Source organism: Mercenaria mercenaria, chromosome 4 (assembly GCF_021730395.1).
Source record: "Mercenaria mercenaria strain notata chromosome 4, MADL_Memer_1, whole genome shotgun sequence".
Lineage (NCBI taxonomy): Eukaryota > Metazoa > Mollusca > Bivalvia > Venerida > Veneridae > Mercenaria > Mercenaria mercenaria.
The window spans coordinates 68,802,076-68,874,164 of NC_069364.1; the positions used below are offsets into that span (position 1 = coordinate 68,802,076).

A 72,089-nucleotide genomic window follows, 5' to 3' on the forward strand; every position below is an offset into this window, starting at 1 on the left:
CATACCACAAATGTTTTGATTGATTTACACACACACTGAGTTGGCAGTTCGTTGTGCAGAACAATTTGCCATCATTTGCAATTAAATTGAATTATTCCTCAACAAGTAATACCATTTCCGGTCCAAAGATTACACTGTACATCTTTAAAGCAATAAAAGTTAAACCTACAAGACAAAAAATTCAGTAGAATGTAGAATATAGTTACCATTAATAATGTTACAAGATTCACTGACGACTTGCAGAGAACATTTTGTACAAAATGCCTTTGATATGCCAAACTGAATGGAGTGTGTTTTGAAACAAGAAACACATGTGACATTTTCTCTCCATGGCATCTTGTTAAATTTTGTGTCTTTAGATCTTTAGTACAAGCAGGTAACAGTTCAGTTCAGGCCTCACCAAATTATAAAGTTGTTCATCGGATTTGCCGCTCGTATATTTTCAGAAACATTTTTCTTTTGTTTTTGGCTTGAACTTGCCCCATTGAAAAAAATCAAGCCAGATTTTTTTGGTGCGCTACGTTTTGCGGACGTTAAATTGTACAAATGCTTTATTCCAGTCCCATATTGTTCTAAAATGGACTTTAATCATAATAAATACATACTACGCACACATCATCTATAATATATCATGATTTTATATTTAGTTGCATTAAAGTTATTTCCCCTTAATGCAGTTAGGCCATTTTCGTCAAAGGTTTACTAAATTGTTTGATTTATTTCAATGAAAATCAAATGAAAACATACTAATTTATTTGATAACATCAATCTACATTATTTTGATAAGGGTAAATACTGTAGTGCCCCCGCGAACCTGATACTTGGGTTAGGGTAAAAATGTTAAATTAAACAGACCAAGGGCAAGGGGACCACAGTCTGGGGACTTATTCCACCAATTACAATACTATAGGGTTATTCATTTTATTTATTTAGGGTAATCAATAAGTTGAATAAACTAGGGTCTGGTCGCGACCCTATAGGCTGGTAGCGCCCAAGACAAGGCTGGTAGCGCCCAAGTTAAAAGGCTGGTGGCGCCCGAGTTAAAATATTTCTAAGTTAAAATGAACTACTGACAACGTTCCTTTCGGCTTCAAACAACTTTTATTTATGGGAAGCCTTAACAATAAATATTAATTAAAACTGAATAAAATAATCAGTAATGAAATATCTAGCAAAAGTCGTGTAGCAGGCGGACCGAGAACCAACTCTAAAATTACAGAGTTTTCTATGAGAAAAACAGCCAAATACTGCTTATAAATATAACTGTGTAATTTAATGATAATAAGTACCGTGCAGTTTCAAAGTTTGAATAATTTGTATAGGTTTTAGAAGTGTAAATAAAAAAATGTCTAAGAACAAACTGACAAACAGCCTGACTAAACGAGAGACGGAGGCAAAGTGATGATTCTTGCGTTCCAATAATTAACCTTTTTTAGTATGCATTGTATGCAAATGAGGATGTAATACCAAATCTAAATAAGGCTAAAGTCGGAAATACCCGGACTGATCCGTAACCGAGTTGAGGCTACGAACTTACTTCGGCCGACCATGACGTCATTCGGGATACGAACATTTCCTTATATGCAAATAAGGCGGAGCTTAACTTCTAAACAAGTGTAAACAACCAAAGTCGGACAAAAATAAATAATGAAACAATATAGAACGCTGCGAATCAACACTTCATGCCAAGTATTAAATATCAAATACTTGACAATAAAAATTAACTATTTCTGCAGAATATGAAGCGACTTCGTTCCGCTTGTACGAGATTTAGTCACCCGGTGCATACGTACAAAAATCCAATATGGTTGACAACTGTCAAAATTTCAGCTGACATAAACTTTTATCAGGCTTTACATAGTCAACAGTGGACATTAAATGAAAACATCGATCTAATTTAATACAGCAGGTGATTGTTGATTGAACTGTTGAATAACTCAGGCTGACATTGCGTACTTTTATAAAGAATCCATGCGAAAGCTAGAATTACAGTTTCACTAACTGACACAACCGCATGACATAAGTAGAGTTCTAACATTTTGAAATGTCATTTAGTAAACAACAATTTAACAATGCGACTGGTTATCAGTCAATGCCTGGAAATGTTACAGAACAATGAACTGTGTTTGAAAAGTAGCTGACAGATAGTCTAACAATTTTTAACATCAACTATGATAAAAAAGGCCATAAAAACATTGAAAAACAATTGCATCAAAACAAAGTTTACTTTTTGCCTTAATCACTCTCTCCTTCATATCCATCATCCAACAAAACATGATACCACGCAGCTCAATGTGAAGCCGTTAACACAATATGAGTTCGTGCAGTATAAATTGAAACCATTTATTAACGCTTGGCACCGTCTATTGCATACTGAAACCGTGTTGTGTGATTTAGAGCGGTGTACCAAAAATTTGACGCCATGCAGCCAAATGTGAAGCCGTTTAACGAAACACGAGTACGTGCATTGTAAAAGGTTAATAAGACTATCAGCTATTATAAATATAGATTCTGGATCAGATTTATATAAGAATAGCTTAAAATTTGTCCTAAAACCGACCTTGTGGTAAAATTCTAACATTTAATTTTATATGGGCGGCGATTACCGCCAAAATTAGTAAATATGCAATCTATTCATAAACAAGTCAGTCAGTGCAGTGCATTTCAACGCCGTCTAGTCTAAAACTCCACCCCGTCCAATATATTTGCATTCAACGCATTGTTTTTTGAAACCATTTAATGCAAAACTTCATTCCATCCATCTAATCATGGAACGATGCATTGAAAAACTTGTTGCGATGCACCGTAATATGAAATCATCCAACAAAACATAATACCATGCAGCTCAATGTGAAACCGTTTAACACAACATGAGTACGTGCAGTGTAAAATGAAATGATTTATTACACTTTGACACAGTCTAATGTATATTGAAACCGCTTCGTGTAATTAAGAGCGGCGTATAAAAGCTTGATACCATGCAGTCCAATGTGAAGACGTTTAACGCAACATGAGTTCGTGCAGTATAAAATGAAACGATTCATTAAAGCTTGGCACCGTCTATTGCATACTGAAGCCCTGTTGTGTGCTTTGGAGCGGCGTATCAAAAAATTCTAACATTTAATTAATGTCTGCTAAGTCTGTTTCACGAAGCATACTTCTGACAAAGCTTAAACTAAGAAGAAAGATGTTTCACGAAAATAAGGTCCCTTTTTAATGTTCAGGTAAATCGCAGGAACAGTGTAAAATTAAGTGTAAGAATTTTACCACAAGGTCGGTTTTAGGACAAATTTTAAGATATATTTTATATAAAACTGATCCAGAATCTATATTTATAACAGCTGATAGTCTTATTAACCTTTTACAAGGCACGTACTCGTGTTTCGTTAAACGGCTTCACATTTGGCTGCATGGCATCAAATTTTGATACGCCGCTCCAAATCACACAACACGGTTTCAGTATGCAATAGACGGTCCCAAGCTTTAATGAATCGTTTCATTTTATACTGCACGAACTCATGTTGCGTTAAACGTCTTCACATTGGACTGCATGGTATCAAGTTTTTATACGCCGCTCTTAATTACACAAAGCGGTTTCAATATGCATTAGACGGCGTCAAGTTGTAATAAATCATTTCATTTTACACTGCACGTACTCATGTTGTGTTAAACGGCTTCACATTGAGCTGCATGGTATTATGTTTTGCTGGATGATTTCAAATTACGGTGCATCGCAACAAGTTTTTGTCAATGCATCGTTCCATGTTTAGATGGATGGAATGAAGTTTTGCATTAAATGGTTTCAAAAAACAATGCGTTGAATGCAAATATATTGGACGGGTTGGAGTTTTAGACTAGATGGCGTTGTAATGCACTGCACTGACTGACTTGTTTATGAATGGATTGTATATTTACTAATTTTGGCGGTTACCGCCGCCCATACGTATTCTTCATCGTTTACTCTTACGCCTTCCATAATTTTACACCAGTTTTGGAATTCATGCTCCCATTTTGTTTCAGCTAATGCAATATTAAGTACCTGTTTAGGATATTTTACAACAACATGGAGATAAATTTTAGCAAGTGACTTAACTGTGAATATGTTGGTCACCTTTTTCGGTTTTGTCTGCTTGTCACCTTTGAATGCTTGATCAGTTTATCATGCTTCGTTGCAGACTCTTTTTATGACTTATCCTTCGTTGTTTCCCATAGATACCTCACAACAGTGCTCAACTCTACATCTAAAAGTCTTTCTAGCGTCTCCATGGATTCAGATTTGCTCTTTAATGTCATGGCGTTTGCATCATTCCATTTTCCTTTTCAATTGGAGTTATTTGATGTCTGCAACATAGCCAGAATACTATCGAAATTAGTATCGTCAAAAATCTTTATTGGTACAACGTGTTCTGTGCTCTCATTTTCAGAACGAAACTCTTTTATACCGTTATTTTCTTCCGCACAGGACTGCACGTCTTCATCTTCAATACTATCGAGCTGCTGAACCCACTCTTGGCCAAAGATGTTACTCTCAAAGGCTTCCATTTCTTCTCCACTTTCAATTTTAGATAAGGACAACACAGAAGGATTAAGATCGCAAGCTGCTTGCACCTGAGAAGGCAAAACGTCGGCCAAAGTTAATGCATTCAAACTGTTAGGACAAAGATCTGTTTTAAATTCTGGCAATGATTGTCCAGTGCTTAACATATTCCTATATATTTGTGGAATATGCTTACAACCGTTTGTAGCAACAATTACATTTCTTCTCAGGCCAGATTGTTGATCACGTATTTCCTCTGTCACCAGTAGTGGACTCTTATTCATTTCTCTGAGCTCGGACATAATGTCTTTCATGCTCGTGTTCTCCGATTTTCTCCAAACATCTTTGTGGAGTTGATGCACAGTGAGAGGTTCATCATTTAATGCTCGCACAACTAGCACATGCTATTGTCCATCAATGGATTCGCAAGGCACATGAATTCCGTTTTCATGGCATTCTGTGTGGATTTGTTTCGCTATATTCCTCATTTTATTAACAGGTAGACTGTACTCTTTCGGAAACCAGGCAACTGGTTCGGATCGGACCGAATCTGTTCAGACTCCCAACATATATCTAAATCAGTCACGATAAACACAACCGTCTCTGTGGCCCTTTCACGTACTAACCGATAATGGGTTGTTATATAACTCTTCACTTTTCTTAGAAGTTCTGTGACTTGGCTCGTTTTAACCCCTGACTCTGTAAATTCGTTTTCTTTGTCTTCTTTATTGATGCAACTCTTAAATCTTGCAACTGCTTTATTGCCTTTACTCTCTTTTACGATCTGCCCCTTTAGTGTCTTATAGTCATACGTAAGCTTCGTTGTTCGTTTAGGCGTTTAATCTCCACATAACGTAATCGCTAATCGGGTTCCCGCTGAAAACAACTGCTGATTTCTTTTAATCATATACACCAGTGTTTCATCTAGTTCCCATGTTACAAACAGAAGATAGCTAGCAATTAACGCTTCTATTTCTCCTAAACACTGAAGCAAATACTGTGGCGAAAATTCGGTGTATATTCTGTTTACAGGGCATTTAATTTCAACAGCTACATATGTCGTCTGCAGGGTATTGTCTTTTCGTAAACTCCAATCAGATGAAACAATCTTGAAATTCTCAAATTTACAATACCGTATATTTACAAATCCCTCTTCACAGAACACATAACCTGGTTCCGGAACCAGCAGGATCATCCCTACTGTCATTGCAGTAGCATTTATTTCATTACGTTTTCCAAGCCCCAGTATCCAGTGCCTTTCTTACTTCAGATGAAGATTCTGCTTCAGTGACGCAGCAAATAAATTTATCAAAGTGGTGTTTCTGTTCTGCAAGGCCTTCACCTCCTATAGCAGAATGCATTGTACTTCCTGTCGCTCGGGCTTGCTTTTTTCTGTCTACCCACTCTTGTGTTCGTTGTTTCACAAATCGAGTGTGATATTCTGGTCCATTTTGTTCCCAGTTGAGAAGTATTTTGAACGTTTGCTGAGGTTTAACTGGTCTGATTTAGAATATAGAATATCATTCAGTGCTGTTGTCACTCTGTTTATTTCCTCTGTTACCTGAACTGCGTCAGCTAAGTTCTTGTCAGTATCATGAAGAAACGCAATATTGGCACTAACTGCATAAACATACTTTCCTTTCGCCAATATGAGTTCTCCCACTCCTTTCAATAAGTTTTTCTTTAGCATATACCTTTTTGACCTTAAATTCCGTATTTCTATAATGTTTCTAGTAATATTTTGCATGCTTTTCTGGTACATTTGTATCAACTCTTCTTTCATGTTTTGTGATATATCACATATATTTTAGGACGATTTATCTTCGTAGTCGAGTGTTTGTATAGTATGTTCTAGTTCCCGCTGAACATCGTGTAGTAATTTTTGTTTTTATTGTAGTGTAAGCCCGTTTTCAACCCTAAGAGACCTACGTCACCAGAATTTTCTGTTAAAACTTGTTTCAGTTTCCCCATCAAATGTAAAACATGGCGACTTCCCATTCAAGTTTGAACCAGTTAAAGTCATAACGTCATAGAAAATCCCCGGAGGCCGTTCACCAAAATTACTGTAAGGTTCATATTCTCTGAGTATTCTTTTGAATGTCAGGAACAGCTAAGTTGATTCTTGAAATGTCAGTTGAATAAAAGCCTCTGACTGACGTCTGCTTAATTAAGTTACCGTGATTTTCGTAAAATACGGAAACGTCCTCCAAACAGTTTATATCCCAACCGCCAGAATTGCTTTGTACTCTTAGAGTACCTCATAGTTGTTGATGAAATAGAAATCGTGAAAATTCCGCAGGTCGTTCAACACGACAAAAAATGAAAATGTTACAAGCTCGGATTTATTGAGCCTGTTCATGGACGGTAGTGGAAATGCATGCTACCGTCCACGCCCTGTAGCCCCGGGTTGAGCAGAAGTCAATATTTACGCATGCTGAAAGCACAAAAAGCAATTTAGAGACATCCGCAGATGTATTCATATGGCGGTGATGAGTCACATTCGTACCATTTGACAACTTCTATCCAAAGCCGAAAGGCAATGTTTTCAAGTGGAAATATGCCATCTCTTATTTGCGAAACAAACTTCACAAGAACTAAATCTAGCTTTCCTGCTGAAGCAAGAACATCTATCACACACGGTAGAATTTCTTGAAGATTTACAAGACTATCTTCTGTGGTGTCCTTCTCTACGATCTGGTCTTTGTATTTTAGAATTTGCTCTTCTCTTATAGACATCCGCCCTTCTGCTAGGTTTGTTATAATATTCCCACTGAGTCTCTCTGCTCTGTCAGCAACACGACCAATGATAACAGACATGTCTCTCACTATTTCTTGAAGTTGTTTCACAGAGCTTTTACCTGCTAAACGCGAGTCCTCTAATTCCATATCTGAAGGCAGCTGCCAGTTCTCAAACTGATCATTAAATATTTTGTCAAGCTCTGATTCAATATTTTCTCCTGTCCTACCGGTGCTCTCATTTTAACACATTTTTTTCTGACGCACGAATGAGATATACTTTTGAATTATAAATTGTGGTCTTCCAGCACGTGCACAGAGCGTCAGATTTTTTTTGGAAGAATACGCTTTTTTTTCTTCGTGCATAATAAGCGTCCATATAAATACTCCGAACCACAACGTCTTTCACATCGGTACAAATACATGCAATATTGTTGTTTTTTTTTATTCCAACATCTACCTTTAAATTGATACAAAAACGCATTTTTATTAGCAAGCTGATGGACTGTAACGATTCCCGATTGAGGCATTGCCTTACTGCATATTATTTCAAACCACCACTTACCAATTGCACTTTCAACGTTGGTAAACATTGTTACGTTCATTTTGGGAATATTCATGGTGTCATGTGAGTCATGTAGTTGAGCTGCACCTCTTCCACACATGACTGTTCCCCAAACTGCTCTTATGTTAATGTCATAATATCCATTAGCATGTTTTAAACTATTAGATATTCGAAATTCTTGTTGCCATCCTTTGCAAACAGCTAAAATGAACTAATTTAAATTAACTAACTAAAGTAAAATAGTAACTGGACTATGGCCATCATGAGCAATATCATATAAATATAAATAAAATACCTGTTTTGTTATGTCTGTTATGTCTGCCTTTTTGGTACTGGTCTTCTTATGACAAACTTAAGCGTGTCTTCACTTAACGGTAGAAGTGTTGCTTTCCCAGGCTTGAATAACGGTATTAGTCTGATGATATATCTTGTCGAGGTTTTACCACTTTTGGAAAACATTTTCTGACTTACTGGTACGGAGGCATTTTCTTTTTATTGAGTTTACCAGATACACCAGCAATTGGTGGTTCCCCTCAAGGCATCTTGCCTACATTTTCGTTTATATGACCGAGTGTCTACAACAAGCCTGACAAAATTTTGATCGTAAATTACGTTTTTAGCTCAACTGAGCCATAGGCTCAAGTTGATCTTTTGTGACCGTTCGGTGTCCGTCGTGCGTCGTGTGTCAACAAGTTGTAAAAACAAACTTCTTCTTCAGAACCACTCGGCAGATTTACACCAATCTTCACAGAAATGATCCTTGTGTGCCCCCTTTCAAAATTGCCCAAAGAATTTAAGTCCATGCAGAATTCTGGTTGTCATGGCAACCAAAAGGAAAAACTTCGAAAATCTTCTTGTCAGAAACTGTTAGCCGGATTTTTTGGCAAAAAACATGGCCGTCAGAGGGCGGGGCTTGTTTCCCTATATGGCTATATTGTAAATTTCAAAAATCTTGGGTAGATTTACACTTAACTTCACAGGAATGGACCTTATGTGCCCCCATCAAAATTGCCCAAATAATTGAAATCCATGCAGAACTCTGGTTGTCATGGTAACCGAATGGAAAGCGTGGCGAAAAAAGAAGGACATCCAATCCTGACAAGTTAAGTGGTACAGTAAATGCAAACAAAAACAATAAAAAGAGAAAGAAAAAAAAAACAAAACAAACAAAGGCTGTTACTGATAACAACTTTGGAGAAAATGAACAGGTAGCGATTGTGGATGCGGTTTTGGTTGCCTTGGAACAAAGAAGGGTAATTCCACCTGCACCTACTGTTTAAGCAATCAACATCGAGGAACGTACTAAAGCTAACACTGACTTGCAATCTATATGTGCAGAGATAACATCATCACAACCGGAAGAAATCAAAAATCAAGTGCGTCAGTAACTATTAGCACAACAATTGAAGGCTTTGCTAGTGTTTTACGTGCACAAGGTGTTGTTAATGTACATTTGCATCCTCTGCCACTTAGTGCACTTATATCGGAAAAAACTAAAATTGCGACCTGGAATGACGAATATATTGATATGGCGTCACTAAGAGATAAACGTTACAGTACTGATGAAGTGATTGTTAAATTTTCAGCAGCAGGCCAAAATGTATCTGTATCTTTCAAAGAACAAGAAAAGAACTTGTCCATTTGAAAATGATTTACAGTTTTCACAGTTAATATGGAAATATACATACAACGCTATCCGCGTGAAGCCTCTGGTTTATTGTCGTACATAAACATGATTCGGGATTTGGAAAGAGTACATGGGGTTACATCGTTTAATTTATATGACCGGAAATTTAGAGCACACAGGCAAAACCAGCCATTAGCTTGGGGAGCTTTAAATCGTGAATTATGGATTCGCGCTACTACTATGACATCATCATCTAATTCTCGTGCCCCTGTGGCAAGCAAATTCAGTTATAAGTACATCAAGCCACATGGTTGTAATGTTCGTAATTGCCCGTATGAACATGTATGTGGGAATTGTCGAAAAATCATCCTAAATATAAGTGCCAAGTGCTTAATTATTGGAGCAGTTATGTAATTTTTTGTAATGTAAATAACATTGTGGTTAAATTGCCTGTTACGGACATACTATTAGATAACATTTTGCATCTTTATTCGAGGCACATTACCGAGCCAGTACAGTAACTACACATAATTGTCGTGGCGCTTCAGCAGACAATTGATAATTTCCTGCACAGAGTTACTTTTCTACAATATGCATCTTGGCTTTTAATGTTTCTTTTTTTTCACGAATTCGTGAAATATGCGTTAAATCATCTGACAATTGGTCAGTAGTAGTACAATATAATGATTTGCAACTTACTCATTCTAGTGATAGCACCCTTGGATTAGAACTTGCACTTCGGAAATATGAACATAGCAAGGGAGGCTACAGTTAACCCGATCGCTCGACATCTTTTCTTGTGCGCACGAAATCTTATTTCGAGCACTCGACATCTTATCTACGTAATACTTTTATTATATAGGGCTCTTTGTGTGAATTTAGGTCATTAGTAAAAACATACGGACAAGCAGATATTTAGGGTCACGCCTATTTAAATTATATTTAAACTCCCACAAGTACAAGTTTATCACATCATTTTGGAGAGGAGTGCATATAATCGGCCATCCTATCTTCAAAATTAAAAGAACATAGTTAATGATGCTTACTCCATGTAACAGTAGCTACTAATTGCAGTTTGACTGATAGCATCAAGTCGCATATTGCCAGTAAAGTTCTAAAATTATTCTTTGATATATGGCCTACATACGAAATTTTTACTTTGTCAAGGACTTAATTATATTCTCTTGCATCGTCATCATCTGACTTTTTTTTGTTCAGTTTGTGTATTTAAATTAATACCCTGCAAACAAAAGTATAAACGAAACAAAAGCAAAAAACGGCGGCAGTCATACTGATGACCTGATACCTACAAATGCTCTTAATAAATACAGATAAGATGTCCCATAACCACCTTAGTATGCAAATATGGCTGGGACGGTCGGATGGAAGAATGAACGATGGCAACTCTCATTGCTCCCCGAAAAAATAATGGGGTGGGGGGACAAAAGAGAAAAGAAGAAGAAAAAAAAAGGAAACAAAAATAAATTCAAGGCAATGAGGATATAAACCATAATTAGGTATAAAGTCAAAAGTTTATCTTCAATGCCCTTTAAACTGTGTTGCAAAAATGAGAAACAGATATGATTTAAGCTCTCAAGAAAGGCCTTCTTTTGAAAAAACTCAAGTTCCGAGCTTTTGTCAACCCCTAGTCTCTATTGTGCAAATTTTATTGGTATGATGATACCTAATTATTTCGTTATTGGCCAATACTTATTGCCTAAGATAGTACAGTTACTGCCACTCGGGTGAAAATTTAATGTATTTTCTAGGTGAATAGTCTGACAGGTGAATTTGACCATCATACGTTGTATTTCTGACATTATATCCTATTTGTTTCATACTGATGAATAACAAAAAGGATAATTTGAAATGGTGTTCAGGGCAAACAAAAACATTTTAGGTGTTTTAACGGCATCATGACTCAAACATCAGTAGCCATATCTTAATGTAATATCTTTTTACATTGATTATATGATTTTCAAGATATGAATATCTAAAATAGATATTCTATAGATAGATACCTAGTAAAAAAACTGATTGATTTGAACTACTAAGTCATAGATCCGGGTTCAAGGTTATAAAACTTTTATCTGAATCTCAGACATCTAAATGGACAGTACTGACTGATAACAAAGATCTTAGACTAGCTCCTAGACTATGATATATCTTTTTATATTTTTATGATTGAATGTAGTGAACTGAGCCAGTCTATATCCTATGTCCAATATCATAGTCTAGTACAATCCGAAAATTCACAAACCTCTTTTTAGGTTTGTTATCAATCAATGTCAAGAACTGACCACAGCCTAACTGATAGAGATCAGTGGTTTACTGCCATATGTTTATGCAATTCATTGAGACCATCTGGTAGCTTGGGTTTACATTTTAAGGCAGGGGTCAGCTTTCATTTCTCTGTATTGGTACTTGCAGTTAGATTTGAAAATTTGAAAGATACACTTCCTATGGCTTGTCATTAAATGGACATAAGGAATTAAACTGTAATCGAACAATAAAGGAGTAGAACAGATGTGTTTTTCCCCCCGAACTGGTAGCGGGAAAAGTTAGCTTTTGCGATATTTGTGTTAAAACCTTGAACGTTAATAGACGGAATGCACAAATTCAGTAATATAGTGGTGCATTAATGAATATCCCAGTTCAGGGGCTGAATAATGCATATTGAAGTGTTGTATTTGAAGGACAGTGAAACACAAGTACACCGGGCATATAAATCTGCAATCTTGCTCTGAGAATATTCGGACAGAATGCTTTCATTTCTTGTTATCCTGTATTATGTTAGTTAGAAGGTCTATGGCTTTTCTGAAAGATATTTTAGCTTTAAAAATGTGTATGTAAATACATGAAAGCATATTTTTTACATCAAAATTGGTATTTCTGCAGGCGATAGAAAAGTCTCAAAGTTAGAAATACATTTAAGCTTATAATTCTTGTATGTTTCTTATTTGTGCAAATTTCGCATTTAGCATACTATATTCTTCAGTTAACTCCAGTTAGTTATCTAATGCTTTACAAATCAAGAAAACCCCATACTTGTATCCTCTTTCGTAAAGATTAGCAGAGCCAAATGTTTAAAATAAAATTAATTGATTTGTGAAAAATATAATGTTAAATAGAGACATTTGGTTTCAAAATGTTTTTTGTGTTTTTAGTTGACAATAGTATAGTTTTATTCATGGAAGGCTTGTTCAGTTTACCAAATACTTCATTTTATTGTCAAAAATGTTTAATACTCTAAATACAAGTAAGCATTTGATATTTTGCATAAAATATATAGCATTAGGAAGTTAACATTATAACTCCGCCCTTTCATTTGAAAAATGCCACATGCCAAATACAAAATATTTAATGCCATAATTATGCTAAATCTTAAACATTGAGTCATAATTGTCAAATGCGATAGCAAAACAATACTGTGGAAGGACAGTGCGACATGCTAATTCCCAAATGCTAAATGACAAATAATTTGATAAAAAAATAACATTTAGCATTAAATAGTATGAATTTAGCATAAAGTTATTGGTATTTAGCATTGAAACTGACATTCGGCGATTAGCATGGCGCACAGGCCCTCCATACAAAGCTCAATACTAACATGCATTGTCGGATGTTGGCATAACATGGTAGAACATTTTTCAGATCAGACTCATAAGACATAATGCAGATCTTTATTTCATAAAATCAAAGGACAATTAGAATTATCTTTCAGCATTATAGACATCAGATATTTGAAATTTTCGCATTTATTATGAGAGCAAGAATATTGTATTTAGCTATTAAAAATTAGATATCTGGCAATAAGAATGGTGCACCAGCCTTCCATATATGCATCAGCCTTCAATAGTTTTGTTATTTATCAATCTTTGTTAAGAAAATAAAACTAATCTTTTTTGTTTGGTGCTGCAGTGACTGCAGTACGGTGCTTGGTCACTGAATAGAAATCATTTTTGCTGACATTTGTTTCTTTTAATTTTGGTACAGCTTTCTTATAATTTTGTCTATATCTGCTGGCTTTCCAATGGGACAACAAGTCTCGGTTTTATTAACCCCTTTGAAAAGTTTTATATGGTAGCAATCATAATCTTCCTCTTTGCCACATAATATACCAAGCAGTTTCTTTATCGTTTGAATAAACTTGAACTCAACATATCTTTTAAAATGTGCTTTTGACAATGACATGCTGTAAGAAACTTTTAAAATCCATTCTTCAGTTTCAGAATTTTAATGATTAGAATAATCCTTTAAATAATATAAACATGTTATTGTTAATAAATACATTTGCAAGATGACCCATCAAGATTTCAAAAGTAGCAAAATGGTTTATTCTAGATGAGAATGGTTCTTCAGTTATCTCCATTAAAATCAGTTAGGTAAACAGATTTATGATCAGCAGTGTAACACTTGACCACTAGCATGATGTACCAAATTATCCACGGGTAATCTAATAGCCATAGGTGCCAATCATCTCTCTGAGAGCATTTCGGATTGTACTAGACTGATAATTTCAACATCAGTCCTGTGTGAAAATCTCTAAAATAGACTGGCTTTTGTCTCTATGAGATTGAATTCGTCAAAAAAGGGAAAAATATAGAAATATAGTTATTATCAGTCTAGTGGCTAGTCTACAAAGATCTGAGTCTGAGTTCAGTGAAACATTTTCTAACTTTGGGTCAAGGTCGTGCCATTTCAGCGAGTAACTGCATGAGGTTGAACATGGGGTTGTGAGGCAACAAAAATGTCTTGCAGGTTAATCAACAAGGGAATCTCAAGTTACAGGTTTAATTTGGCAATAAAGTTAATTGTATTACATATCTGCATGCTGAAGATGTTTTCCTATTTTGATTATGTGTATCGGTGACTTCGTTTGACTTATGATTCAATGATATTGCAATATATTTCATTTATTGCAAGTCTGTTTATGTCAATGGAAATCATTTGAAGTATATAAATGAAATACTAGCCTATATGGTAACAATACGTAATCATGCAAAAATAGATTCTTTCGTAAAACCCACTTTTCATACTGATCAGATTTTTCGAATTGATGTATTTCAGTGCGAAACTAGTCTGTTTGACAAACATGCTGAGTCAGAATATTATTTGTTGGAACATATAGTCAAAACTTTTATGTTATTGACGTCTATAAAAATATTAAAGTTATGAAGTTTTTAACATCTCTTATATAGTTTAAAAAATTCAGATTGACCGTTTTCGCGCTAAGCCCTCAACGTGATTCATTGAAGAGTGCTTTGTCTTTATTATCGACTGGTGCAAAAAGGAGTTATTTACATGCTTCAACCTTTTACAACAACGAACACTTCAAAAGAAATCCTTTCACGATTTTATACACTTCATACAATTATTTGTATCAACCAGAAATCCTTTTTAAAGAAGTGCTGTGAGTTATAGTGTGCATTCAATTATATTAAAAGGTATAAAATGTCTCCAGACTTCTTTTTGCATCAAACATCATTACGCTCAATAAGAAGATTTCAGTGCCGTAGCCAGAGACAAATTTTAACCGAGGCAATCTGGAATGTTTGTCCCCAGGAAGGCTCTAGTGTTATATCACAGTAAAAACCGTCCTTTTAGTCCTATTTATCACAGTTACTTTAATATTTTAAGAAAAAAAATATACGTATTGGTAACAAGGACATTTGGGGATTTATCCTACTCTTAATATATGGTCGGATACAATCATGTTTGAAATTAAAAGGCAATAAAATCAGAAAACCATCAGTAAAGACATACAAGAACATGCTATTTATCAGTTTATTAGTAGTTTATGCGTTTATATAGCCCGAGATGTGGTAAGTATGGGAGGGGGCTTTTGTCCGTGTTGGCGGTGCGGGGCGTCAGAGGATCTCCCCCTAGAAATTTTTGAAATGCAGGTATGAAATGGTGGCCTCTGGTGCATTTTTCGGTCTAAATTTTAAGGTATGGTATGGATTTCCCCCTCATTTTAGTCGGGCCAGTGGGCTGTCTTCCTGGAAAATTCTGAAATACAGATTCGAAATGGTGGCCTATAGTGCATGTTTTTGTCTTGATTTTGAGATGCTGTCTCCCGCTGGAAAAAAAATGAAATACAGGTATAAAATGGTGGCCTCTGGTGAATTTTTGGTATAAATGTTATGGTATGGGAGGGGTTCCTCCATCATTTTAGTGAGGTCAGGGTGACTCTCGTCCTGGAAAATTGTGAAATACAGATACGAAATGGTGGCCTATGGTGCATTGTTTGGTGCAAATGTTTAGGTACTGAATAGGGAACCCTCTCATGTCAGGGGGTCAAGGGGCTCTCCCGCTGGAAAAATGAAATACAGATATAAAGTGGTGGCCTCTTGTGCATTTTATGGTCTAAAGTTTGAGGTATGAGGTATGGGGGTACCCTCACTTTAGTGGAGTCAGGGGGGCTCTTCCCCGTGAAAAATTTTGAAATATCGGTATGAAAGAGTGGCCTCTGGTGCGTTTTGGGGTTTAAATATGATATTGATAATAAACAGTTGGGTTTAACTTTGATGAGTATAGGTCACTTCTCAGCCAACTGGGGTAGGGGTGGGGGTGGATGGGGTACGGGCCTGGCAAAGATATCAGTATGACTGCTTAGATTTCTACTTCAGCTTACCTCAAGGATGTCATGAGGCAAATGATATTCTGATATATTCTATTGATATTAATATACCTTTATGAACTTTTGTAAGTAAATTTTTCATCAGTGTGATAGACTTACTTTTTTTTCTTTTTTTGGGTTCCTAAAAATTTAACAGAGGCAACTGCCTCGGTTTGCCTCAGTGTGGCTACGGCGCTGGATTTGGTGTGCTTTTCCACTATCTTCATGTTGTTAATCGTGCTATTTCACCAATCATTCGTAAAATTTATTGTCATGTCTAAATTGTCTGAAATCATTTACTCGATTTTGTTCAAAGATTACCAAAACATGACGAGAAGCAGCAATTGAAATCTCTCTTCAACATGTTCAATGTAGTAAAATTCATGAGTTACGAGTATTGATTTTTTTTCAGTAGAAAGGAATAAAAATAGATATTTACTGTTAAGAGAAGTAACAGTTGAAAAGTCAAAATGTAGATAATAGACATCCATTCGATATTAGACGTAAAGTTATGTTATTCTGAAAGAGCTTTAATCTTGTTTTAAGGATTTGTAACCTTTTGAATGAATTATAAAATCTTATTATATCCGTTGGAAGCGTAGAAGGCAGTTAAGCAAATAATACAAGACTCGGATTGATTGTGTAACCGAGAGGTAAGGATTTATCCTTAAACTATTTGATAAACTTTCATACCTTCGCAAAGCTACTATTTTGTCCTTATTTGTATACTTATACTTCTTTTGTTCGGGTCGTCTTCTTTGCCAGATTCCAGTTGATAGTCTTGATATAAACATATGCTAGGTCACTGTGAGAGATGACGAATGCATAAGAATAGAGGTTAACATTAAAGTCGGAACATGAATATTGGTTATACGTACACCTATGTCGGGCTGAATCAAGAGCACGCACAAAACATGTATTTTTCTAGCAAATAAATTTAGCCACTGTATATGATGAGTAAAAGTGTTGCATCATATTTAAATGGCGAACATTTTACATCATTGATCGAAGCTTAATTCCTGTATCAGAAACATAAATCACAAATAGCATAAAGTATAAAATAGCCGTTCAAGCATATACAACTGAGAAATATATCATATTAGCTAAGTGGAACATGATTTCTTTGTCGAGAAATATCTAATTTTGTTTTCTTTTTGTTTTGTTTGTGGTATTACCTCAGATTTACCTATTATGAAAGTAAGATAGCGTCTCATCAAAGAAAATTATTTCACATGAAATAAACTCGAAAATAATTTAATCAAAACTGTGGTGTAAATACTATGCCTCACTGGAAAAAGATGTGACAAAATACATCAAAAATGACAATTAATCGTTCATTTTTGGAAAGGACAACCATATAGATGACAATCAGTCATATCTTGGTCAGTTTTACTGATAAAACAATAAAAATGGTATCATAATTGAGCTAAGACATTGACCTTTAGATAGCAGCATTTTTATATCATTTAACTAATTTGCATACTCATGAATATTTTATTTAATGAGAATGTTACAAATTGACAACATTTTATTAGAAAATGATATTTTCAAATTTTAAATAAATTTAAATGTACCAAACAGTTTTGATCTCTTTTGAAAGTCTCTCAGTGTTTTCTTACATAGTATTTTGTAACTCTGATAGTATTATGTTTACTCCAAAATATGTATGTTTAGAATGCAAAAAATAACACAAAATGCCAAACATCGTTCATGGAAACAACTATAGATGACATCATCATATTGGCATTAATGATAAACAATTAATGTTCATCAATACTAAACATGACATTTAGTACAGCTATTTTTTTTGAAATAATTTGTTTAAACTACTTTTTTAATGAGAATCAATTGACAACATTTTTAAAATATTTTCAATTTAAATTTAAATTTAAAAAAGTTTTGATCTCTTTTGAAAGTCTCTCAGTGTTTTCTTACATAGTATTTTGTAACTCTGATAGTATTATGTTTACTCCAAAATATGTATGTTTAGCTAATTTGCATAAAAATAACCAGTGCCACAACCAACGTCTCAGGAAACAAGATACCACTAAAATTGAATAAAATGATAAAATTAATGTCATCAATAAAATAACAATTATGTCAGCTATTTTGTTTTGAAATATAGTTTAAACACCTCTTTGAAGGAGGAATCAGTATGTAACATACTTTACATATGTTACGTTACCATTTCAATAACCTTTCTTTATTACATCAATTATTTAGAAAATATTGATCGGACAGTTTTGATCTGGTCTTAATGTCTCTTAGTATTTTTTTTTTAAGAATAGTATTTGTTACTCTGAAAGTAAATATATTTTCCACAGTAGGTATTTTAGCTAATTTGCATAAAATGAATCTATGCTAAAACAAACATCTCTGCAGCAAGATATAAATAAAACTGAATGATGATTATTTGAGCTGCGTCATATGAAAATGTAGTGTAAATACTTATTTGAAGGAAGTATCTGTTTGAAACATACTTTACGCATGTTACGTTACCATCACAGTAATCTTGTTTTATTGTATAATTATTTTCTCAGAAAATAGTAAAGGAATATTTAGTTATCAAGTTATTAAATGCTCTTCAAAATAGTGTAGTTCCAGTTATTTACTATCAAAGTCTACGCCAGGAGAAATAAACCCCATAACTCTGATTTGAACTTTAACAGTGTTAAGTCCCTGTTTAATTTAGATTTTTGGGTTAAAGTTTTATAAAGTTTTTACTGGCAAAGCTCTTATTCAGAGTCAGGCACTGGGAAAAGTCAAGCGCGTTGTCTTACGGACAGCTCTTGTTTATTAAGCATTTTAAATAGCTTAAAATATCATGTTTTGATGTATATTTATATACAAACTTAAATTTTTAAGAAATATCTTTTTAGCCAAAATCTGAGGTTCATTTCCTTTTAATTATGTAGTCGTGTCTAAGGTTAGGTGACAGTACCTATGATGCTCTCTTTTCTGATTACTCATTGAAAGATGTTACTTGAAATGTTTGCCGTTTTTTTTCTCATCCAAATTCGTATTACAGAGATGATAGTAGCTCAAATAGCATCAGCACATGTTTTGAGACATGTTTCTCGTACTGGGATTTCTGTCCATTAACTTTGAATAATATTAACGAATAGCATACGTTAAACAGAAGAAAATTAGTAATTTGCAAAAAGTTCAACTGGAAATCTAAGACATTGAAAAACATTCGTCTGATAAAACGGTTTCTCTGCTAGAAAAACTGAATTTTTTTCCAATTGTGGTGATATTATGTACGTAATTTTCAGCTGTATCGTACATATTTCAATGTGGTGATTAAACCATTTCTCATCTAAAACGTATTTGTTTACAAAGAGTAATCTATTGAAAAGTTCAAATTTAAATTGGTTAATTGTACCGTCATGTAAACTATTCAAATGCATATAAAAAGGAAACCATTTCATGTCTTCTCCAAAATAGGCGTTCCAGTACCTACGGATGCACGATGTCGTAATTTTTATATCAAAGACATACTTAGTTATAAATTTTGTTTATTTGATTAGGCATTACTGTTTGTTAATACACTGATTAATTTTATCATATATATTATATGTGATTTAGGGCCGTTTGGGGTGCTTTGTGCTTCCGGGAAATCTACCCTTTATTTTTTTATCTTTTTAGATCTACCATGTCAATTCTACTTACGGCTTTTTTCTTCGATTTGATTATTCCATAAAAACCTTTATATCACTGTATTCATTTCATGTACAGCATGTATCAGTACTAACAAAGAATGTATGGCGTAGTACATTAAGGATGTAGGAGTGAATTTTTTCTAAAGTTAAGAATGTTTTAATACTCTGTGAGCTTGAAGAACATTAGATTCCAAAGCAAACAAGAAAGAGAGAGAGAAAAAAAAAAAAAAAGAAACACAGGTCACCGAACTCGTTTTAAATTTATAGGGCATTTTCTTCACCCACTGTTTAAGCATTTCTGAAATATTGTAAAATTGAAAAAATGGTGGTACTTTACAAAACATATAATGTCCAACTTAATTTTATACACATTTAAAGTCTTACATGTTAATATGAATACCAGGTGATGCCAGTTTTATATAAGCATAAATGTCACTAACAAATTTCTTTCATTTTTACATGTTGACATAATTACCCCACGCACTTTATTTTCAATGGAAAAAAATGTATTTAGATGTACAAAAAATACTATGACGTTAAGATTTTCAAAATATTTTGCAGCTGTAATGACACACAAACGTGCTACAAAATGGAAAGAAAAAGAGATGGGGTCACTCTGCATCTAAGAGATTTATTAAGGAAAAACTGTTAAAAACTGGTGAATTTTGAAATTTTTCTTTTTGATTTAATTTATATTTTCTAGAAAATATAAAGTGCTATCTTGAAAATTTTTATTACAATTATAGCTTATCATTATATGTATCAGTCAGGAAAATATGAAAACCAACCTGATCTACTTTAATAGATATTTGATATTACCTACCCCTACCCCATTGTAAATCTTACGTCAATTTTAGGCAAATGACAGCCAAAAATAAGCGTGAAATAATTTTTTTTTCGCAAAAAGTAGATTCTATTTGGTTAAATGGTCAATTATTAGCCATATCTTAATTATTTAGCATTATTGTTTGGCAAAACTTCTGTTAGAAAGCAATATTTGAAAAAGCATTTTTCAAAATGGCGGATACCCAGAAAAGAAACGCTCGTACATCCTTAATGTATTAGTAGTGTTTTAACTATTTGAACTTTTTCATAGATCGTAATATTTCTTCCTAACAAAAATCAATGACAGATTTACATATTTTTTAAATTTTGTTTGCCAATCAAACGCTCGCGTTCAATTTTATTATGTCCAATTTATACTCCAAGAGCCTTTTTGGTTTTAATGACCATTTTTCAATTATTTCAGAATGAAATTTAATATGACCAATTCATATAGCTTCCGTTTTGTTTTTATTTAATCAAAGACTTGAAAAAAGCTAATAGATTACATTTTATGCATTAATTATGACATTTTTGTTTGAAGACATTCCGTCGAGTTCCTGTTAAGTGCCATTATTTCTGCGAGTCACTATAAAAAAGTAAAGCGGAAATGGGAAAACCTTTCTAAAGCCTCGTTCTGGCTTACAGAATATTGACATCCACTCAGTTTTTACATTATACGCTTGATAATTAATATATAATGTTTTAATCCATGTAATGGAGTCATTTTTAAATATGTGTAATATAAATTGGTCACACCGCATAGCGATTAGTTACAAAATAAAACATTTTTTATTCCTCCGAGTCGTTTCCGATGATACAAAGTTATCTCTAAACGAAGAGTTTTACTATAATTTCCACACATTTAATATGTATGCCCTTCATTGATGACTGTAAGAAAAAAATCTCTAAGAGGGTAGTATAAAATACAATATCAATTAATATCAACAACTATACATCATTGAAAATTAATACTTGCCTGATAGGGTGCTGTCAAAGGACGACCGAGTGATCGAAGGTACACAAATATAACAAATTAGAACATCAGTCAACTCTGTACAATAACTACATATTCATTTACAAACAAAGAATTACAATGAACAAAGAAAAATAAACAACAAAGTAAACAGTGCACTATGATGAATAACTGGAATCACTGTCCATGCATAATAGTAGTTGAAACAAAAAGTCAAAACACTATAAAAAGGCTATCGAGGAACTAATTGGTACTTTATTGTCAAATGCGGACAGCCAAGTTTCAATTTTTGCTCCAGGTAGTGTCGGTTTCGTAGAACTGTTTCGAATAGTTTGAAAGCAGAGCTATTTGGATTTGTTCGCATAAAGGTAGAAGGATTGCACAATAGATCGCCGGAATATGTAGATCCAAATGTTCCACCGGATTTATTGAACTCAAAGGGTAAAAATAGGTACTTCCAAAGTCTTGTGTATGCAGAAAATTATATAATATTTTAAGCTCATATTGTTGATATTACTGATTGACATTTATAATTTATGGTATTTGAAAACACCTTATAAACATATACAAATGTCAGGTCATATATAGGCCATTTATAGAGCATAGTGTTAAACATTTGGAGACAAATCCTTGCACCCAGTTAACATTACGGTAAAGATGGTCACCGTTTTTAGCTCACCTGTCACATAGTGACAAGGTGAGCTTTTGTGATCACGCAGCCTCCGTCGTCCGTCGTCCGTGCGTCCGTCCGTCCGTGCGGCCGTAAACTTTTGCTTGTGACCACTCTAGAGGTCACATTTTTCGTGGAATCTTTATGAAAGTTGGTAACAATGTTCATCTTGATGATATCTAGGTCAAGTTCGAAACTGGTTCATGTGCCATCAAAAACTAGGTCAGTAGGTCTGAAAATAGAAAAACTTTGTGACCTCTCTGGAGGCCATATATTTCAAAAGATCTTCATGAAAATTGGTCAGAATGTTTTCCTTGATGATATCTATGTCAATTTCGAAACTGGGTCACGTTTCATCAAAAACTAGGTCGGTAGGTCTTAACATAGAAAAATCTTGTGACCTCTCTAGAGGCCATATATTTCAAAAGATCTTCATGAAAATTGGTCAGAACGTTCACCTTGATGATATCTAGATCAAATTCGAAACTTGGTCACGTGCCTTCAAAAACTAGGTCAGTCGGTCAAATAATAGAAAAAACCTTGTGACCTCTCTAAAGGCCATATTTTTCATGAGATCTGTATGAAATTTGGTCAGAATGTTCATCTTAATGATATCTAGGTAAAATTCGAAAGTGGGTCACATGCAATCAAAAACTAGGTCAGTAGGTCTAAAAATAGAAAAACCTTGTGACCTCTATAGAGGCCATATATTTCATGAGATCTTCATGAAAATTTGTCAGAATGTTTATCTTGATGAAATCTAGGTGAGGTTCGAAAGTGGCTCATGTGCCATCAAAAACTAGGTCAGTAGATCAAATAATAGAAAAACCTTGTGACCTCTCTAAAGGCCAAATTTTTCATGGGATCTGTATGAAAATTGGTCTGAATGTTCACCTTGATGATATCTAGGTAAAGTTCGAAACTGGGTCACGTGCCTTCAAAAATTAGGTCAGTAGGTAAAATAATATAAAAAAACTTGTGACCTCGCTAAAGGCCATATTTTTCATGGATCTGTATGAAAGTTGGTCTGAATGTTCATCTTGATGATATCTAGGTCAAGTTCGAAACTGGGTCACGTGTGGTTAAAAACTAGGTCAGTAGGTCTAAAAATAGAAAAACCTTGTGACCTCTCTAGAGGCCATACTTGTGAATGGATCTTCACAAAAATTGGTCAGAATGTTCATCTTGATGATATCTAGGTCAAGTTTGAAAGTTGGTCAGGTGTCTTCAAAAAGTAGGTCAGTAGGTCAAATAATGAAAAAAACCTTGTAACCTCTCTAGAGGTCATATTTTTCACGGGACCTGTATTAATTTTAGTCTGAATGTTTATCTTGATGATATATAGGTCATATTTGAAACTGGGTCAACTGCGATCAAAAACTAGGTCAGTAGGTCTAAAAATAGAAAAACCTTGTGACCTCTCTAGAGGCCATACCCTTGAATGGATCTTCATGGAAATTGGTCTGAATGTTCATCTTGATGATATCTAGGTCAGTTTTGAAACTTGGTCAACTGTGGTCAAAAACTAGGTCAGTAGGTGTAAAATTAGAAAAATATTTTGACCTCTCTAGAGGCTATATTTTTCAATGGATCTTCATGAAAATTGGTCAGAATTTTTATATTGATGATATCTAGGTCAGGTTCAAAACTGGGTCACATGAGCTCAAAAACTAGGTCACTATGTCAAATAATAGAAAATACGACGTCATACTCAAAACTGGGTCATGTTGAAACAGGTGAGCGATTCAGGACCATCACGGTCCTCTTGTTTACTAAATTGGTTTTAACCAATTTGTCAAATTTTATTCAGTTTTAATTTTTTTAGACAGTTTAAACTTTAATCTAAATAAAACTAATAGAAATGACCTCAAAAATAACTTCATAAAAGACACAATTAAGGACATTACAAAATAAACATTAAAAGTTAGGCCAGCATTTTTTTATGTAATTGTAAGGTACCTATGGTGGAATACAGCCCACGGTCCGGGACATCAGGTTTATGAAAGAGACCACTATAGGAAAGTCCAGTACAAAACCAGACGACGTCAGGAAGAATATAAATAAAGTATATGGAAATAGATATTTTTTTAAGTTCAACAAAACACCGCGAAATTTAGGTGTTACGTACAAAAAAAAAAAAAAAGAAAAAAAAAAAAGAAAAACCGCGCGTAGTGAATTCATTATTTGATATAATCACCTAACACTTTCAGCACCGATAGAAAATAAACATAGCTCGATAGCAATTTTGATAAGATAATGGCAAAATATTAAGCAAAAATATATAGAAACAACCGAGTTTTATAAAATATAGGCTTACCTGTAATATTTCATACAGCGTGATCGCTTCTACTTTCTTGTCCTTTATATTCCGTTTTTATCGTAAAAAAATGCAAAATACTACGTGCATAAAATACAGACTTTTGGCCAGAAGATATAAAAAATAGAATGCAAAAATCTTTAATAACTAAACAACGACAGCATTCTAAAAACGTGTTGTCAATGTTGTCAAACAAAACAAGTTATAAATTTTAAATAAAACTTTGTTCTTAATTTTATTATGTTGCTTTTAGTTACTGTAATAAAAAGAAGAGTAGTTTTCTATAGACAGTCAATGGCCGTGGCAGTTGTTCCCTTGGATGTTTTATGGGAAACCGCGTAATAACTATATCCTTGTGGATGAATTCGTAAACTAGTAACTTGCAATAAACAGTATTAAAACATTTTTGTAATTAGAACTTTTGACATTTGACCTAAAGCTAACAAAAACAAAATAATCATACCACAACCCATACCCAGACATGTTTTAAAACTAACACCCGGGCTTTGAATCAAGGCAATTTCATCATATATTGTACACTAATTACGATTTTGAACACATCCACTCTAGATCTAGGATAAACATGTATAAAAAATGGCAAAATTTTGTGGATTCAAGGGCGTACTGGCGTATAGGTAGCTACGCGCCTGATTAACCGAAATGTATGATAAAAGAGAAGATTATAATTTTTAAATTGTCAACATTCCAAAACCTTGATTGAGATGTCCCTCTAGCAACATCATATTTTTTTTTATTTCGCTTTCACAACTTGCTCAAAGAAAGAGGATTTTAATGATAGAAAATGGAAAAAGTGGAAATTTCACAGGTCGCTCAACACAACAAAAACTTAAATGTTGCTGCCTCGGTTTGATTGAGCCTGTTCATGGACGGTAGTGGAAATGCACGCTGCCGTCCCTCTATCCCGGGTTGAGCAGATTTTAACATTTACACATGCTAAAAGTACAAAAAGCAATATAGAGAAATCCGCTTCATATCACCAAACAATTAGTACAACAGGGTTACCGTTATCATAAGCTATAGAAATCATAGTCAATTTTACTACAGATCGTCCGAAATGTTAAAGAAACATAATACCTTTAAAACTTGGACTTACACACCCGGTATACTGTAGCTTATAAAATTCGGAAAGTTAGACATAGTCCTTATTTTAATCAGAATTTTGTAAAATATGATAAAAAGTTTATCAAAAGAGGATACTATGCGAAAATTGTGAAGCACAGTGCATGTTTGGTGATTCACCCCTCTACAGTTAATCGCTACGCTTTCTTTTTTGATGGTGCGATGACTAAGAAGTTGTAAAACTCCATGATGCTTTTCTCTAAACCCTACATGAAACGGACGTAGGGAATGGAATTTTGTCTTGCAGGTTTCTTAGCCGTGCCCTTAAAAGTAAGGCTTTGATCCTCAGACTTCAGACAAGTTGTTGAGTACATTGAGATTTACCAGAATTTTATGTTTTACTTATTTTCAATATGATTTGGTATATTTTTCACTAATGTTAGAGCCTTTTTTACCGGGAAAATAATTTTATTGACAGTGTGTTGTCTAACTTGTCGAAAATAGAATAAGTGCGAGGTTGGCATGCCCTGAACGCGTTTATACCGCTTGTTTCCCTTATATAGGTTACTGACCGTTCTAAGACGGTGCCCCTATTTTCAGCTTGATTTCTGTCTGTCTTGTATTTTGCGTATGTTGTGTTGAATGTTGTTAGCGTTTCTTTCCTCTTTCTCCTCACTCTCCCTATGGCCAACACCCTTTCACATTGTTTGTCAGCTAGTATAACACATAGTCACCTTAGCGATTGGACCAGTTTTATTGTGCACGATACTTAAATCGTAGGCAAATATCTCGTACCCTGACAGTTACAAGCATAAACATACTAAAAAGATTATTCAAGAAATTACTGCATATCTAATAAAAATGAAGGTGCGACATTGTTACTTTGTGATGTGAACATATATGGAAATGATATTTTGACCACGCAGTATAAATTGAATGTTGGGCTGTAAAAAAAGGAGCCGGTAAACCAACTTTAATTCTGATGTTTCCATCGTATGAAATCGTTTATTATTGTTTTCAACCAGGTTTTATTCAAATATTAAATAATAAGATTAACAATTATAGAAAAAGAGGGGTAACGTTTAATTGACGTCACACACAAAGTGCTGTAATAAGCAACATGATAGCGTGCATTGGGTCGTTGTCCAGTTTTATCCAATAAACGTTATAGTTTTTCTATGTAGGGTATCAACATTGTTTTAAACTGAATTAAACTTATTATGTAAATAAGGTGTATTGCTTATGATAATATTTTTGTACTGTATTAAGCATAAAAGCTTTGATAAAAACTGAACCATATTTATCTAGATCCACAAAACACTACAGTGGGTAATTTTTCTTTCAAATTATATGATTACTTCCTCTTTTGCTGTCTCGAAAATTATGATAATAACTTTCAGTGTTAATTTTGACATCATTATATAACAATTTTAATATTATATAGATACATCTGCTTTTGAAATGTTTTAACAATGGTTTTTAATCTACCGTTATCCATGCACCAACTATTTCAATGTGTGACTGTTCTGTGCAAATAAAGAAAATCGTTAACGAAATGATTTAACCAACAAGCAAACCAAGTGGTATATCACATTTCTTACGATGGAACTCTGTTAGCAGTAGTTTAGTAAGATAAGTAGCACCTTATTGTTTGACCACATAAGAAATTTAGTGACCGTTGTAGTGCACTTTGCTGATTTTTCTACTGGCCGCTTACCGCTTTAGATAGGATCACGCTATATAAAGAGTCATTATATAGAGATGTTTTCAACGGTCGGATAAGATAGTGGCCGTACTTAGCACTGTTTACATGTGACTGCTAATGCAGGTTAAAGAATCATTGAATTAGTTTGATTATGGGTCACTACGCCTGTTCTGTCTGTGAAGGATTACGTTATGTGTCTTTGTTCCTTTTTTTTCATTTCAGAAGACAACTTCTGTGTGCTGCAAATAAACACTCAGATGTCCTTGCATACAAGGGTTTTGAATGTATTTCTACTTGTGTCCTGTTTAGTAATGTCATTTGTTTTTATTGGTTTGAAGCGGCATACGGTAAACAGTTTCTTTATATTAACATTTTTTACGTGCAATTTGTTTAAACAACTGTTACTTGTAGAAATAAATTGGAATTAAAATTGAACTGTCCAAGTTCAAAGTTAGAAGTAATAGACATATTCATGCTAATGTTATTTCTGTTTGCCTAAAAGTTTCAATACTCCTTTTTGAAAAAGAGGTGATAATTGCATGTGGCATACCCGAAATCTGAGTAAACAGATAATATGCTTTAACAAGAAGACATTACCAGAGGCATTATATTTTTGTTCGTAACATTAAGAATAAGAAAAAATGGTTGATTACTACATTTACCAGGTTAATTGTATCAGATGCTGTGAAATGAACAAAATAAGCTTACGCCGTCTGTAACAGATGCTGTTCCTGTTACTTGAGACTTTCTTCTAAGTGACGTGTAATTATCATACGTCAACTTCTTATTGGTATTTTCAAATTTTCGGCTACCTGGCCTTACTTGAAATATAACATGTAATATCCATTTTACAATACTTGTGTATCCTTAATGATGTTACGTCATTTCCTGTAAACACGACGTCAAATGTAAAACCTTTATGTTTTGGTAAATATTTTTTGCAAATTCACTAGATTGCTTTAGCGTTTCAATAGGTACCACCTGTCCATAGCCCAAATCCAGAATATCATAATCTTTTGTATAACCATGTCTGTACATCGGTATTCATCAATTGTTCATCACATACTTTCTCCTAATCGCGACCCTATTGCCACTTCATAAGTCTGTACATTGTGTTATTGCCCAATACAGTTTATGTCATTCCTAAGGCATATCCAGTTGTAATTGTTGGTTTAGATCTATTTGTCGATGTAAAATAATTCGGTACATAGCAAAACCAACAGAGGTTTTAGATCTTCTCCTGATCAATATTCTTGTCATATTACCTAGTGATATTTAAAGGGGAGGTAGTAAACATAACAACTGGACACACATTTCATACAGTAAGACATCTCAGTTGTACGGGTACAAATCTAGTGCATGGATTACTATATAAGCCATGCAACAAAGTAGTATATGACGGGGAAACCGAGAGGAACATGGAAGAAAGAATAAAAGAACATAGTTCTATCATTAAGACCATATTAACAGATAAATAGTGGAGGAAAATTGGGACAAGAAACATGCAAAAAATTACACACGAACGCAATGTTAAATATAACAAGTAAATTGACTGGCAGAAACATGTGAAGTATAACGGGAAATGACGTTACGTCGTTTGACGTCGTGCTTACAGGAAATGATTTCATGTTATTTAAACAAAACAAGTATTGAAAAATGGATAATATTTAACAATATGGAGAAGGTAGTATACCATGTTAATACGGTAAATTCAAATCTGTTTAATCATAGCAATCTATTGTATTTCGTGTAATTTAATTAGTGGTTTAGCTGCCACAATGTCAAGTTTGTTTTCCTCTGTCTCTTCAAGTATAATTTTTATCTAGATTTGAAGTACATGAACATCCAAAAGTAAAACGAAGGAAAATTAGGATATTTAACACTTTTCAGTGTTCTAGTATTCAGTTTAACTGTTTCCCCGAAAACGTTTTCGTAGTTGATTTTTAGACGGCTTCAGTTTAATTCGAATAATAACCAACATGGAATTTTAGGGTAATATCATTAGCAGAATATCAAACACTTTAATGGTACCCTATTTATCTGAACATTTAAATTAACCATGGCAACAGAGATATTTAAAATATTTTGTATCTTGCATTTTATCGTAATTTCTTAAAAATTATCATTCTCGTTTAATGTAGCTTCTATTTTTTTTATTTCTAAAGTATGATCGTGTCATTTGCATTAATTTAGATCAATTCTAAAGCTTAAAATTCTAAGAGCAGTACCCCTCGTCTGATAATTTTATGGACAAATCAAATCAGTGTGTTTGTAATTAGTATGCATAAGTAGGCTTGGCAATGAATACTCTTGAAAATGTTGTTGTAAAGCCGTCCGTTGGTTTGGACAAACTCTTTGACAGACAGAAAGACGGACAATCTAACAGACAACACAAAATCAATATTTTGCATCTTCCACATATCGGAATCATAAGCATATCAAGCACATATATGTTATATTGTTACTTACTTTATTTTTTCCTGAATGTTGTACTATCTTTTTTTAGCAATACATAAAATGTTACTGAAAGGAATTTTGCATGTTTCTGTGCAGTGAAATAGTCTGAATCATTGAAAAAGAAACTTACAGCTTACAGTTTCTAAACCAAAGAAGTTGTACACCTTTAAACACTGGTGGCATTGGTACCTTTTCTGACGCTGATGTTTATCTGTGTGATCCTCTAGATAAACTTTTGAAGATGCTTTATAGCCTCATTTGTCACTTGTGACGAAATTGTCCCTGTTTTCATTTCTCTCATGTCGTACAAGGTCAGTTTGGTCAGCATGTTTCGGCTACATATGTCGATTTGTTTGTATTACCATATTTTTGTTTCACCATGAACACGACATCTGTGACGTGTGATATTAGCTCTTGAATAGAATGGCTTTTCCCAACACACATACTGTGTCTGTTTTCATGCTGACGTATTATTTCCTTACGGATAAATGTTTTACCAAATTCATTTCAATTAGACGTTATAACTATTTCATCAGTCATTACTTCTGAACAAAAGATACATGTGTAATATCATGTTTGTGTGATACTCAAGTTTTCTGCAAATCAAAATAAGTATCTAAGTGTCTATAAAAAAATTTTACGTTAGGACACTCTGATTTACGAAAGAGGATTTGCAATGTGCCAACATAATATTCAGAAGTGACTGTGGGCATGGAATAACTTAGCTTCAATTATGTATTTATTACGTTTTCTGTTTTGACGAAGTACCAAATCATAAAACATAAATAATTTTGATTGTTTAGATACACTAGATAAAAGTCGTTTCTCTGACTTCATTGTCTGTATTCATTTTTTTTTCAAAAATAATTAACACGTTGATTAAACTGTTAGTTTGATATAATAATTAAGTAACACAAAATAAGATATGTTACCATTAAATATTCACATTTGAGTCATATAACCAGATGTTTTTACAAAGGATCTTTCCAAAGAAAATTTCAATGAACTAAGGGAGCTAACTGTTGTTTCAAAAGTGTATAATACAGTATAAGAAAGAAGTTAGTTTCTTGCATACCAGACGGGGATTTCCGGTATTTTTACCGGTGCTGGAAGCCGGGGTGTAAGATGACTCTCGTGCTTTAAATGCCGTATTACGAACTACATCTATGTAGAAGATTTATGTAGTTATTTATATTTTATTTCGAAAAACGGAATAAAACTCCAATACCTTGACAGTTCCTCTTTGTTCTTGATAGTGTATTTCTTGATTCAAAACACGTTATTTTATCAAAAATTCATAACGTTACGCTGGAACTGATAAAACAAAACCTGAACTAAACATTGTTATTTGTCTTTTAAACGTCATGACGTCTTTCCTGTTTACGGAAGTTGATTTCCCGCGCTTTGTTTAAATACGCTGCTATAAGAAATAGTTCTAAAAAGAAAGCCGTTCGACTGATTTTATCTTTATTATTATATCTTGATATCGGTATGCAAGAAAAAGATTCTGTCACTGGTTATAGGGGAAGATGGGAATATCCGGCTCTCGGGTAACTGTTTAGGCGGTAACTGAGTAGGAACCTCGTTACCGCCTAAACAGTTACCCTCGAGGCCGGAAATTCCCATCTGCACCTATAACCAGTGAAAGAATCTTATAGACTACATTTATTTTTGCTATTTTAAAAATATATATTAAGATATTGATTCGAGCTTGTTTGGAAAAGAAACATATGTTTCGTATCTTTCTTAAAATTCACGTGTTCCGTATCATTTTCGAATAATTTTCAAAAGCGAATCTAATCAATAAAATACCAGCTCATCGCTTATGCTTCAGTAGCAAGATGAGAAAAATGACAGTAAAATTGGTAGGCAGTTGGTAGTTAGTAGCTGAACATTCGAATAACCAACTACATACTAGTTGCCAGTAGGTTATTCAAAATGCATACTGGAAAGAAGATAGTTATTCAAATTTTGAAAACAAAAAACTCTTTTAAAGGAATCAAATCATACTGGTAGGCAGTTGGTAATTCAATTTCCAGAAAGCCAATATGATAAAAACATTCATTTTAACCCTCGTTTTGTTCTTAAATATTAATATTTGTTCCTTGAGGTGCATTCAGTAGTCTTCGCAAATACCAAGGGAGTCAATTGCCATTCGCGAAATGTTTCCGAAAATCTTTTTTAACCATAAACAACAGAAGCATTCAATTTACTTTTGGATTTGTTTTTATATATAACAATATCCGACCCTTTCAATATATAAATCAGTCTTGGGGACACTCAGTAGAGCCAGTTGCCAATTCGCGGGCGAATAACCAACTGCCTACTGGTAGGCAGTTGGTTATTCGACATGTTCCAGACTGTCAATTCTTTTGTCGAAAATGATAAAAGCCTTCATTGAATCCTTGTTTTTTCTTAAATATTAATATTTATCCTTTATGATGCATTCAGTAGTCTTCTAAAGTACCAAGTGAGCCAGTTGCCAATTCGCGACTTACGTATACATGTACGACATAAGCATTCAATTTACTTTTTAATTTGTTTTTATATATCAACATCAAACACTTTCAATATATAGATCAGTGTGGGGAACACTCAGGAGAGCCAGTTGCCAGTTCTCGTGCGAATAACCAACTGCCTACTTGGAGGCAGTTGGTTATTTGACATTTTCCAGACAGTATTTTTTTTTTTGTCGAAAATGATAAAAGCATCCATTTTAACCCTGGTTTTATTCTTAGATATAAATATGTATTCCTTTAAATGCATTCAGCAGTCTCCAAAAGTACCAGGTGAGCCAGTTGCCAAATCGCGCTATGTTTAAAAAAAGCCGTTTATTCAAATACAACTGGATAACATCATTCAGTCATACATTTATTTTGTTCTTTCATATTAATATCCGACACTTTCAATGTATAAATTAGTCTTAGGAACACTCAGCACAGCCATTTGCCAATTCGCGTGCGAATAAACAACTACCTACCGGTATGCAGTTAGTTATTTGACATTTTCCAGAAAGTCATATCTTTTTGGTCAAAAAAGATAAAAGCATTCCCTGAAACCCTCGTTTTGTTCTTAAATATTAATATTTATACCTTAAAATGTATTCAGTAGTCTTCGCAAGTAGCAAGGGAGACAGTTATCAATTCGCGACATGTTTCAGAAAATCTTTTTCTTTCAGACATAAAACAACAGAAGCATTCAATTTATATGTTTTAATTTGTTTTTATATATCATCATCCAACACTTCCAATATATAGATCAGTCTTAGGAACACTCAGGATTTGCCAGTTGCCAATTCGCATGCGAATAACCAACTGCCTTCTACTGGTAGGCAGTTGGTTATTTGACATTTTCCAGAGAGTCATTTTTTATTTTGTCGAAAATGATAAAAGCATTCATTATACTCTTGTTTTATTCTTAAATATAAATATTTATTCCTTTAAATTCATTCAGCAGTCTCAAAAAGTACCAGGAGAGCCAGTTGCCAAATCGCGCTATGTTTCAGAAAAGCCGTTTATTCAGATACAAATGGATAACATCATTCAATCATACATTTATTGTGTACTTTCATATTAATACCCGACACTTTCAATGTATAAATTAGTCTTGGGAACACTCAGCAGAGCCAATTGCCAATTCACGTGCGAATAAACAACTGCCTACCGGTAGGCAGTTTCTGTAAGTGTACTTATATTAGCGCAGCTAAATTTTGGCGCAAACGCCTTAAATTGAGTAGTTTTTACTTATTAGCGCGTACTTGTATTAGCGCAGTATCAACAGCGCTGAAATAGCCAATTATTGGCGGTATCCGAAACACCAATTTTCAATGAAATACGGAATGGCCGGAACGTGACCGCTGTATCAAACAGTTCTGCCCGGGACTATATAGATACACGTTTTCTTTTTCTTTAAAAAATATTACTTAGTAAAGTTTTCATATGTATTAAGTCTTTTTTTATTTAATAAAACACAATATATATGTTATGCATGCTGATCTGTTTTCTTTTTCTTTCTTCTCTTACTGTGGAAAAAGCTCGTGTTAAATAAACGTTATTACCTCCATTTTATTTTCTGTACACTTTATTTGACGCGATCTTTGGAAATAATTGTTTTTGGTTTTTTTCAAAATCACATGTGGTTTTCAAAGCAGTAAAATGTTATGGTGACACTAGCTTGTAATTAGCGCGACCAGACAAACTAGCGATCTACCCCGAAGTTGTTATATACGATGTTTACGGACAATGGCGAAGACAAAAATATCTACTCAATTTACAAAAATAGATGACTTTTGCACTAATGTTCAAACAGTTTTAATTGTTCTACTCAAAACTTTCTGCAGAATATTAGCTAGGAATGCAGTTATTGTCATATTTACACAATAAATATGTATTTCACTGTGTTTTGTTGCATTGTAATTACGGTATTTTCAATATGTTGGATTTAAAGTCGCACCGACACATGATAGGTCATATGGCGACTTTCCAGCTTTAATGGTGGAGGAACACCCTAGCTGCCCCTTCGTGCATTATTTCATCACGAGCGGGCAATTTTTGTTTGTTTAAATAAAGTTATTTTCATTATCATTATTGTAATTGTTATTATTATTATTATTATTATTATTATTATTATTATTATTATTATTATGTACAACACAACTGAATATGCCATGGTACAGAAATAGGCGTTATTAGTTTAAATTTCAGCGATTGAGTTTCAAGTCATAAATTAACCCGGTCAAGGAATCTTAGGTCATAAATCGGTGGTGCTTATTGGGATATTACGCATCCATCGCATCCATCGGAATGTTAAACAATGTGCTGAGTTCACCAGCGCCAAACATCTGTGGTTAAACTACCTAAGTTCATTTCAGGACAGGTTCAAGGGCATAGGAAAATTGAAAGATTTTCAATTAAAATTACTTCTACGGTTTCAATATATGTAATGAAAATGTTATGGACTGTTTTTTTTTTTTTTATCATAAGTAAAGCAAAAAAAAGCAATTATTTGGAAAAAAAATATTAATCATTTATTGTCCGTTTGGTGTTACTGTAAACAACAAATTTTATATATTATTCTATTTAAATTCAATAAATTGAAAATTTACATTTGTTTGAGAATCCCTTTTTTGTATGTTAAAATATGTTTAATATACATTGTTTCTAAATTGATTTCTATAATCTTTTTATATTTCTTTTTATTTTCAGTAACTTTTTCTTATAATTGAATTATTTCCATTTCATATTTTCCCTCAATATTAATTTTTTTATTTCCTAACACATTAATATTAAGGAAAATCAGTGTAGGTTCATTCTCTGACTTTGGTTAGAAGTCGGCTGCTGAATTCGTCATTTTTCTCCCTGTGACATAATTTTTATATCTTCATATTCTCCATTATACCGAACTGGTAATTAGTTTGATATTCAAATATATATTTTCACTATATAAGTCTACTGTTAATTCATAAAGGTATCACTTATTATCACATATTCAAGAATTATGTTCTACATGTTTATATATTTATAATCATTACCTTAAAATTATTACTGTTTTAATAAGTGTACAACTGACTGGATCAAGTAAATTAACAATAATGATGATAACAATAATAAAATAATATATTTTTCATTGTTATTACTGTTTTTGCCTATTGAAGAAGACATTAACCCCTTTTGTTACTTTTGACAAGGTATTATTGGCAGCACTATGGCATGAATTCCCAGGAGTATCATTTATTTTGTAGAGAACTGTTTCACCTTTAGAAAACTTCAAGAATCTGAGAATATTTTGGGGGCAAATGGTTTCAGCCCATGTCCTCCCATGAATCCGTCCCTGGTTTTCCAGGATCTCTAAAATTAACGTTTAAATTAATAAAAGATGTTGGAAACAAAGTTGCTGATTTAGAGAATTTAAGAACTTTCTACTCACGCACCGTGCAAAACATTATTGCACAACGGGTTATTTCCCTGCGGAATTATTATTCAATAAAAAAAACCATGTGACCGTAATACATTCAAAATAAAGTAATAAAACATTAAGAGTCAAGAGACAGAGAACTAAAGAAGCAAACAAAATAAACAAAAACAAACATAAAGTGACCAGGTTTAACAGAGAACAAGAAGTTTTAATATCAAAACAATAAAGGAATAAAACGTCTTCAGTCTGTTAAAACAAACAGATGAAAGTATGTAGTCAAAAAGGGACATGTGTTGTTTGAAAATCAGCGGATGACAGATTTTCTGAAAAACGACCAGTAGGCAGTTTATGAATCACACGCGATTTGAAAATTGGCTCTTAGACTACTGAACGTGGAAAGTGTTGGATATTGATATGTAAAACAGAAAATCTAAAAAGAAACGAATAACCAACTGCCTACCAATAGTAATGATTTTATCCATTTGTGTCTGTAAAAAGGCTTTTCTGAAACATATCGCGAATTGGCAACTGGCTCTCCTTGTCCTTACGACAACTGCTGAATGCATTTAAACAGCTGGATATTAATATTTAAAAAAAACAAAAAACAATAGCATTAGTTAAATTGAATGATTGTATCATTTTGAACTGAAAGACTTCAGAAAATAAGCATAATAACCAGCTGCCTATAAGATTTTCACCTGGCTCGCTAATAAGGAACTGGCTCTCTTGATGTTCAAGAAGACTATTAATATTAATATATAAGAGCAAGTAAAATGTTTAGTTGAATGATGTTAGCGTTTTTGACGAAAAACAAAGTTTTCCTGAAACTAGACTGTTGGTTACGACTAAAACAAAAGGTTCTCCCATAAAAATTGTGAATTGGCGATTGGTTCTCTTGGTCCTTACAACAACTGATGAATGTGAATGCGTTGCAACGGTTAAGTATAATTTGTAAGAACAAACCAATGGTCAAATTGAAAGAATTTGTTATTTTCAGCTGAAAAACAGATTTTTTTTTAAAAAAAGGTTGAATAACCAACTTCCTTACAGAAGGCAGTTGTGTATTCGTAGACGAACTTACAACTGGCTCGCGAATTGGCAACTGGCTCTCTTGATGTTCATGAAGACTGCTAAATACACTGATTTAGAAAGTGTTTAAGATGAATATCCAAGAGCAAATAAAATGTTAAGTTGAATGATTTTATCGTTTTGACGGAAAAATTGATTTCCTGAAAGATTTTGAATAACCAACTGCCTATCAGTAGGCAGTTTGTTATTCGCAAGCGAATTAGCAACTGGCTCTGTAGAATGTTTCGAAGACTCATCTAAACATTTGAATTGTTAGATAATGAAGAGTTAGAAAACGTAAATGTTAAATTGAATGATTTTATTCTTTTACGTCTAAAACAAAAGATTTTCATCAACATGTTGTGAATTGGCAACTGGTTCTCTTGGTCCTTACAACAAATGTTGAATGCATTTCAATGATTAAGTATAATTTTGTAGACAAAATAGTGGTTGAATTGAAAGAAACTGAAAGAAAAAATTTCAAAAAGAAGGTTCAATAACCAACTACCTTCCTGAAAGCAGTTGGTTATTCGCACACGAATTGGCAACTGGCTCTATTGATGTTCATGAAGACTGCTAAATACATTGAAAGTGCTGAATATTAAAATTTTAGAGCAAACGAAATGTTAGGTTGAATGATTTTATCATTTTTGACATGATTCCCTGAAAAATGTTGAATAACAGACTGCATACCAGTAGGCGGTTGGTTATTCACATGCTAATTGGCATGCGAATTGGCAACTGTCTCTCTTGACCGTTTTTGACACATTTATATATAATACGTGTTTGATACTGATATCTTGCAGCAAATTAAGTTTTAAATTGATTTTGTCTAATCATAAAAGGTTCGGATCTTTCCAAAATTTGTATAACTAACTACATTCCAGTAAGAAATTGCATATTCATGCGAAATTGAAAACTGAAAACCATACACCTCCAAACTGATAAGGTTTGCTAGACTGTGTTTCATTTTGAGTTTAAAATGTAGTAGAAGTTTCCAATAAATTTTGAAAAACCAACTGGCAACTAGTATGTAGTTGGTTATTCGAATGTTCAACTACCATCTACCAACTGCCTACCAACTTTACTATCATGATGAAAAATACAACTTTCGGTTAGGAAAATAACCACTGATTTTTTTCTAAATGTGTGTGTCCCCGATCGTTATCTTCACAAATAATCTCAAAAACCACAGAGATGTTTTATAACTACTACAATGCCGGGTACTTTGCGTTTTATTTCGTTAGAGTCGTTTGTCTCAGAAATCAAGAAAAAAAAAAACATATCTGAATCGAGGCCTATTTTTGCGTGTTCCGTGTCCATTTGATCACGTTGTATGGCCACACTGGGAGAGATGTTATACGAACTAAATCACAATTACAATATACAAGACCAATTACGGCAAATCACCTAGCAGTAAAAACAAGCGCACACATGCCACAGAAAGTCCACTTACCCAAAAAGATTAGTTTCGATGCTTTACGGACGTCCACTGAAAGTACTCTGGAAATCCCTGGACATTTTTCCATAGTTTCCAGAGTATTCCACATTCAACTCCGGACAGTTTGTCAGGATATTTCGGAGTCTGGACTTCCACGGAACTTCATAGACATTCCATGAAAACCTCTCAAATGTTCTCAACAGGATTTACTTTTGAGAGACCAAACTAACAAACAGGAATTTCATGGACGAATGTTACCCTGAAATTGACAGTGCTTTAGCTGCAGTATTCCAACGATGTTACTTTTTTCTGTGGTTTGTAGAATGTAGTGCCTTTGTTTTCCTGTATACTTAACAGTATAAATCGAACACAAAAGGGCAGACTGTTACATAATTTGTATTTTACAACATACTTCTAGTCTTTAAATCTAAATTATTTCATATGTTAACATTTAGCACGAATATTTGTAAACAACCGGAAAAAATGTTTGACAGATCAAATACTGAAATATATTTACGGAAAAAGCAATGCATATGTAAGTAACGATTGAATTTGAAATTTTGTAAAATGAGTTGAATATAACAAAAAATATATTGATGTTCATCAATAAGCTGTATATTCTGAGTGGTGATATAATATTCTCACTTTAGTATTTCTATTGTTAAATCGTTTTATAAATACAATGCATATTCTCACTTTAATATTTTCATTGTCAAAGCATTTTATAAATAAAATGGATAGCATTAAAAGGGCATTGATGAAACAATAAACCGGAAAAAATATGCGGAAACACAATTCTAACATGACTCGATTTGATTTTCAGTTAAACACAGAAGGAAATCAAGCTCTGTAGATTTAAGAAATAATTTATAGCAAAAGAGTGATTTAACACTTTTCACAATTGTTAAATGCAAGTCGGAAAATTACGCTAAGTCTGAGGCATTAGCTTTGTTAAGTTGTAGTTATTTTTAATAAATGTGTTTCAACATTTCTGAAAAATACCCATACTTAAGATATCATCATGTTGCCTCGCTGTTTCATCTTAACGTCAGAAATGTCAAGGCCTCATTGGCCAAACTGGGCATTAAATTTGTATAGAAATAGATGGTGTGCAGTTATTCATTATCTTGTCTATTTGTGTTTTACTGACATATTTCATAAATAGGTGATCTAACAGAACACCCACCCGCCCCCACCCTCAAGAAAAAAACCAAGAAAAGAAAATATCTAACATACTATTCTTTAATAATTTTTATTGTAATTTTTGTCGCTATCAATGCCTACTTGACCGTTTCAGACCAGTCCATGTTCGCATAATCATGTTCCGGCTAGAATCATACAATATGGATTAGGAGGTACAGCAACAACACTCCAATTTCAAATTTTGTGTGTCTTAATGGCTATCCTTCATGAAGCCGAGATCAATTCTGTCGGTTGTTACTACGCTAAACAACCATCTCATAAATACAGTGTTATAAAAACACATTTTTTAAAAGACAGTTTGCTTCGAATTTTACCGTCAGATTCCTGGATTTTTATGACATCGAGTGATTCATTGTCAGAAGAGAAGGAGCGACAATTAGAAGAAGTCAAACGTAAGATTAAAAATATAAGGATAAAAATTCCATATATTGCAGATATTAATATGGTTTCAAAACGCGGACATTACATTGTTTATGAATACCAGCCTATATTTAATGTATCAGACAAACAAATGCAGTTTGCAGTTGAGTACTTGCGCTACTGGGATATACTAAGGCTGTGTTGCGGAAAACAAATGTCGGCGGATTGGCGAAATCATCTATCGCCTTCAGAGTCTTACATCTTCCATCATGACCCGCACAGTTTAACATACCCTGCGTGTGAAATGTATAATATCAGTGAAGTAGAACAACTTATGATGAAAACGTATGTGTACAAACAGTTTGGAAATGTTCCCTCACTCCATGATATTATTGGAAAGCCATCAAATGTTGACGGTGACATTGATGGATACTACTGTGATCGCTGTAACAGAAATATTTCAACAAAACACTTGGGCTTTAATGAAAAATGTGCTTGATTAGTCTCTTAGTATTAATTGTACATATAAATAATCTTATATTATAGTAAACTCTATTTATCAAAAGTGACAGCCATATTTTTGTATCTATAGATATAGATGCTAAAAAAAGACTGTAAAAGTAAAGCATAAGGCCTTACAAGTCGAATATAATGCAAAAATATAGGTTTAATGCGAATCCTTCTTAGGTGTTTCATTCTCTGGACCATTGGTAATTCAAACATTGGATGAACTGTTAATTTGAATGACTTTCTTATTCTTTTTAAGGTATAAATTTCATTTGTTAAAATTTAGCTCTTAAGAATTCATTAAAGACATGCACGCATCATTACTAATGCTTGAGTTCTGCTTAACCCTAGGCTAGAGTGCTTGGATGTTAGTATGAATTCCTCATGTCCGTGAATCAAACCGAGCCTGCAACATTTTCATTTACGACATGTTTGGCAGTTGTGTATTTTCCACTGATTCTATTTCAGAAGTAGAATAGACCATGGTATATTTAAAATTGTTGTGTCCTTTAGATAACAAGTGATTTTACATATTTTTAACTATTGCAACAGCACTCTTTACGTGCTATGTGGCGGCTGAAAAACACAACTCCGTACATGGATTTATTGTTAGTATATTGTCTTGTCCTTACAGGTGATCGGGTTCATTAATTGTTTATAGACAACTGTGTGTCGTAGAGAGCGTTGTGCGTTTCTTGTTCTGACTCAGTGAAACCGAGTCTGTAATAATTTTTAAAACTTGGTTCCCTTCTGTACCAAAGGACCTCTGACAGATCTTGCTAGTAATTTGACATACGATGAAAGATGGCTGCTACCGGATGGACTTTTTTCAAACTATCTTGTCGTTATGACAATAGAAAAGTATGTGATTTTGTGCTTAAATGAATATTATCTTATATAATATTTGAGCTGAATCATCAATCTGAAGTGTATTTCGATAATTTACTTAAATGCTATGTCAATCATCTTAATTTTTTTTCTACATGGTATTAATAATTTTGCTTAATACCCTGCATATACTACAATGATAATTCATATATTACAGTAAGATCTAAATTATACATCTATAATAAATCATATACTTTATGTAGGCAACAGACACAGCTTCAGTTTGATTAAGACATTAATTTGATATAGTGCATGTTTATCTGTACATTCAGCTGAAAACTGTCTAATTGCTCAGTTATTTAAAAACAATGCATTCATATTAAATATTATCACCTTTGATCTTTTTCATATATAGAATAAAGTTGTATTAATATTTTAGTATATTTTTGTGGTATATTTTTTAAAAACGTGTATTACATTGCAATACAAGTTAAACGAATTTTCTTAATTTTGTTAAAGAAAGCTAGGAACTCATATGACGCTCCAATACTATAATGTCAAAATAATAAAGATGGCCACATTGAATAAACACTTGATATGAAAAAAATACAGATGGGCTGTTCCATGAGAAAACCTATTAGTGACATAATATAATTGATGCATAATAAGTAGTTTAAAATACCCGAACATCATTGACTTTCAGGTAGAAACTAGAAACAAGTATATTGTATTACAGCACTCCACGCCCCTAGGCTTAAGCGGAATTCGATCAGATAGATTTTGAATAGACTCCATGATCCCAAAAACACCAGAAAATATTACACTGAAGACTGTTTTTATTGATTTTCTTCTAAATAAATACGTTTTAAGAAAAATGTTTTATTTGAATCTATTATTTTTCAAACTTACGCTTAATTGATATTCTGAAGAAACAACAGATGATTAATACGAGTAGTTAGTTTACGATGTAATATTAAAAGTGAACTGTTAACTGCGGTGTGTTATAAGGACCATAGTATTATCGTAGTCGCATCATATACAAGCGATTCCTCTTATGGTACGAACGTACGATAATCATAGGTAGCCTTGCTTCTATGAAAATTTAGCAGGTGCAAGAGGGCGTGAAAGGTGTTGCACATTTTATTACCTTTCATGAACTCAGACAAACCGAGTCTACTATTATTCTTCTTGGTTGCATTCTTTGTTTCTAAAGAATCTTTTTATTGATTTTATTAATGATATTAAATGCAAGTACCAGTACGCTAGGACAGCGCACAGATTTTCAATAATTCAAGTATTGCCTATTTTTTTAACGTTCTCGTTTTCCTGGAGGATAACACTACAGCTGCACAAATATGTTTTCTTGACCGAATAGTAACAGTTATACTTGAGATGCCGATATAACAAAAACTTTTCAGTATGTTTAGATTATATGCAGCGCCATATTAATAACTCCAGTAACATGATCAATAAAAAAAAATATTACTTTCAGAACTACCTGGTTGGGTCAGACCGGTCTCTAGAGCGGTTCGAGTTCCGGGCCTGAAATTTACTCTTTTTTTCTAAAAGACTGGTCGTTTTCAAAGATATAATACTACGAAAGTACAAATGATATTTTAATAAAAGCTGCATGAATTTGTAGAGCTATCCAAGTATTATTTTAAAGATAAAACAGAAGGTTCAAACGACAATACACACTATTTCTCTAAAAAGATATTTTACATCAACTAAGGCTCTAACGTAACACGCTTGGTGTATATCTATTATTTCCATAAAAATAAATAGTTTTAGGCAAGTTTTGCCCTTCTGTAGCCTTGCTAACTATAACGTTAATTTTGTCCCATCTTATGGAAATGTTCACCAATTTTATTTTATTAGAAAAAGTGTTAGTAGTAAGATTGTAAACTGAAATTTCTTTAAATGAGTAGTTAGACCTATCATTTAAACGAATATAAAAAAAACAAGATTTTCCGCCGTTTTGAACATTTGCTGAATTTTGGCACTTTTGGCTTAAAATATTAGCCGTAAAATAAGGAAAAGGTGAGCTGACCCCTAAGGATAAACAAGGTACTTAATCAATAGCCAGCACTTACACCTATACAACCATGTATGATATATGTATATTTCTTTGGCATAGGGGCTTGAACCCGGTCGAAAACCTCTTAGTCATGGCCACAATGCAAAGTTAGAAGACCAAAAGGTGTGCTTATTTGACCCGCCTGCCCCTAGGGCTATTAAAGGTACTCGAACTGGTATCAGTCGATAGCCACGACCCATACCTGCATATCCATGTATAATACGGGTGATTTTGGTGATATAAGTTCGAACTTTATCGTGTATCATGTAAGACAAGCCTGACCCCTCGGGCTATCCTAGGTACCTAAATAGAGTCTCATACATGTATATATCATGGTCATAAGGGTTCGAACCGAATCTAAAGCTTTCTGGGATGGTCAAATTGACATTTTCTAAATTAAACACTACCCGATGACCTTAAATGACCGGCCTTGACCCTTATGGGTACATCTGGTACTAAAACTTGTCTTTAGTTCGAAAGCCAGAGCTCTCACCTATGTGACAATGTAAGATATATTTAAATTTCTTTGGCATAGGGGCTCGAACACAGTCAAAAACTTCTTAGACATGCTCATAATACAAACTACAAGACCAAATAGTGTCCTTATACGACCCGGCCCGACCATTAGCGCTATCCAAGATACTCAAACGTGGTGTCAGTTGATAGCCAGGACCCATACCTACACATTTATGTATCATAAATGTACGTTTTTTTGATATCTGTTCGAACTTTATTGAAAACATCTCCGTCGTGGTGAAAAAAAGACAGAATTTCTAACTTCGACCACTAACTGGTGACTGGTACGACCTGTCCGGAACCCGAACAGCGTCTCAATCTTTAGCCAGGACCTATACTCACAAAACCACGTTTGGTGTATACATCATGGCCATGGGGCTTCGAGCCGGGTCTAAACCTCTTAAGACGTAGTAAAAATTATCATATTTTTCGAGTTTGAACACAACTTTTTCGCGCTGTGTTTTTCCCGAAGTGAAAATGGGCGTTACACCGGAAAGGAAGCAGTTAATTATCATACGGCGACCTCTGTCGTAAAAATGCAGACTGGTTCTCGGCTTCGTTTTATAACGTCAAAATTATTACGAGAACAATCGTATATTATTGCATTCATTATTATGAGGACAATTATATAAACAGTGACTGGTGTTATTATTAAAATAACATAATATTACCACAACTAGAGATAACTCTTCTAAAAAGCAACATGTGAAATGAACTGGCATACCCAAATATCAACTATTATAATGTGTGAAGTGGTGGATATCCCCTTTAATATCCAAAGATTTTAATTGCTTATTTAGTACTTTAAAAAAAGAGCACAGTTAATATCTATGATGTCGAGTTCATTTAGTGGAACCGCTTTTATTTAAAATCGACATCCTTAGTTGATGAAAAATGTTGGTGTCAATAATTTTACAACAACTGAAATATGAGACTGGAAAACAAGGAGTGAAGGAATCACTATCTGTGAAATATTTGTATTTATCTCGCCACCTACAAGTTTCTTGCATTTCTATCGGTCAATATACAATATATGTCACGTGGAGACAGGATGTATTGCATATCCTGCAAGTAGATTTCAGATATGGTTTTTGATTAAAGAAAATTGCTGCAGCATCGCTGGCGTTATTGAATCAAGTCGGATCATAACTTTCAGCTATAGATATCGTTTCCGAGAGAAATTTTAGTGTTTTCTTCTCGTTTACATTTTCCTACTGAAGTTAGCATTAAGAAGCGTAAATAGAAAAACAGTAACTAGGTATGGGAGACACGGACATTGAAAATTTGTCCAATCGGAAAGCAAAGCAATTAACATAATATGTTAATCTACGTACATGAATTATCGGGAACCGGGATAAAATTCGAAATTACAAGACATTTCTGATATCAACATTTCTGACATTGTGGTTTCTGATGATTTTCGAAAGAATGTTTCTGATCAAGACCAGTTCAGAACATATATAAATGGGCTTTTGTGCTTTATGATTCTGTCAAAATACTGCTTACTATGCATTTTATGGCTGGCGTCACTCAACTGTAAACAAAACGGGACGACCAAACAAATGGGTGCAGGATTCCAGACTGCACTGAAAGTATCTTCATTTGTTTACAAATTTGTTGACTCTAGCATGGTAGTAGTCGGCAAGATAATATCGTACACAGCTTGTTGGTGACAAGATACGGGAAATACGCTGTCGGAACTATCTATATCTGGATCAAGTTTCGCCTGATATGGATTTTCGCGATAGCGTATATCCCGTCTTATGTCATAAACAAGCAGTGTAACTAATACTACAATATTTTTGACGGATTAGCACCCATTCAACATTCGTCTTATTTCCATTTTAGCCCGTCCGCTTAGCTAAATAGGATCTACGAAACGCAGGTCGTAAATTAGATTCCCAGGCGTGGCGTGCGCTCTCCATGGCGATTTGATAAAATACATTGTGTCTGAAATCAAACGTCGTCCACCTCTGATTCATTTGGAAAAAAAGAAGGTAGTTACTTGCGGAGAACATGTTGATATTTGTACAGAACCCATGAACACTTGCTTCCAATACAGGTCCGTATAGCAGTTCAATTTTTCCTATAATTGGCAAAAATGTCCGACATGTTGCGCACATGTTCAGTTTAAATGAATTACGCATATAATCCTCTTCAATACATAGTTTGATTCCACGCTCTTCTTACTAAAACATTTTTCTTGGTCAGAGACCTATATATATAGGCGCTTTAAATCAGACAAGTTGAAGGACCAGGAAAACATTTATCTCGTTCTATCATCCAACATTTTGCCATGTGAACTTTAAACGAACTTCGACACACATACACACGCATGCACATACGCACACACGCACGCGTACGTACGCACGCACGTAAAATTTGTTCCAAATCACTACATGTCATTTTCACTCACTACCACCAGATTTGATAATAATAAAGCTTTGATAATTGATTTTTTTGTGGAACTATTTGTTTTAGTTGACTCTTTATGTTTTATATCATGTGTTCGCAATCATTCAACGTCTGAAAATACCACGAAGTAATAAATTTTGCATTTTCATTAAAAACTACGGTGGCACAGATGTGACATCCGCAACACTTTATTTATATTGTGGGCCACAATTTACTAAGTTGTGGCCACAAGTTACTAAATTGTGGCCATAAGTTACTAGGTTGTGCCAATCAAAACGACCGTTTCATCGCTGTATAGTAATTACACAGTTAGCACCCCTGATACCAAAACGCCATTTGTACTCAACATGGACCAAGACAGGGACAGCCTTATAACAGCTTACTTTCAGGAAGGCCTTTCTTATGCTGATATTATCACCGTTTTGAGGGAAAGCCGCCATGGAATTCAATCAAGTTTACGTCATTTGCATAGAGTACTGAGATCGTTAATGTTAAGACGAAGAAAATACAGTGACGCTCGTTCTGTTGTTGATTTTGTCGTTAACTCCATCAACCATTCTGGATGTAATCATGGTTACAGAATCATGCGACAGCGATGCTTGGCCAATGGATTGAGCGTACGGACACAAGATGCGGCCACCATCCTCCTTTATGCGACCCTATAGGTATGTTTGGATAAATCAGAGTATCAGTGATTCTGTCTGAATATTATATCTATCTGTACCTGTACCTGTATCACTCTTTATTAGCCTTACTTATTTGGCTTATATGAATGACTTATTTTATGATCTCATATTTTACGGAGTTGTCATCCCTCTAATCTGTGTGTGACGGTTTTGTCTTGATTATCTTTAGGTTAAATTCGAAACTGGGTCATTTGGGGTCATAACCTAGGCCAGTAGGTCAGATCAACTCTGGTGAGCGATGCCCTCTTGTGTATTGTTTTAATCAGAAATTCAAATAGAAGGTGAAAGTGAATATTTATACTGAATTCTATCTCTGGTAGAATATTTACACTGAATCCTTTATGTAGCATAATTAATAATATTTATACTGTATCTACATCTTTCACATCTAGATCTTTCACCCAACTGTCGATTTCTGACTATCACTATTCTGTTTATAGCACCATTATCTATTTGTTAATTTTATTGCACATAAAATAATTTAATAGATTTATTGTATTACATGCTATAATTTCCGGTCTGTTACCGTTAGTGCAAAGTCATGTTAACTTTGGTGCAGGTATGCAGGTCACAAATGTGTTACCCTTGGTTTGTTTGTATGTTTTGCGTTAACACAATTTTTTCACGCCCAAGGGACGTTTTATTTTATACCCCCGTATCCATCCGTTCGTCTGTTTGTCTATCCGTTAACTCTTGAACTGCTTGAAGGATTTCAAAGAATCTTGGCACAATTGTTTACAATACCTAGACAACGTGCAGAGCGCATGTTTCGGATGACTTGCTTCACGGTCAAGGTCACACTTATGGGTCGAAGGTCATATATGACTTTGCTTTGTGTATATTACTCTGCATTGCAGTGGTCTTGTTTTTAGTTTGCAGATCCCTTTTTTGTTCATGTTCACTTACAATAAAAAGGTTTTGAATTAATTCCTCTCTAAGTTATTATAAATAGCTTATTTTGATAAAAACTGTTATTAAAACCTATGGAAGCAAAGAATGCAGTCAAGAAGAATAATAGCAGACTCGGTTTGATTGAGTCTGTTCATGAGAATTAATGAAATGTGCAACGCCTGTCACGGCACCTAGCACCGGCTGAATCGGTACTCTATTACACATCATGTTGAATGGACTCCATGATCCCAAAGGAACAGAAAATATAACAACACTGAAACTGTTTTTTTTTTTAATTATTGGCTGCTGAGAAAAAAACCGAGAGAACCGAGAGATTACAACATGGACTATATCTCAAATGTTAAGATGTATTCTTATATACCTGTACCTGATTCTTTGTGTTTTGTTTTTTTTCGAATTTATTCCATTTGTTTTTCCTGTCCTTTGGATATCAACAGTAAAGATCTTTAAATATTGCTCCAATCCTCTGGTGTAACACTTCGGGCGTATATTATCCCACTTGGCGGAGCTCTTGTTCTACAATATTTCAGTTCTATAACGGCTGGTGGATAACTTGGCCAGTGTTCCTGGACTCTTTACAAGTACAAACGTGTTCCCTGCAAGTAACAGCCAACTTCCTCACGTGAAACCGATGTAGAAGGTGAATTGACACAATATCTTTTATCCAATCATCAATAGTCCGGCTTATAAATCCTAAAATATGGCCGAACCTTGCACATTTTAGAAGAGACTTAAGATAATACATTTCTTAAAACACAATACCAGAAGATAAATTCTGGATATGGAACACTCGAATCAGTCAACCACGAAAGCCTGGGCAAACTGTTTTAAGACGTCATCATTAGGACAACTGAATTTTTAAAAATAATTTGAGCATGTTCAGCAACGTATGAAATTTTATTGCCCTTTTCAAAATTTGTAATAACCTGGTGACAAACCATAAGGCTATGTAGAGCTTCTCAAAGTTATTTTGTTATTTTAAGAAATATCAAAGAAGATTACTTTGGGAATAATTTGTATGAACAGGGATAAATACTCTAAAACGACCTATCACAAATCGTAAAGCTTACATCCTGTTTTTAAACAAAGACAAACTTTTTCTGAAAAAGTGTTATAAAAAAGAGGAAGCATGCCTTCATAATTAGATGATATCTCTTTAGAATTCTTCCGACTACATATGCCTTTTCGGGTAATTTTAAACTTGTACACACATACAGCAGAGATGCCTCATATTTTGCTCATTCTAAATGTTGTATATTTCTTTCTTGTGAATACGAATTAAACCTCGTATTTATGTAATAATCAATTCATACGTAGATCTTAATTCAAATTAAATACTTTTCTATACTTTTGCAGCGATATATTACTTGATATAAAATAATGAAGGACAATGTAGAGAGGTTAATTTCATGACTATTTCGCAACAGCTAGACTAAGGGATAGCATAAAATACAAAAAAGCAGATCCTTTGTAATTGTTAAAATGCAAGGAACGTCTATAAAAGTGAAAGAAGAAATATTCCCTTAAAGAATAGTTTAAGGGATATGTCAGAGAGATTTTACTTGTACCGCAATGTTGCATACAGCTGTAAACTGTATGACAATATGCACTTACCAAATCTTCTTGCGTAATACTAAGACTTTTTTTTCAAATACCTTTCAAATTACACATGCACATATGTTTACCCATTTAGAAAAGTATTTGTTAATAAAATGTCAAAATTACAGCTAATTGAAACATGCAATATCATATACTTTTATTCAGATCAATGCCTCAACCCATTATAAAGCGGCTCAATAAAAAAACCTTAATATATTTATTCTAAAACAAAAGCATTTGATGAAATGAAATGAAATAAGTAGTTCTACCGAAGTTAATTGGCTACAAAATTAATATCAGAACGTTTGGATGTACGATTGTAATAACAAAAGAATGACGTCGCGTCGTCATTCTTATGTGATTACACTGCGCATTAGTCAAAAAACACTTTTGTGATGATGAATGCTAGTATAAATATATGCCGTAAGTTGAAAAGTTTATCTGTACAAAAAGTTAAAGTAATGCAAAACTGAATCAGTGTAAACAATGTTTAAGAAAGACAAATGAAAATGTACTTATATAATATAAATAGCAAATAAGCAGTTTACATTTTGGTATGTACTACATCATCACCAGGATGCGTCCCTTATCATTTAAAACACGAATATGCTTTTATCAGAGCTGATTTTTATTTTACACTATGGCCATAAACCTTAAGGATGATAGGTCAGTAATTACTCTGTAAAACGTTTTCATGATTTGTGTGTTTAAGTTATGTTCTGATGTCAATTTTCTTTCAATCAAAAATATTCATCTGTCAGAAATAAATACAGCTTGATTAACGTAAGAAATAAATCGCGACTTAATACTGTTCATTTGAGTATATCTTTCATTACGTTAGTTTTCAGAAGTACACAGAATGATACACACATCATGCCGTTACTAGTACAAAGAGTAAAACAGCTTTGTTAGATTTATAGAAACATTTCACTTAAAATATCACATCCATCTCTTTATATAAATCTTGTTGTTAAAAATATCGCATTTTAAGAAGAAATATTTAATAGAAAGAGTGGAAACTCCACAGGTCGCTCAACACAATAAAAACGAAAATGTTGCAGGCACGGTTTGATTGAGCCTGTTCATGGGCGGTAGTGGAAATACATGCTTCCGTCCACGCCCTCTAGCCCTGGGTTGAGCAGAACTCAACATTTACATATGTTAAAAGTACAAAAAAAAACAACAACAATTTAGGGACATCCTCAGATGTGTTCATACGGCAGTACACATGGAACCTTCAATGCTACACTAATGTGTTATTCCGTGGAAAAAACATTCGACGGCCTTCTTTATATTGATACTTACATGTTCATTGAAATGTTATGATAAAATTTTGCTGGGTTTCATTTATCCAAGTAGTAAGAAATCGGACGTCTTTCCACCATCTGACGTCATAATTGACTCCATAATGCTGTCTTACCTGTTCGCGCGTCAACTGTTGTTTATCGCAGATTCTAACACAACCGAATTCTTTTTCCCAGCTGATGATTGTGTATTATTATTTATTTAACAAATAATCAAGCCCTTCGAGTGGTTTATCGACTGATTTACCACGGTTCAGAATTCAGATGCGTAGGAATTGAACCACGAGTGCTTTAGCCCGAGTGGTTAAATTCTGAAGCATCTTAACGATGAACCGTGGTAAAGTAGACGATAAATATCAAGAAGGCCTTGATTGTTTTCATTCTGACATGCTCATTGATATATTTTAATAAATATAACGCTGGACTTCATTTACGCGAGGAGTAATGTATTGGACGTTTTGCGGCAATTTGACGTCATAATTGACGTCATAATGCTCTCGCGCGTCAATCGCTGTTTATCGCAGAATATACAGAGCTTGATTTTCTTCTTTGTTTAACTGGAAATCAAATAGAGCCATGTTAGAATATTGAATCTATATTTAAAGTCATTTCCTTTGGTCTAGATGTTGTCACATGATCAATGATAAAAAGTCACATTGACTCGAAGGCGGAGCCAAAAACACATATTGACCGCCAGCTGTGACGTCATCACGGTTTGTCAAAACAATGCGACGTCGCACACAATTTACCGCGAAAAAATGACTAGGCTGGATTTGATAATAAAACAATTGTTGCCTTTTATGTTCGGTCGATATGTGGATTTACCGACCTTATAAAAGCGATATTAACCTTCGACTGCGCCCTCGTTCGATACCACTTTTATCAGGTCGAAAAATTTTGTCAGGATTCATTAACAGTTTTACTACTAAGAATATTGTTATCAAAACAACGGGAGTCGTTGCGCATGAATAAACTTGAAAGTAAACTTACTTTAAATACTATAAATAGAAAGATATTAACACAAAACACTTAAATCCAAAAAATCTTAAAGGTTTATCAAAAAGTGAGCGAAATATGACGATTCAAAATGAAATTTGCTGAAAATATCCTTTATAGACTTTGTCTGTCCCTGTTTGACATAATCTTCAATCATTTTTTGTTCATGGCTTATCTCTTCTAAAAGGTGCAAGATCGAATGACTTATAAGCCGGGCTACAAGGAGAACATACGCGAGACACCAGCCTTTCATATAAACCACTCAATAGTCATGAGGGACAGTTATACACTTATACCTGGAACTTCTTTTCATCTAAGGAAGCAGGAGTACGATAAGAGGCCATGATGGTAATCCTGCGCCCCCCCCCCCCCCCACACTTTGCTTCTCCCACTTAGCCAGCCGCAGCAAATAGCCCTGACCACCAACTAGCAGCCGCGCTTGTAGCACAGGACTGGCTCCATATCTTTCAATTTTGGTCTGCTTCTCGGGAATGTTTTGCGGGGCTAGCCTTAAAGGGCTGATCTTGCGAGGCTAGTCTCACACAGAAGGGGCTTGCCAACAAGACTGGCCTCTTTAGGTTTTTACCGCTGGTCTGTCACTATGGGACTGGCTTACCAGACTTGAAGGCTAGCATCGTTGGATCAGCCCAACGTTACCACTCCAAAGAGGTCAGTCTGAAGAACAGTCAAGCTGTAGTGTATGGGACAGGCCCCATGGCTTGTATTGTGGACGTTTCAACTTGTGATGACAATATTGGTAGCAATTATTCTTTGCAAGCCTGTTGATAAAATATAATGTTGTATAACTTATACTCTACAGGTGTTCAGAATCGGACTGCAAGACCCTTTGCCAGACGGTCTTACTTCTCATCTGGGCCAATTTTATTTATGGCATATTGATGGATATGATTAACTCAAACCATACGGACTGTGCATACATGGCTGTATATGTGGTTTCAGCAGGAAGATAATGTGGTTAAATGTTTACATGACAAACAACAATCCGCGAGTAATTGCTGGCTATTTCATCGAAACCGTTGAGAAATATGGCGGCACTGCATATATGGTCAGAGGTGGTTTCGGGACTGAAAATGTGTTGAGTCGAGAAATGCAACAAAATTTCAGAAGGAATGACATGAATACGACGTACATTTCTGGAGCAAGCACACAAAATCAAAGGATTAAAACCTGGTGGGGGTATCTGCGAAGGCAGCACATACAATATTGGATGGATTTATTTAAGGGTCTACAGGAAGACCAAGTCTTTTCTGGGAATGAATTGGACAAGAACCTCGTGAGGTTTTGCTTTACCGCATTGATACAAGGAAGTGTAATTGGAGGTATTTCATTCATGAGAAAATTTGTAAGTATATGTACACATATAGTCCAGTGCACACGGAAAGTTTAGGTTAGATGAGGCATTGTGTAGTGCAGTCAAATATGTGAAATTGTGCACGGGTATGGACATTCCTGAAAATAAAGTATGCAGTTTTACATTTGAAAGTTCAACTAACATAGACTGAAAAATAATAACGGAACTACTTGACTGGAGCGTAAAACACGCTATGTGAGCATTTTTACAAATCGCTTATTTGTAACCGCTTCATGAAGTTCTTATTACTGTTTGCAATTGGGCGTAGTGGTTTTTCTACATCGAAGTGTCATAGTTTCGAGCTCCAATTTCATTGCCTTTAAACAATCATGATATTGTATGGTCGATGTTCATAAGATTGGAAATCACCTTTTTACAGTTTGATGTCTACATTGTGCCAGAAACCCGCCCGCTAAGCTCAGTAGGTAGAGCGTCGGTCTACGGATCGCAGGGTCGCGAGTTCGATCCTCGGGCGGGGCGTGTGTTCTCCGTGACTATTTGATAAACGACATTGTGTCTGAAATCATTAGTCCTCCATCTCTGATTCATGTGGGGAAGTTGGCAGTTACTTGCGGAGAACAGGTTTGTACTGGTACAGAAACCAGGAACACTAGTTAGGTTAACTTCCCGTCGTTACATAACTCAAATACTGTTGAAAAACGGCGTTAAACCCAAAACAAAACAAAAAAAAACATTGTGCCAGAATCGATGAATTTGCTTTATGTGTACCACGCTCAGCGGCATGTACATATACAATTATTTTTGCGATTATCATGTTTTCTATTTTTAGGCAGAACTAAATTTAGCAGTATCAATGTGGGACAATCATACAATCAGACCATCATCAAACAGCACGCACAGTCTGGCCAGCCTAGACGAATGTTCGACCATCCAAGTTTGTGGAATACAAGAAATTATTTGTGTCTAGTTCCTCGAGGGGACATCGATGCTTGTCGTGCCGAAGTGGAATTTCGTTCCTTGGTATGTTGTGATGCTAATGTGTATGACATATGTATCAACATTATGCGTGAAAATAATCTTGTTCCTCCATTCAACGCAGATGAAGCTGTTATATTATACAGACGCTTGAGAGCAAGCATTGACACTGATCTGAATATCTGAGTTTTATAAACAAAGACAAACATGTTTTGTCCGCGATACTGACACGATCATTACTAAGGAGATAACGTAACTAAACATACCTGGTAGACAGTTTGCTTAATGTTGACGTACACGGTACAATCGATCTCTATCGCATCTCTTCAGTTTTACGGCTTTCGGGACCTATATTTATTCCACCTTGAAACAGTAGATACAAGCTGAGCGTGCTCACCATTTCACTATGCCTCTTTTTGTATCAATATTTTTATTCTTTGTATACTTAAAAGGCAACACCAAAAAGTCTTTTTTTTTTTCAATCAATTTTACTTCAGAATATCACGTCGAAATCTGTATCAGAATAACTGAAAATATATTTTGCAACATGTTCTTTCCATTATCTTGAATCGATTAAAATGAAATACGACACATGAAATGTGTCCTTAGAACACAATCGCCCACACTTCCCACCTTGTCACAAATCCATCACATGGTGTAGAAATTATTGCATAAACCACAAAGATAAAACATCATTACGGGGGCCATTCGAAAAGGTCTGATAATGATTTGACTGCTAAAATATTTGTGAACAAAGTTTCCTGCAAAGATCTTTAAAAATCATTTAGAAATTAAAAGCCACTCCATAAGTGTATCAAGCTTTCAATTGAACTTCGTTGCTTGTTTGTTGCTCAAATTAATTTATAAACATTTTAAACCAATGTTACACTTATAGTACTGCTGTTCTATCAAACATTACATTTCTCATGTGAAAATAAAAAGAAGTTTGGTTATTAATGTGTTTATATTCATTTGTGTTTCCTAGAACTTAACAGTCATTTTTTCGAAGAAACACAATTTGGTGTTTATATTGCAACTACTCAAACTTGAAAATATACAAAGTAGGTATATTATTTTGAAGCCTGTGCATTACATTGTGTATAAAGCTATTTCTATTCTTATTTCGTCGTATGTGATTATTCAGATTTTTTAAAAAGGTAGGACTGGCAAAAGAATGTAGTCAAAATATTGAATAAGTGCTATCCACCCGTAACGGTGTGTTAGACAGCGCCTAACTATTCTCATTACTTGATAGTATTCAACAGATGCTGGTTTGTATAACAGAAGTCATATTCGAGACAAATGATTCAAGTCAGAAAATATTGCATCGTGAATTATAGACCTTCCCATACAGTCAGGGTTGGTGTCAAATGATATGCATGCCAAGTTATAGTTGATAATTTGTAATAGTATTCAAACTAGCAGACTTTTAGATAGATGTGAGAACAGTGAATATGTATTTCAAGTTTTAGCTTATCATTTTATTAAAGTTTTATGACTATGGCTATGAAAAAAGGGTTAATTTTCATTGAACCTTCTATGTTGAAGATGGGACAAAACTTCATAAAAATGCACTATTAGGATTACTTCACTTTTTTTTATCTCATTCGTTTAAGTAATGAAAAAGTATTTCGGGTTTCGAATGGATAGCTTTGATTGTTTCTTAGGTATTTGATGGTAATTAAAAGTTGAAATAAAAAAGTGGCACAACTTTGCAAAACTGAATTTTAGGGTTACCTGTCCTTAATAATTGGTTTCCCTGTTGAGAGAGAACAAGTAATTGTAGATTCAAGTGAATATCTTTGAAAAGATAGTTTTTGATAAATTTACACCAACAAAACCTTTGAGCAATGCAAACGAACATGCAATCGAAGGCGAAGGGGCTATTACAGTAGCTCTAATATTTTGTGTGAAAAGTCATGGTAACAAGAACAAGAGCTGTCATATAAGACATGGCGCTGGACTATTTAGATTCGGTTCAGTGAGACTGGGTCAAAAGTATTATAATATAATAAAAAATAAGTTGTTATGATGTTGAATAAGTATTTTAAGTGTATGAATCAAATCCATTTTTTACATACTGAGATAGTGTGAAAATGAACCAAAACTTTTTCCTGAAATTCTAAGTAAAGTGGGGGATAATTTTTGAAGTAAATGAGAGATCGTGTTTGTATAGAAATCCGTTGTTTAGAACTGATAAGACAAAGATCGGGTGTGCAGACGCCGAGCGTGCATGTTTTTAAGCAATGCTCAGGTTAGTTTTTGTGATCGCTCGATGTCCGGCGTCCGTCGTCTGTCTGTCTGTCCGTCGTTTGTCAACATTTAGATTGTGTATGCGATAGAGGCTGTATTTTTCAATTGATCTTCATGAACTTTGGTCAGAATGATTGCCTTGATGAAATCTAGGTCGAGTTTGAAAATGGATAATCTTGGGTTAAAACTAGGTCACTAGGTCATATCAAAGAAAATACATGTTTAAACTCAAGAGACCACATTTTTGGTCCAATCCTAATGAAAATTGGCCAGAATATTTGTTTCCATGAAATCAGTAGGTCAAACATGTTTACACGGTTATGGTTTGTTTCTCAGGTGAGCGACCTAGGGCCACCTTGGCCCTCTTGTTTTTGTTAACAGTGACGTTTTTCTAATGGCTTCAACTTTACTAAAACACAAATGATATCAATAATTTTTTGATTAATGGAAAAGATATAAAACAAGAAATTTATTGATAACTTTCAACTGTTATTTCAAAAATAAAATGGATTAGTTATGAACGCTTAACTTACTGTGTTTTCTTCCAAAAGTGTGGAGCATCGCTACGCCGCTATTAAAATCATATGTCATTTAAAACAGTTATTCATTTTCAAAAGATGTTTGAATAAAAAAATATGAAAATCCTAAAAAAATTAAAACTTTTAGAATTTTTAAAATCCATAAATAAATGAAAAAGTTATAAAAAATTAAAAATTCATAACCCATACACAAACGATGTAAAAAATTTGTTTTGCCCACCATCAGATAAACAGGTATTGATGCATGACGTCAGGGCGATCTCTCCTTTTGGTACCAGAGTTATAGACATTGAGTCATATGATGCGGCTGTTGTTTAAGTTTGATTCAAATCAATTCAGCAATAATTGAGAAAGTACATCAAAACTTTAACTGGAAATTCTGAGTAAAAAGGAGATATTTCATGAAATAATGATGCAATAGCTGTGGCCGTTGTAAAACATGATCTGAATGATGAAGTTGAAGAAATACTGTAAGTTTGAATCAAATCCATTTAGAAATAAATGAAACAGATTGAAAAAGCATCAAAACTTTAATCTGAAATTCTAAGTCAAAATGGGAATAATTAATAAAATATTGGTCCTTGTGCCATATCATGACGGTGATGATGAAGAATAACTATCTTAAGTTGAAACAAACTCTTTCAGTAGTTACAGAGAAAAAGTGAAAGTGCATCAAAGGGTTTAACAAAATGCGGACGCGTTATGACGCCATCGGTGGGGTCGAGCTGGACAGATCTCAATTCTTTATACAGTCGAGCTAAAAATGGAAAATATTTCGCAAATTTTTCAGTTTTGTGCTAACAATGCAAAATTGGGGGCAAGTAGCTATGGTAACTGATATAAATGAAGTAGCTTCATCTGCAAAATTTTGGTTGTTGTCAGAATTAATGTTTACCCGTGGAATTAAAAATAGAACAGAAATGTGTGAAACAATTTATTGTCAGGGCAATAGTAAAAATATGGATGACTATTGCTATTTACAATATGTTCAAGTAAGTTCAAGTATTGACAAGCAATGAAATATGCATCACACTTTTAGAAAACTTCATATGCTTTTTACACTTTCGAAAAAGTTATCCACAGGAAATATATTAATAATTATCAATTATCAGGGCAGTGTCAGAACTATTTGAATGCCCATCATAAATTTTGCTTCTGGCAAGTCCTAGTTCCATTATCAGACAACAAAGGCAGTTGAACATTTTTCAAATAAAGTGTAAAGAGGCAACATATATCACAAACTTAGATAATTTTAATCATAATTGTAATAACCAGATAAAGCGACCATAATTCTAATGAAATAACAAGCAAATTCAATGAATTGGTATATCCCGCCGAAAGGGTTTGTGGTGAGGAATGGCAAAAAAATATACCCGGCAAAAAGTTAAGGATAATACTAAGAAGCAAATAATTTCATTAGTCAAAATCATTTTAACTGACAATGAATGCTTTTTTCTTTGTGTGTGTGTGGTGGGTGGGTGGGGGAGTGGAGGGGAGGGGGAGGGGGTGACCGGGTGAGGGTACAAAACTTCACATGTTGATTATAAATATTGATGGAAAAAAAAATGGGTGGTGGGGTGGGATGCATGATCGGGATGGTAGGCATGACTAAGTGGAGAGTGAGGTGGGGAAAAGGTACAACTTTGCATGTTAATAAAATAATAAAATATTCATGGAAAGTTTCAAAAAAATAAAATAAAAATGAATGTTTTTTTTTTGGAAAGGGGTGGGGGTGGGGCGGAGCAGGGGGTGTGACAAAGGCAAGGTGCTGACCAAGTGTGGGTTCACAACTTCACATGTTTATTAAAAATGTTCATAGAAAAGAATGAAAGAAGTTTTATGAAATTCTACCAATTGGTTGGTTTGTTACGTACAAATCTGTAGATTAAAAAAAAAAAAACAAAGGGCAATAACTGTAAGGGAAATTGACCAACCAAAAAAAACTTCACGGGCATTATCGCAGTATGTTGGTTCATGTTTATTTCAAGTTTCATGAAATTCTACCTGCTAGTTACTGGGAAATGGCTGCGGACGGACAACGCCATTTCAATACCCACTCCCGATTTCATCGGCGGGGGATAATATACAACGACTCCTTTCACTTTTATATGTAGTTTGATATGTCAGAGTAAATGAAAATTAGATGGCACAAATGTTACTGACATTAACCTATATTTATGCGTGGACGTATGTTTACGGGCGTGAACCTAGGTTTACGAGCGTGGAACTAAATTTCTCGAACAAAACTATGTTTTCCGTCCTAAACCTAGGTTCAGGTTCTTAAACTATGGTTCACGAGGTTCACGCCCGTAAACCTAGGTTCACGCTCGTAAACTTAGGATAACGACCGACATTTATTGTTCAATCGAGAAACCTAGTTTATTGAACCTAAATGTGGGTTCAAGAACGTAAACTATGGTTTACGACCGTTATCCTGTGTTTTCGCTCGTAAATTTAGGTTTTTATTTGATAATCCTGGTTTTTCGACGTAGAACGTAATTATTGGATAATTGGCTTGTCGTGAACCATAGTTTACGGACGTAGATCTAAGTTTACGACCGTGAACTTGGGTTTTCGAGCATGAACCGTAGTTTACGAACGTGAACCCAGGTTTACGTTCAATAAACTAGGTTTTTCTATTGAACTATGAGTTTCGGTCGTTATCCTATTTTCACGAGCGTGAACCTACATTTACGGTCGTAAACCCATGTTCGCAGTCATAAACCCAAGTTTACGGTCGTTAACATTGGTTCATATTCGAAAATCATGGTTCACGCGCGTGAACCCAGGTTTACGCTCGTAAATATAGGTTCACGCTCGTAAACTTAGGATAACGACCGAAATTCATAGTTCAATCGAGAAACCTAGTTTATCCAACGTAAACCTGGGTTCACGAGCATAAACTATTGTTTACGCCCGGTATGTTATATACTCGCTCGAAAATATAGGTTAGTATTTGAAAAACCTAGTTTTACGTTCGTAAAACCTAGTTTATTGATCGTTAATCCTAATTATTCGACCGTGAACCGGGCTCCACGTAATTATTGGACAACTGACTTGCCATAGGCACAAAATAATCTTTAACAGTCACTGATATGTCAAATAAATAATTAATGCACTGTAGGGAAATACAGTAATCTTTCACAATCATTGTATGTCAAATAATTTATGCACAGTGGGGCCATATAATTATAAGCACACCACACCGTGACAAGCATGCAAATACGAACCGGTCACACACGCGACAAGACCTCGTCGAACAAAAAATGCCCCCCGCCCCTTGATGCATTCAGTAATTGCACAAGGAACAGAAATTATATGCTCGCTGTAAACAGAAGTTCCACCGTTCTGGTTCAATCTGACCTTGACAAATTTCAAGACCAGCCAAATTTGAAAGCTGTGGCTTAAGAAATGTGAAAGTATGTCACTAGATCAATTTCAAGGTCAAAGTTCATTTTGGTAGACAGAACTATGCATGTGCTTCAAATTTTGAGGCTGTAGCTTGAGAAATGTGAAAGTAGGTAATAAGTAAAAATCAATGTCAAATTTCAATTCAGAACACAAAAATATGCATGTGGTCCAAATTTGAAGCCTGTAGCTTCAGAAATGTGGAAGTAGGTCACTAGGTCAATCTCAAGATCAAAGTTCATTTCGGTACACAAAACTACGCATGTGGTTCAAATTTGAAGGTTGTAGCTTGAGAAATGTGAAAGTAGGTCACTAGGTCGAAATCAAGGTCAAATTTTATTTCAGAACACCAAACTATGCATGTGGTCCAAATCCGAAGCCTGTACCTTCAGAAATGTGAACGAAGGTCACTAGGTCAATCTCAAGATCAAAGTTCATTTCGGTACACAAAACATCTTTGTGGTTCAAATTTGAAAGCTGTAGCTTAAGAAATGTGAAAGTAGGTCACCGAGTCAAAATCAAGGTCAAATTTTATTTCGGAACACAAAACTATGCATGTGGTCCAAATTTGAACTTGATGCCATGCAGTCAAATGTGAAGACGTTTAACGGCAGTGTAAAATGAAACGATTCATTAAAGCTTGGTGCCATCTAATACATACTGAAACGGTGTTGTGTGATTTGGAGTGGCGTATCAAAATTTGATGCCATGCAGCCAAATGTGAAGCCGTTTAATGAAACATGAAATGAGTACGTGCAGTGTAAAAGGTTAATAAGACTATCAGTTCATAAGTTTAATACGTTTGCCCTGTTATAAATATAGATTCTGGATCAGTTTTACATATGAATAACTTTAAATTTGTCCTAAAACCAACCTTGTGGTAATATTCTAACATTTAATTTTACATTGTTCATGCAATTTATCTGAATATTAAAAGGGACTTTATTTTCGTGAAAAATCTTTCTTCTTAGTATAAGCTTTGTCAGAAGTATACTTCGTGAAACAGACTCAGTAATAGAAATAATAACGACAAAATTAACAAACACTAAAGATCTCCCGAGTTAATTAAAAATGATATAAAATAACTGTTAACATGTTTATGTTTTTAGACGGTATGTAAAAATTACATGTACTTCATTGTACAGTGCAATGTTTGTTTGTTTGTTTGTTTTTTCGGCGGTGGGGGTAGATCTTATGCCATTTTTAAACAGTATTTCATTTAAGTTGGGCAGTCAGTTTCCTGGATTTCATACGACCTGTTAAGGGGATTTGTGAACCGGGCGAGCGTAGCAGGTAATTGTGGAGAACAAGTTAATACTTGTATGAAATCTAGGAATCTGACTGTCCAACTTAAATGAAATACTGTTTAGAAACGGCATAAGATCTTCCGCCCCCACCCATCCCCGATACAAAAAAAAACAACAAATAAACAAACAAAACATTGACAAAACATTGCACAGTGAATTACATGTAATTTAGACACACTTACGATATGTTTGTGGACAGATTAATTGCTGCTCACTCTCTTAGTACAGAGTAAACCTACCCACTGACATAGCAGCAGTAAATCTGTCCACAAACATATTGTAAGTTTCCAGAATTGGCAGCCGCAATTCAAAGCTGCATGTGTGGAAATTCTACAGTGGCGTCGTCAGCAGCCAAGTCTTCACTGTGACGTAATGTGATTGACCCATCACAGTCGAAACCTAGGGCTGGTATCTCATTCAGCCCTGTCAAAAAGGCGACCAGTAATGGTAGATTTTCCGCACCTGGAAAAAAGATAATCAAAATTACCAGCATTAAAATGTGTCTTTTCCCTTGCAAGAATTTCTTCAGTGCCTAGTAGCTTAGCCTGTGATAACAATAGACAAATGCAGATCCATTGTGGTGTGTGTGTTGGGTGTGGGGGTAGGTGGCCTATTCCCCAACCCGTGTTTTCGAAATAATGGTCCTAATATATTTATAATATGAAATTAAACAAGACGAATGGAAATTAGATGAAAACTAGATTCCCACTGCTAACTGAAATATTGTTTTCCTTTAGCAGAAGTATCTTCACCCAATTACCCCAAATGTGATCATCAACTTCAGGATCATAATAGCTCATTATAGTAATAAGTCGACGATTCAATTTATAGTAACAAAGATCTTGACAGAAAGGGGTTGACAGAAATCTTGACAGAAATTACCTATTGGCTAAATGCAGTTGTAATATTTTATAACTGATGTGCACCATGGCATATAAGATTCTTTCACTGGTTGTAGGTGCAAATTGGAATCTCCGGTCTCGAGGGTAACTGAGTTACCGCCTAAACAGTTACCCAACAGCCGGATATTCCCATCTGCAAATATAACCAGTGACAGAATCTGTTGCTTGCATACCGATATCAAAGTAATAATGAAAATAAAATCAGTCAAACGCTTTCTTTTTACAACTATTTCTTATAGCAGCGTATTTAAAAAGGCACAGAAAAGCAATGTCCGTAAACAGGAAAGTCGTCATGCCGTTTCAAAGTTTACTTCCGGCTGTGTTTTATCAGTTGCAGCGTACCGTTATGAGTTTTTGATAAAATAACGTGTTTTGAATCCAGAAATATACTATCACAAACAAAGAGGAACTGTCAAGGTATTGGGATTTCATTTCGTTTTTTTTAAATAAAATATAAATAACTACATAAATCTTCTTCATATATGTAGTTCGTAGTACGTCATTTAAAGCACGAGAGTCATCTTGCACCCCGAGGTGTAAGATGGATCTTTCCAGCACCGTAAAAATACAGGAAATCCCCGTCTGGTATGCAAGTAAAATGTTTCTTAGCTATGTTTTTCAACTTATCTCCTGAACAAAAGGTCTTATCATGTCATATCATAAATACCAAATAGAAGAACATTTTCTTAGATGCTCAAAATTTTTGACATATACTGATAAGATGAAATTCCAACTCTTCCATTTACATTTCAAACTAGAGCTATGCACGGACACAGTATATATTGTAATTTGATGCACAGTAGATTGAAAAATTATGTGGACAGTATGTATATATATGTAGTTTAGGAACAAAACACAAAGTCACGTAACTCTGCATTTTTTCTAACATGCCCCATGCACAACTCCTGTTGTTACTAATTACTTGTGTGAAGTTTCATTAAACTGTATCAAGAGGATGAGGAGAGATGGTGCGCACAATATTGTGTCTACGGACAGAGGGACGGACGGACAACCTGAAACCAGTAAACCCCACTTACACAACTTTGTTTTTCAAGGGGGGGGGGGGGGTGGGGGAGGGTACAATGCTTTCCAGAAATGCATTTCTTTATGAAGTGTCTCATTTATACCAGAGATACAAGGAAATAAAAAAGTAAAGGTGAGCTAATTTGCATAACTTTTGCAAAAATATGACAACCAGCTTAACTTCAAAGCTAAATATAAATGCACGTATAACATATTTTGAATCTGCATCATTTCTAATTACATCATTTATAATTTTTACTTAGGTAGTTCAAATATGTATAGTAACACTTTCAATGGATTCAGGAGATAAAGAGCAGAAACTAAAGGCTCAAACATTTGACCTTGAGTTGTGACCTTGATCTTGAGCCAGCATCGCTGACTCATAAGTTCTTCACATCGTCTTGATGAGGTAATCATTTGAAGGCTCAAACCTTAAACCTTGAGTTGTTATCTTTACCTTGAGCCAGCATGGCTAGCTCATAAGTTCTGCATATCGTTGAGGTGATTATTTGACCCAAGTTTCATGAAAATCATTCAAGGGGTTTGGGAGATACAGAGAGGATTCGAAATGTTACGGAAGGAAAGAGAGAGACATTTGTTATAACCATCCACCAGTCGCGGCGTTGGGATTAATATCCTGTTCTACTTTGACTTTTTTAGCTGCACGGTGCATGATCATTCCTATATTGTTGGTACAAAAGTCGCGTCTTCAACACACTGGTGTGTAAAAGCACCTAACTTTTCCTGTAAGTCTTGGATACAAGATAAGTTGGAAGTGTAGTGACCTTTAAGTTATTTATCATCCCTTTATTCTTAGATGCGTCTTAATTTCATCACTTGGATGATTTTACGGAACAAATCGAAGATGTAAAAATGTAATCGACACAGTATTTTACAAATTTTGTATCCGATGTATTAAATAAAATGTGTTTTCACTTTCATGTCTTTGTTCTCGGTGCTTCCGAGGGATCTACTTTCCAGATTTTATTTACTTCACAACAGCGGGTGTTAAGTGCTGTGTGGCGGCCGTAAAAAGTCGCCCCGACTTCATCTCAGTGTTGTTATATTTTCTGGTCCTTCGGGATCATTGATTTCAACTCATTTAGATTTGAAGATTGAATACTGCTTAAGCCGGTGCTAGGGGGCGTGGGCAGTGTTGCTCTTTCCATTACTGCCCATGAACAGACTCAATCAAACCGAGTCTGCAATTTTCACTAGTTGCTTTGTTCTCGGTGCTTCCGAGGGATCTACTTTCCAGATTTTATTTACTTCACAACAGCGGGTGTTAAGTGCTGTGTGGCGGCCGTAAAATGTCGCCCCGACTTCATCTCAGTGTTGTTATATTTTCTGGTCCTTCGTGATCATTGATTTCAACTCATTTAGATTTGAAGATTGAATACTGCTTAAGCCGGTGCTAGGGGGCGTGGGCAGTGTTGCTCTTTCCATTACTGCCCATGAACAGACTCAATCAAACCGAGTCTGCAATTTTCACTAGTTGCTTTGTTCTCGGTGCTTCCGAGGGATCTACTTTCCAGATTTTATTAGCAGAGGAAGGTGAATGTGTGTTGAAACTGCATTTAATATACGAATCCTAGTATTTGATATTGTTCGGATGTTTAATTATATGGGGTTTAATATAAGAATACTGTTTATATTTAAAAATAGCGAAAATAACTTCTCGTTAATGCAAACATCTTGCAATATTTAGTTTTTATTACGTCAGCTATCTTTTTGTATAAAGGCACCTATATTATACGAGGAATCTTTCAAAATATATGCCATACTTAATTTACCCAACATACAAAACTTTTTTACTATGATAAAACAATTAAGTAAAGTAAGAACTGACTTTTAAGATCGGTCGTAGAAATCTAGCGGTGTGCCGTAACTATGGAAACGGCTACAGAAGCTGGTAATCGCAGAAACTCAAAACACTTTCTTGTGTCATATTTCAAAAGGTAGTAGTATTAGAAACTTGATTTTTTCAAATTTTCATTAAGTTATAAATACTTATTGTTTGCAGTGATTATATTCTAAATATCTTATTTAATTTCTTAATTGTCGTCAGCACGTGCAATTTTAGTAATAAGCACGTGCATTCAGTTGTAAACCAACAAGGTGCCTTTTTTAATCTGAAAATATTTTCTGGACTTAATTACAACTATTGCTGATTTTTGTTTGGAAATGTTGTATAATACGCATGCAATTAAAATTCTAAAAATTTTGATACGTCAGTTTAACATCATTTTATATATTAATGCAGCGGATTGCATGCCATATAGGCTATTAAGTCGCTTCCTTTTTCAATACATATGGACAATGAAGTTAATTAATAATGCGTTAAATATCGGCTTGGAATATTTAATAGATATTATCTGAAAAACAATAAAGTTTATTTAATTAATATTGGGGAAAACATTGGAAAAATTTTGTTTTTTGTGACTTTCCCTTTAAAAATTTGTTAGCGGGTCAGTATTGTATAATCCCTTTAACATTTTATAAGGCAAGCAAAAATTTTTTTTCCCTTTTTTCCCGTTGATTTTTTAAAACTTTTTACTGTTACAAAATTTAAAAGTATTTTAGTTTTTTGATACTTCAAATTCTTAATAATTAATCATATTCCCGGGAACTTTTTCTCCATAATTCAGGGGAAACCCAAAATATGGGGAAAAACTGGGCCCTTTAGAGTAAAGGTTTCCCAGTGTGTGTAAAGGGGTTCTACCAAAGTGGCAAATTTTGTACTTTGTAAAAAATTGTACGATAAAAGGGTTTATGGCTTATTTCTTTTTGGGGGGGGGGGGGGTTTTCACTTTTTTACCCCTTTTGGGGGAATTCGGGGAAGGCTAACCTTTGGGGGGAAAATTTTATAATGTATTTTTCAAGTACTATATCTTTTGTATTTAGTCCGGATGGAAAAAAAAAAAGATAAAAAAAATACGATTTTTTTGAAAGAGTATGGCCTTTTATTTTTTCATGACATTTGTAGAAAACTTTTCTTTCCTTGCAGGGGGAACCCGAAAAAAAAAAATTGCATATTTAAAAGTGACATTTTTGAAAATTTTTTATTTTTTTATACTTTTTCTTTCCCGGGCTCCGTTGCTTCAATAATGCATATTTTAGTTTTTAAAAATTTTAAAAACATTTTTACGGGTTTAAATTGACAAACTGAAAAAAAAAGGGAAACCCAAAATGATGGGTTTACTATGATGACTTACATTTAAACTTTAAAAAAACCCTACAAAATTCCCCATAATCTCTTTTTTAAAAAGAAAAACAAACGTAAGTATAGGACTATGTGAAGGAAAATTCAAGTGTTATTGAAAAAATTTGCGGAGGGCCCAAACCCCCGGGCCCCCCCCCCCTCCCCCCCACCCCACACACTACCATTTACTAAAAATTGAGAAAATTTGGGAATAAACCCTAGACGTCTCAGTGCTAGGATTTATGCTTTTTTTGCAACTTTTTTTACGACTTTTCCCCGGGAATTTTAAAATTTTGCACACTATAAAAAATCAATTTGCTTTGATTTAAAATACCGAAATGGTACAAGGTTACTTTCCCTTCATTTTTTTTCTTAAAACCAATTAAATCTTGGGGACCCTTTTTTTGGTTTTACAGCATTTCAATGTATAAAAACACATAAAATTTTTAACCCCTTTAAAAATAAACATGTTTTTCTCACCAAAAAATAAAAAATATATATATTGGGGATGGTTAGGTTAAAAAATTTAAAGAAAAATTATCTTTTAAAAAAAACATCACCATCTGAAAATACCCCCCATAAAAATTTGTCATTTGGGGGCCCCAACCCTTTTAAAACATGTAGACAGGGAAAATTTCCCACATGAAAGTGATCTAGGTCTTTTCTCAAAAACAAAGCAATAAAGCAAACCCAAAAGCTTTTAACTGTCACATCCTTTTTTCGGGCCCCTTTAAAAAAAATTCTTATCAAAATATGGAACTACATTTTGAATTGCAAGACAGTTCATCTAACACATCTTACTTTGGCTTGGCAAACTTCTTTTTCGAAAACACTGGCGCCCCTTGCCCCTGCTTAGTTAGTGGGACCGATGCGCTAGGGAACTGCCTTTTTGTTTTAATTAAAAAATTTTTTAATGCAAATTAAAATTAACTTAATTTTTAATTTTTAAAACATACAAAATTACAAAAATTTGCTACTTTTAAAAAATTCCCTATATCCGTATACAAAATCCCTTAAAAGTCCTTTTTTAAAAACCCTCTACTGAAAGCCACTGAAAACTTTGGCAGAAATTTAAAAGGCAGGACGGAACCCAATCATAACCCTTTCTAAAATGGTTAAAAGGGACTCGGCGAAGAAAGCTCCCCCAGTCGTCTTTCTCACTTAGCACATCTTTTTATGGAACCCTGTTCAACAATAAAGCTCCGCATTTAGCCGGGAATGCCAAGCCTGATTTTAAATTTTCCCAAAGTAGCACTTCAGGGGGATTACATGCATTGTTGACTTGCAGGGGCAATAAAGAGGCAGAAAAATTTGGCCCTAAGCTAGAAGCCAGTCAAACAACCCAAAAAGGGGTTACAAGAAAAAAGGGTCACCATCCCCAAGGCACAAACGGGGACCAAAAGAAAAAAAAACAATGTTTTTTCATCCCCTTTAACAAGTGAGGGTTGGTCGGGTTTCCGCTGGGGGCACAACAAGCTCAATGCTAAACATTCCCAAGGGGAAATACAAGCCCGGGCCCACCATCCCCAAAACTTGTTAATAGGTTTTTTTAAAGGGAAATTTAAAGCAAGAGCTTTTTTGACATTTTTTTTTTTTAACAAAAAAGCATTTAAAATTTGAAATTTTACCGGGGGAAAACCAATATTAAAATTTACCCCATTTCGAAAATAGCATTTTTATTTTGCAAAAAACTTTTTTTGGGGTTTACCATTCCCGCATGCCCTTTTCCTTTGGCAATATGTTTGGTAGTTGCATTTTAAAAAAAAGCATTTTTTTTTGCTTTAAGTGATTGGCTTTTTAGCTTTAAAAGTTTTGGTGTTTGGGCTTTAAGTTTTTTGGGCATTTTGCTTTAAAAAATAATTATCTTTTAACTTTTGGCTATTTTAAATGGGGCACCGGACTTCAAACTCTAAAAATCCCATATCCCAATATCCTTTGTGCTAAAGGCCCTTTTAAGTATTGCCAAAAATAAACAAAACTACTCTTTAAATAATCTGCCCCCCTTTTCACAAATAAACTTTACTTTTAATCACGTAAAACATTTTAAAGTTCTATCACCCAAATTTGAAGCAATAACATGTTCTGAGTTTTATGAGATGACAGGGAACAAAACTTTTCCCCTCTAAAATGTTAAAAAATTTTTTTAAATAAAAGAAAAATTTTATTTTAAAAAAAGGGCCCAAGGGATATTTACAGGATCAAAATACACTGTTTTTTCAGCTCTTTATCTGAATAAGTACTTGGGCCAAAAAGCATTTGCTTTTAATTGGTATTTGAAATTTAACAATTATCATTTATTATTTGAAAAATTACAAATGAAAACATTTCCCCCGGGAAATTATTTGTTTATTTAAGCAATAGCAAATACCCTTTTTTGCAAAAAAATGTTTGTCTTTTTGCTTTTGGAAATAAGCATGGCAAAACCCGGTTTTCCCTTTGCCTTAAATATTACTTAAAAAATGCTTTTTCGTTTTTAAAAAAAATTTTGTTAAGGGGTTTTTGGATTTAAATTTTTTATCTGTTTAATTAGAAAGGGGGAAAAAATAACATGGCGCCCCGGGTTTCCATAAAAAACATGAAATTAGCAAATTTGGGTTTAAAACCTTTTCTCCCACACACGGGGAAAGTTTTTAAACTCAAAGGCCTAGTTTACCCCATTATTGTACCCCCAAAATTATGGATAAGGGGCCCAAATTTAGGGATTAATTTTAAAGTATAGAAGTATAAAATTTTTAAAAGTTTTAAAATTCTTTAAAACTTTTACAGTAAAAATATAAAACGAAAATGAGAAAAAATTTTTATGCATGCTTTAAACAGGTTAAGCGTATCTATAAAATATTGACAGGAAACAATGCCCAGAAAAAAAAAAAAGAAAAAAGAAAAAGCATAATTTATTCACATTTTTTCAAAAAAAATTTAATTTGATAATCTTTTTTTTTTATTTGTTCAAATTTTAAAATTTTCCCAAAGCCAAAATTCAACGAGTTTTTCCCCCAAAACTTCATTGTCCATGTGAAATTGAAAAAGGAAGCAAAGGATAACGTATATGGCATGCAACCCGCGGGCATTGATATATGAAATGGTTTTTAAACGACTATAAATTTTTTAGGGAAATTTTGAAAGCGTTTTTTACAACATTTTCAAACCAAAAAAACAGGGCCCTTGTTGCAATTTTAGTCCCGAAAACATTTTCTGATTAAAAGAGGCACCTGTTGGGTTTACAACTTTAATTTCCCCTGCTTTAAAAACAAAAAAAAAACGTGCTGCGGGCAATTAAAGAAAAATTTTAAAAAGATGTTTTTTAATATTTTCCTGCAAACAAAAGATATTTCCCTAAATTTTAAAAAAAATTTGAAAAGATCAAAACCCTTTTTTTGAAAATTACAAAGAAAAATTTTTTTGTTTCCGCGATTTAAACAGGTTTTTTAAATACCGTTTCCCCCGGTTTCGGGACCCGCTAAATTTCTACATTGTACGACCCATTGGAAAAAAATCCATTTTCTTTCCCAACTGGGAAATTTTTATATGGTTAAAAAAATTTTGTATGTTGGGGAAATTAAAATCCCTTTTCCCGGGGAGGCCCCTACACACGAAAACTTTTTTAATAATTATGTCCCAAAAATTTCGTCCCGAAATTTAGGGAAAAATTAAATTTTGGGGGGGGTATTTGTGAGGGGTTTTCTGTATCTGGGGAAAACAAATCCTTTTTTTGTCCTTCCCGCATATAGGTCTAATTGTTAAACATGCGCGGGTTTCCCGTTTTTTAAACTTTGTAAAAAACTTTGTTTATTATAGGTCCCACCTATTTAAAGGGGGCCCGTCAATTTTGGGGCTTGGGGGAAACCCTTTTTTTTTGTGGCGTAAAACCCCAGAATCTTATCCTTGCAGGCCCGGTGGCCCCGGGCGGGATTCGAACTTCGAAACCCCCCCTCCGGGGAAGGGGGACACTAAGCCAAAAGAAGACGCAAATTTTTACGTGTGTAAAAGGCCAGGTGGTTTTTTAGTAATGTAGATGTTTCAAAAGGATAAATCTCTCGGGCCTCCCCCTCCCTCTCTCTCTTCTCTCTCTCTCTCTCTGGGCTCTCTCCTCTCCCTCTCTCTCTCTTTGAGGGTTTTAAATTTTATCTGGAGCGATAAAAAATTAGGGTTTAAAATATTGTTATGGGAATCGGGGAAAAAAAAAATTTTTATAAACTAAACAAAAATTTCCCTTTTATTTTTTTAAAACCTTGATTAAAACCAAGAATTTAAAATTTTTTGCATTTTTTTCGTTAGATGAATTTTTATAATCGTGGAACAAATTTTTTGGGTTTCCAACACCATACTTTTTGAACAAAAGAATGGGGATAATACATTTTCCAGCTGGCGATCCCGAAAATCCACAAAAAGATCTTGAAATGTTTCCCGGGGTTAAAAAGCGTAATGGGTGTGACTGTGGGAAAAAATTTCTACAAAAACTTTAGGAGAAAAAATACTAGACACGTGTTGGGTTTTTAGAGAAATTGGGAAAAGGGTTGAGAAAGGGAAAAGTATATCATGGGGGAAAAACGGGAAAGTTTTTCTGCTATGTAAAATGGAAAGCGGTGAAAGGAAAAGAACCAGGTGGGAGTAGCTTTTGGGGGGAAAGAAGGGGCGAAAATTTTAAATTTGGGTATTTGACATAGGGGAAAAAAAATCTTTTTGGGTTACTAAAAACAAAGAAAAAAAAAATCAAAACAGGGAATGCCACGCACCCCAAAAAAGTAGTCCCCCCAAAAAAAAAAAAAAAACCCCCGCACGCAACGCGTGCCCCCCACACCCCCACACACACCCCACAACAAAAACAACACACCCAAAGCCCCAAAACATAAGGGGCAAAACGAACAAAACCCACGCACACAAAGCCCAAAACATTTAAAACGAAAGAACAAACAAAGGGGAAAACAGGGGGCACCGCCTTTGGGAAAGGGTTTAGTGGGAAAAAACAAACCCCTGGGGGGGCTTAAAACCGGTTTATGGGCACCTAAAACCCCCAAATCTTAACCCCCCCCCCATTTTCCAAAGAAAAGGGACAGTGAAATAAAAATAAAAACACCTCCAGGGGAATCTCTTTTCACACGTAAAAGGAAACAAAAATTTGGGAAAGGGATGAAAAAAACAAAAAGTCGGGGTTTAAAAATATTAAAAAAAAAACCCTTAAAAACCAAAAAAAAAGGATGTACCAAGGGTTTTTCAGAAGAAAAAAGCAAAAAAGGAAAAAAACACCCTTAAAAGGGCCCCACGAAAACCCGGGCCCGAAGGGCAAATATCAAAAAAAGTTTTAGGGCCCGTAAATTTTAAAAAATGCTTTTCAAGAGTCCTCCCCCCCTTCCCTCAGACGCAATCAAAGGGAAGGGGTGGGGTCCCAAATGTAAAAAGGGTGAACACTAAAAAAAACGGGATGGTTCCCCCCCCCCCCCCCCCCCCCCCCCCCCCCCCCCCCCCCCCCCCCCCCCCCCCCCCCCCCCCCCCCCCCCCCCCCCCCCCCCCCCCCCCCCCCCCCCCCCCCCCCCCCCCAAAAAGTTGGG

General features: G+C 34.4%; 1 protein-coding gene across 3 annotated transcripts; it reads left to right on the plus strand.

The window, feature by feature from the left end:
* Positions 1-16,432: 16,432 nt before the first annotated feature.
* Positions 16,433-40,326, plus strand: LOC123551986 (uncharacterized). 3 transcript variants are annotated; one of them, XM_045341323.2, is made up of 3 exons: positions 16,433-16,740; positions 27,542-27,666; positions 39,496-40,326. In XM_045341323.2, the coding sequence occupies exons 2-3, from the start codon at positions 27,577-27,579 to the stop codon at positions 40,258-40,260; spliced, it is 855 nt and encodes a 284-aa protein (XP_045197258.2). In that variant the 5' UTR covers positions 16,433-16,740; positions 27,542-27,576; the 3' UTR covers positions 40,261-40,326. The 3 variants fall into 3 exon arrangements, with proteins under 3 accessions (XP_045197258.2, XP_053397593.1, XP_045197257.2); XM_053541618.1 differs by lacking the exon at positions 16,433-16,740 and having other exon boundaries at positions 27,337-27,666; XM_045341322.2 differs by lacking the exons at positions 16,433-16,740; positions 27,542-27,666 and adding an exon at positions 28,602-29,003.
* The last annotated feature ends 31,763 nt before the right edge of the window (positions 40,327-72,089 follow it).

Coding starts and splice junctions, on each gene's coding strand:
- LOC123551986 (XM_053541618.1), top strand. CDS start 27,511: ATGTGTCTTTGTTCCTTTTTTTTCATTTCAGAAGACAACTTCTGTGTG. Junction 27,667..39,495: donor TTGGTTTGAAGCGGCATACG/GTAAACAGTTTC, acceptor TGACCGTTTCAG/ACCAGTCCATGTTCGCATAA.